The sequence below is a fragment of the Rattus norvegicus genome, chromosome 10 (assembly GCF_036323735.1).
Source record: "Rattus norvegicus strain BN/NHsdMcwi chromosome 10, GRCr8, whole genome shotgun sequence".
Taxonomy (NCBI): Eukaryota; Metazoa; Chordata; class Mammalia; order Rodentia; family Muridae; genus Rattus; species Rattus norvegicus.
Genome location: NC_086028.1, coordinates 88,192,753 through 88,258,421, shown reverse-complemented (window position 1 = coordinate 88,258,421; position 65,669 = coordinate 88,192,753). Strand labels below are relative to the sequence as shown.

General features: G+C 52.3%; 1 protein-coding gene, 2 long non-coding RNA genes and 1 other non-coding gene across 17 annotated transcripts; 1 reads left to right on the top strand and 3 right to left on the bottom strand.

Annotated features, from left to right (window-relative positions):
• Positions 1 to 15,556: 15,556 nt before the first annotated feature.
• Adam11 (ADAM metallopeptidase domain 11) lies at positions 15,557 to 34,237 on the bottom strand. 8 transcript variants are annotated; one of them, XM_006247380.5, is made up of 27 exons: positions 33,995 to 34,233; positions 33,336 to 33,520; positions 25,813 to 25,889; positions 25,589 to 25,655; positions 24,435 to 24,520; positions 24,277 to 24,352; positions 23,812 to 23,878; positions 23,681 to 23,748; positions 23,238 to 23,312; positions 23,087 to 23,158; positions 22,764 to 22,930; positions 22,315 to 22,399; positions 22,126 to 22,216; positions 21,962 to 22,013; positions 21,478 to 21,577; positions 21,330 to 21,401; positions 21,134 to 21,226; positions 20,709 to 20,789; positions 20,142 to 20,192; positions 19,976 to 20,039; positions 19,630 to 19,729; positions 19,361 to 19,480; positions 19,093 to 19,261; positions 18,887 to 19,001; positions 18,712 to 18,802; positions 18,126 to 18,143; positions 15,557 to 17,641 (listed from the first exon to the last, which is right to left on the bottom strand). In XM_006247380.5, the coding sequence occupies exons 1-27, from the start codon at positions 34,056 to 34,058 to the stop codon at positions 17,626 to 17,628; spliced, it is 2,322 nt and encodes a 773-aa protein (XP_006247442.1). In that variant the 5' UTR covers positions 34,059 to 34,233; the 3' UTR covers positions 15,557 to 17,625. The 8 variants fall into 8 exon arrangements, with proteins under 8 accessions (XP_006247442.1, XP_006247441.1, XP_017452892.1 ...); XM_006247379.5 differs by having other exon boundaries at positions 15,557 to 18,143; positions 33,995 to 34,237; XM_017597403.3 differs by lacking the exon at positions 18,712 to 18,802 and having other exon boundaries at positions 33,995 to 34,234.
• LOC120095185 (uncharacterized) lies at positions 33,437 to 65,174 on the top strand. The gene is made up of 2 exons (XR_005490470.2): positions 33,437 to 33,820; positions 55,344 to 65,174. It is a non-coding gene; the product is annotated as an uncharacterized LOC120095185 (long non-coding RNA).
• Positions 39,086 to 48,509, bottom strand: Dbf4b (DBF4B-CDC7 kinase regulatory subunit). Of its 7 annotated transcripts, XR_010055818.1 has the most exons (7): positions 44,366 to 48,509; positions 44,093 to 44,217; positions 43,180 to 43,418; positions 42,656 to 42,725; positions 40,878 to 41,050; positions 39,537 to 39,637; positions 39,086 to 39,183 (listed from the first exon to the last, which is right to left on the bottom strand). It is a non-coding gene; the product is annotated as a DBF4B-CDC7 kinase regulatory subunit (transcript). The 7 variants fall into 7 exon arrangements; XR_010055819.1 differs by lacking the exon at positions 40,878 to 41,050; XR_010055823.1 differs by having other exon boundaries at positions 39,537 to 41,050; positions 43,294 to 43,418.
• LOC103693436 (uncharacterized) lies at positions 51,309 to 64,178 on the bottom strand. The gene is made up of 4 exons (XR_594893.4): positions 64,039 to 64,178; positions 56,145 to 63,935; positions 54,509 to 54,582; positions 51,309 to 53,848 (listed from the first exon to the last, which is right to left on the bottom strand). It is a non-coding gene; the product is annotated as an uncharacterized LOC103693436 (long non-coding RNA).
• Positions 65,175 to 65,669: the final 495 nt, after the last annotated feature.

The window sequence follows — 65,669 nt, the reverse complement described above, 5'->3', positions numbered from 1 at the left end:
GAGGTTGCCTTGTGAAAGTAGGGTGAAGGGGCTGGGGATTTAGCTCAGTGGTAGAGCGCTTACCTAGGAAGCGCAAGGTCCTGGGTTCGGTCCCCAGCTCCGAAAAAAAGAACCAAAAAAAAAAAAAAAAAAAAAAAAAAGAAAGTAGGGTGAAGCCGTGCCCTGAGCTCAGGAGCTGGAAACGGACCCCCATCTTCGGGTCCTGTAGATTCATAGGCACCTTTGTAAGAGGAGGAAGGGAAGAGTCAGAGGGGAGCATTAATCGCCAACAATACTCTTGGTTCCCAAAGAACAGACACAGGAGAGTTGTCTGGTCACACACAGGGCCTGACCTTAGCAGCACAGACTGTAAACTAGTCAGCCAACCATATTTGGTAATAAACTTGCGAGCCATTTAAAGCCGCTGGGGCAGTTAAGCCTTGACTGCTTTGGAAGTGAATCTTTGGTGGATTTGCTGTCAGGTAGTGAGTGGCTTCACAGCGAGCCTGAGTATTTTAAGGCCGTTTTGAGCATTTAGACAGTTTACGCATGATGTATACATGTGATATGTCCATATGCATGTATGTGAGCCTACGTGTAGAAGCTGTTGGTCGCTGTCCAGGGTCTTTCTCAATTACTTCTCTGTTACTTTTTGTGATGTAGACTCACTAGGCAGGAGGCCAGTGAGTCCCAGGATCTGTCTGTCTGTCCCTCTGCACTGAGGTTAGATGTGCAGCCGCACCTAGCCTTTTGTGGTGTGTTTAGGATCTACACAAGTCCTCATGCTCACCCAGCAAGCTCTGCCTACTGAGCTGTCTCCCTTGTCCCCACACAGTACAGTGCTTTTCATGCATTCTACTGTTAGCTATCTGAGGTGGAAGCAGTTCCAGAGCTGCAGGAAGGTGGGACTGAGGCAAGTTGAAAATAGAATCTAGGCAGACCATGGGATAGTTGCCCAGGGGCTCATCCAGTGTTTGCTCTTTTCCAAGATAGAGTTTGAGAGGCAGCCTGATTCAGGGTTCCTGTTCTGGTTCCTTCTCCCTCTCCCTCTCCCTCTCCCTCTCCCTCTCCCTCTCCCTCTCCCTCTCCCTCTCCCTCTCCTTCTCCCCCCTCCCCCTCCCTTCCCCCTTTCCCTCTCTTTCTCTCCCTCTCCTTCTCTCCCTCTCCTCTCCCTCTCCCTCTCTGTCTTTTTTTTTTTTAAAAACAGGGTTTCTCTCTGTATCCCTGTCCATCCAACTGGATCTGTAGACCAAGCTGGCCTTGAACTCAGAGATTTGCCTGCTTCTGAGTACTGGGATTAAAGGTAAGGTGGGGTTTTCTTAAGGGTTCGGGGACCGCTTTCCTAGACCTGTGTCTGATATTTTGTCCCCATACCCCATTCCCCAACAAAAAATGTAGTCATTAGGTCACCTGTTAAATACACATTTCTTAGACTTATTTCACACCCATACAATCAGAATAATTTGTTCTGGGGTTGGGGATTTAGCTCAGTGGTAGAGCACTTGCCTAGCAAGCACAAGGCCCTGGGTTCCCAGCTCTGAAAAAAAGAAAAAAAAGAAAAAAAAAAAAAAGAATAATTTGTTCTCTGGATGGTTGAATGATTGGTTGTTTTTTTTTTTTTTTTTTTTTTTTTTTTTTTTTTTTTTTTCCGAGACAGGATTTCTATGTGTAACAAGCCTGTCCGGGACTGGCTTTGCAGACCAGGCTGACTTCAAACTCTGAGGAGGTAGGCTGACCTCTACCTCCCAAGTGCTGCGATTAAAAGCATGTGCCGCCATGCCTGGCCTCAAACTGGAAATCATCCTGCCTCAGCCTACTTCTAGCAGGGACTGTAGGTGTGTCCAAAACTTTAATCATGGCATAATTTACATGCAATGAATATATAAGTCTCTAGCAGATTGTTATGACTTGAGAGATAGAAATCGTAAGGGAAAATACTTTGAAATGTAGGCCATGGTGGGAGGGGGAGGGGCTGTTTAAAATCTCTGCGGCAGAGGATTAGACCTGCCATAGTTGAGTGTACGTGAGGGGACAGACTTTGTCCAGGACTCTGACTTGTCTGGATTAAAGCAAAGAAACCCAGAATGGCCTTGCAAGCCAGCAGAGGGTACGTGGGGGGAGGGTGTGGGGGGGTGGAAAGAGCGTGCCATCTCCAGTTAGTTACTTAGGACTAAGTTTTCAGAGCATGAACTGTCAGCTTCCTGGTTTGTGGCCACTATTAGCATTACCTAGGAATTTCTCCAACCTGGACTGAACACTGAGAAGTGAGACACAAGAAGCAACTTGGTTGGGAAGCAAGGAGGAGGGAGGCCGAGAAGCACTCCTTACCAGTTGGTTGCCTCTGCTCCCTCAGTCCTGAGGAAATGGGACAGCATTTCCTTACCCTGCCCTTGACACGCTCTGCCAACTGTAAACTAGATTAAGGAGCTGTGAAAGAAAACCTTAGGAAGCTCGTGTCTGCAGGAAAAACGGACTGGATTCCCTCGTTGAACCTCAGGCAAACAAGTGTCTTAATCTGCTCTGCCCTCCCTGGGGGCCCAGGGAGGCTGGCAGTCCTGAACCCGAGGCAAGGCAGAACCAAGCAAGTGTTCATAACGACTCAGCACATGGCCAGTGACCTGAATGCGACCTGACCATGGGGGGAGCCATACAGAGCTGGATAGCTTTTAAAATATTTTATTTTTAGTATGTGTAGTCTTGTGAAAGTGAGATGTTATCTTTGTGCCAGGGACATTAAAAACCACTGACAGGGAGCAGATCAGGCCCGGCCTGTGTTTCAGAAGGCATGATGCAGCTGTGCCCTCTACCCAGCAGGCAGTGGCCACCTAAGGTCCTGTACCCAGGTGCCGCGACAGGTCTTTGTCTCTACAGAGAGGTCAGCATCAGGACTGAGGTGCCTAAAGTCACGGGTAGGGTAAGTGCAGGCTGTCCAGACTGTCTACACATTCCTGTGAGGAAGTAAAAGTAAGCAAGACTCCTGAAATAGCCCTGGATTTATGGCGTCTGGACCCGTCGGGACTTTCGGACCACCTTTGGTTCCAGTGGCTGCTTAGGGATGGGGCATTGTGTTGGATCTGTGCACATTTAACACTGTGCATGTGTATAGTGTGCATGCATGTGCATGTTCAGAAACACATATGCACATCTGTGTATGCACGTGTACATGCATGCACACGAAGGTGGATGCCTGGTGTCTTTCTCAATCGCTTACCTTCCTGTATATTGAGGTGGGCTCTCTAACTTGAACCCAGAACTCATCAGTTCAAGCTAGCTAGTTTCAGAGACCTGTACACCTCCAGAGCACTGGGATTGTAGTTGGGTGGCCACGGGTGGCCTCTGAGTGTTTGCCTGCAGGCCAGGGATCCAGCATTTGGTCCTCAGGCCCGCATGGCAAGCACTCTGTCCATTGAAGCCTCTCGCCAGCCTGCCTTTCCCGTTCATCTTTACTGAATTTGTTATTTTAAGGGGTGGGTGGGTACTGTGTCTGTCTGTGGGTGTACATATACACCACAGCACATGTGAAGTTCAGGCTTGGCTCTTCCTCACACTCTGAAGGACCAAGGAGCAACGCAGTTCATCATGGTGGGGTGCAGGGGACAATAAGTCCCTTTACCTGCTGCTCCACCCCTTACGCCTGTGCTTTAAATTTAATCTGTATGTTTGTTTTCAAAACAGGGTTTCCTCTCTGTATCCATGGCTGTCCTGGAACTTGCTCTGTAGACCAAGGCCGGCCTCAAACTCGGAGACCTACCCTCTTCTGCCTCCCGAGTGCTAGGATTAAAGGTGTGCAAAAATTTAATTTTTTTAAAGATTTATTCGTTTATTATACATAAGTACACTGCAGCTGTCTTCAGACACACCACAAGAGGGCATCAGATCCCATTACAGATGGTTGTGAGCCACCATGTGGTTTCTGGGATTTGAACTCAGGACCTCTGGAAGAGCAGTCAGTGCTCTTAACCGCTGAGCCATCTCCCCAGCCCCAAAATTTAAATTTTTATTTAAAAAATTTTCAAGGTTTATGTGTATGAGTATTTTGTCCACATGTCTGTATATGCATGCACCACTTGTATGTCTGTGTGGCCATACGCCCCTTGCATGCCTGGTGCCCACGGAGATCTGAAGATGTCATAGGATCCCTGGACAGAGTTATCGGTGATGTAAACCCCATGTAGATGCTGGGAACTGAACCCAGTTCCACCACAAGAGCAGCAAGTGCTGTTAGCCTTCGGACCATCTCTTCAGCCCCTCTTCTGTTGAGTCTGAACATTGCTCTGTGGTCCAGGCCTCGACATTTGCCTCAGCTTCCCTGTGCTGGGATAACCGTGGTCCCTTTATGCCTAGACTGGGGACTTTGGTAGCTAGGACAGGCACAGTCCTGGATGTGGACTTTCTTTCATTTATCGCCTCTAAGCAGCAAGTGGCCATGAAGCTGGGTCTTCTGAGTAGTCAGCTGTCCTGGGGAATAGCCAGCCAGCAGTGTGGATCACTGAGCACAGGCAGGTCTCAGGTTAGGGGCAGGTCTGCCAGTGTTCGTACCATGGGAGAATCAGGTGCTCTAAGACATTGGCCTGGAGTCTATATGTGGGCTATGCACAGTCCCCTTGACTGGAGTTGCCAGACGAGATGCAAGCTACCTGGTTACATTTGAATTTCAGCTCAAATGTAAATGAATAATTTAAAAAATAAATTGCCCAGCATTTCTCCTCGAAAATTGTTACTGAAATTAAAACATAACTGTAGACTGCATTTTCATTTGCTAAATGATTTGCAGTTTATTTATAATACTAAAAATTCCCCAAGGTGGCCAGGAATAGTGGTACACACCTTTAGTCCCAACGCTAGGGAGGCAGAGACTGGCAGGTCTATGATTTCGAGGCCAGCCTGGTCTATAGAATGAGTTCCAGGACAGCCAAGGCTGTACAGAGAAACCCTGTCTCAGAAGACCAAAAGTAGATAAAGTCTGCAATGTTGTTGATATTTGCTGACTTTTCATCTCTATATGGAAGTTTGCACACGCGAATGCAGTTCCTGGGGGAGCCAGATGAGGTTGTTTTCTACCCTGGAGCTAGAGAGGCAAGCAAATGGGAGCCACCAGACATGGGCGGTAGGAAGAGCAGTGTGTGCTCTTAGCTGGTGGTGGTGGTGATGGTGGTATATGTGTGCATGCATGCGTGTGTGTACGTGTGTGTGTGTATGTGAGTGTGTTTGTGTGTGTACTAGTGTGTGTATGTGTGTGTATGTGTGTGAGAGTGTGTGTGTATGTGTGTGTAAGTGTGTGTGTATGTGTGTGTGTATGTGTGAGAGTGTGTGTGTACTAGTGTGTGTGTATGTGAGTGTGTTTGTGTGTGTACTAGTGTGTGTATGTGTGTGTATGTGTGTGAGAGTGTGTGTGTATGTGTGTGTATGTGTGTGAGAGTGTGTGTATGTGTGTGTGTATGTGTGAGAGTGTGTGTGTACTAGTGTGTGTGTATGTGAGTGTGTTTGTGTGTGTACTAGTGTGTGTATGTGTGTGTATGTGTGTGAGAGTGTGTGTGTATGTGTGTGTATGTGTGTGAGAGTGTGTGTGTATGTGTGTGTATGTGTGAGAGTGTGTGTGTACTAGTGTGTGTGTATGTGAGTGTGTTTGTGTACTAGTGTGTATGTGTGAGAGTGTGCGTGTGAGAGTGTGTGTGTATATGTGTGTATGTGTATGAGAGTGTGTGTGTATGTGTGTGTGTGTGGGTGTGTGTGTGTATGAGTGTGTGTATGTGTGTGTACTAGTATGTGTGTACCAGTGTATGTGTGAGTGTGTGTATGAGTGTGTGTGTCTGTGTGTGTCTGTGTGTGTCTGTGTGTGTGTATGTGTGTGTATGTGTGTATGTGTGTATCTGAGTGTGTGTGTGAGTACACTAGTAGTGTGTGTGTGTGTCTGTGTGAGTGTGTGTGTGTGTCTGTGTGAGTGTGTGTGTGTGTGTCTGTGTGTGTCTGTGTGTGTATGTGTGTATCTGAGTGTGTGTGTGAGTACACTAGTAGTGTGTGTGTGTGTGTGTCTGTGTGAGTGTGTGTGTGTACTAGTGTGTATGTGTGAGAGTGTGCGTGTGAGAGTGTGTGTGTATATGTGTGTATGTGTATGAGAGTGTGTGTGTATGTGTGTGTGTGAGTGTGTGTATGAGTGTGTGTATGTGTGTGTACTAGTATGTGTGTACCAGTGTATGTGTGAGTGTGTGTATGAGTGTGTGTGTCTGTGTGTCTGTGTGTGTGTACGTGTGTGTCTGTGTGTGTATGTGTGTATCTGAGTGTGTGTGTGAGTACACTAGTAGTGTGTGTGTGTGTCTGTGTGAGTGTGTGTGTGTGTGTCTGTGTGAGTGTGTGTGTGTGTGTCTGTGTGAGTGTGTGTGTGTGTCTGTGTGAGTGTGTGTGTGTGTCTGTGTGAGTGTGTGTGTGTGTGTCTGTGTGAGTGTGTGTGTGTGTCTGTGTGAGTGTGTGTGTGTGTCTGTGTGAGTGTGTGTGTGTGTGTGAGTGTGTGTGTGTCTGTGTGAGTGTGTGTGTGTGTCTGTGTGTGTGTGTGAGTGTGTGTGTGTGTGTGTGTGTGTCTGTGTGAGTGTGTGTGTGTGTCTGTGTGTGTGTGTGTGTGTGTGTGTGTGAGTGTGTGTGTGTGTGTGTGTGTGTCTGTGTGAGTGTGTGTGTGTGTCTGTGTGTGTGTGTGTGTGTGTGTGTGTGTGAGTGTGTGTGTGTGCGTATTTTAAGATACTTCCATACCATAGCCCTGGTTGTCCTGGAACTTCCTATGTAGATCAAGCTGTTCTTCAGTTTGCAGTCATCCCCCTGCCTCTGCTTCTCAATTGCTGGGATTACAGGCACATACCACTAACTCTGCACATTTCGATTTGACTGACGTGAGTCCTGAAAGTGGTGACCGGAAGGTAGGGCAGGATTGATTTTTAATAAAATTGTAGGCTGGCTCAGAGTGTAATCTATCCGCTGAGTCTGACCCGCTTCACGCGGTTGACAGGAAAGCATGCGGCTCTTCCTTCTCCTGTCAGTTGTCCTTTGGAACAGAAAGCATTTCTAGTTCTGTAGTTTTGTCAGTGACAGTTTAATACTGTGTCAGTTCAAACTCAAACCAGCAGCCCATTTAAAAAAAAGAAAGAAAGAAAGGAAGAAAGAAAAAACCAAAACCTTGGCGTGGCGGTGTGCACCACTAACCCCAGCACTCAGGAGGCTGAGGCAAGCAGATCTCTGTGAGCTTGAGTTCAGCCTGGTCTACAGAGTAAGTTTCAGGACCGCCAAGGCTACATAGGCTATCTCAAAAAACAACGAAATACCCCAGCTCCGAAAAAAAAAAAAAAGAAAAAAAATACCAACGAAATAAATAGATGGGTAGATAAATAGATGTTTAGTTCGGCAACCCCACTTCAGGGCATGTATCTGCAGTATTTGAAACAGGATCTCCACGAGCTGTTTGCACACCCATATGTAGTATTCCTCCCAGAAACTAAGCACAAATATGGAAGACTGAATGGATTCAGAATAAACTGTGGGGGCTGGAGAGATGGCTCGGCTGTTAGAAATGTTCTTCTGCTCTTCCACCGGCCGCGGTTGGGCTCCCAGCACCCTTGCCGGGCTGCTCACAACCACCTGTAACTCCCATCTCCCGAGCGTCTGACACAAGCTTGTACACAGACATACTCACACTCGCACACATAAATAACTCAAAGTAAAAAAAAAAAAATGTAGGGGTTGGGGATTTAGCTCAGTGGTAGAGCACTTGCCTAGCAAGCACAAGTACCTGGGTTCGGTCCCCAGCTCCGAAAAAAAAAGAACAACAACAACAACAACAAAATGTAGGGACTGAGGAACTGAGATCGCTCATTTGGAAAAATGCTTCACAAGCACTAGGGTCCGGCTTCCCATCCCGTGTCCCCGAGTAAGAAAAGATGACATGATGGCTCACTTGGACCCCCAGTTCGAGGACAGAGACACTGGCCAGCCAGCCTTGCCTGTGTATTTCGTGAGGTCCAGGCCACTGAGAGACCCTGTCCCAAACAAACCAAAGCAGATGGCTCTGAGGAACCCACACTTGGGGTTGAGCTCTGGCCTCCACACTCATGTACCTACACGAACACGTCCCCCCTCACACATTAACTACATGTATATAGTGGGGTTTTATGCAGCTCTAAAAGAGGAGACCCCCCAGTGCTGCACATGGAGGAGATTAGAGGACCTTCTGCTCAGGGAAATGAGCCACTCCCAGAAAGACAAGTGCTGTACGAATCCACTTAGACATTTAAAATAGTCAAAACCATGGAAACAAGATAGAATGGTGGTTGCCAAGAGGCTAGGAGCAGAGACAGATTTGATGGCTAGAGAATTTCAGTTTTGCATGAAAATTGAGTTGAGTTATATATAGTGTGCGTATATGTGTGTGTGTGTGTCTGTGTTTACTATGTATGAAGCCCTAGGCTTGACCTCAGTGCCAAAATTACCAAACTAAAAAGAGAGTAAATTTTTGGGCTGGTGAGATGGCCCAGCAAGTAGTCTGCCACCAGGCCTAATGACCAACTTCTGCAAGCTGCCCTCTGCCACATGTACACTGGAACACACAAACACACACACACACACACACACACACAATGTAATTTTTTTAAGTAAGGATTTTTTTTTTTTGCTATAGTCTTCATAACTATAATGAAAGTTTTTGCAAAACCTACTTTTAAAATCTTATTTCATTTTGTTTTTTAGATGACTTACTCTGTAGTCTTCGCTGGCCTGAAACTCTATGGAGATCAGACCAGCCTGGAACTTGGCATTTCCTCCTGTCTCTGCCTTCTGGGTGACCTGGGGGGAATGACACAGGGGAAAGCCCATTGTTCACATGCTCAGAAGACTGTCCTGGTGAGGATTGCTACTGGGTGGAAGTTATGGGCTGGCAGGATTTGGTTACACCAAAGTCAGTGGCACAAAAAGGTGGAGGGAGGGGCTGGGTGGACTCTGCAGTGGACGCCACGGTCCAGGCCGATGGGGCTGCAGTCCGCATCTCCTTTCAACAGCTCATTCCTTGGACTTTTCCTTTAGCTCCTTAAAAAGAAACTCATAGTGTGTGTGTGTGTGTGTGTGTGTGTGTGTGTGTGTGTGTTTGTGTGATGGAGGTGTGTCACAGCGCACGTATAGGTAAGTTCTCCACTCTTCTCCAACTCTGATCACCATGGTCCTGAGGCGCCTGCTTTACCTGCCGAGCCTCCTCGCCAGCCTGAGACGTTTTAGTCTCTTTCCCTGTGCGTCCGAAGATGCTGGCGGGTGTTTTGTCTGGTAAGTCAACACCACGAGACGTCGACATTTATTAAGCAGGAGGGGAGCCAACCCACAGACCTCCTGCGAGGGAGTAGTCTGCCTCAGTGCTGGGGCAGCAGGCTCCGGCCACCTTAGTGCTGCTTCCACTCTGGCCACGGCGGTGTCCCCCACGCCTGTCCTTGTCCTGTCAGGTGATTCTGAGAGGCAGCGCTAGAGCTGTCCGGTCAAACTGCCTTGGTGATTCCACAGTGTTGGACAGACAGGAGCATTCCGTAAAAGTGGGTGCTGCTGGCAGCTAACAGGAGGACTCAAGTGGGGTGTGACTTCTACACTGTTTTATTATTTATGGAGTGGTGGTAGGAAGGGTCTCCTGATGTGCTATGTGGGGCTGGCCAACAGCCCAGAGCGACTTAGTGCGGGGGGGGGGGGGGGTGTTCCCTGGTCTCCGGGATGGGACACTTGTGACTCTGGGAACATTGAGGTTCAGTTGATGAATCCAGAAGGGTAGGGAGGAGAGCTGGCAAGCAGGGAAGGTGGGGGCAGGGAGTAGACTCTCGTCTTTCTTTACTGTATTCACTGGGACAGTGAAATAAATGTCCCCACAGTGCTCGTGACTTGATATTACACCACAGAAATCACTGGAGTTCCAGATTAAAGCCTATGTCCAGTATCTGTGAGCCACTCTGGGTCCACATCCCATTGTATGTCTCCCCATGATTCTAGCCCTTCCTCTCAAGACTGCCCAGCCTGCTTTGACTGTTGGATGGCTGGGAACCAAGATCTGGGCGGCTGTTGCTGGAAGCTAATAAAGAGAAAGTGCTACAGGAATATGGAGCCCAGACCCCTGCACCGGAGTCAGGTAACGGTAGGAGCCAGCACAGTGGGTAGGAGTCAGACAAAATGAAGGTCAGCCTGTAGATGAAGGGAGGCCCACGGATGAGGACCTTCATAGAGCTGCAGTGCCCAAGCGTCCAGCCTGCGAGGAAGGATGAGCTGGCGGAGGGAGGGAAGAGCCCGGGTGCAAGACGAGTTCCGGTGGCCCGGCTGGAAAAGCCGAGCTGGCTGGTGCCACAAGCCAGTGATAGGGGCGGGGAACGGGGTAGATTTGGAGTTGATGGCCCCAGGTTGGTTCCCAGGCTTGGGTGAGCGCTAAGGAACGGCCTGTGGGAATCTGGTTCGTGCCAGGCTGGCTTTGAGGGCACTCACTGGTCTGGGATGGATTTGATGGAGTGTTTGGGCTTTTATTTATTTTTACTTTTTTTGTCTTTTCCAGACAAGGTTTCTCTGCATGGCCCTGGCTGTTCTTGAACTTTCTCAAACTCAGAGATCTGCCTGCTTCTCCTTCCTGAGAGCTGGGACCAAAGGCGTCGCTGCGGCTGCCACCACCGCTGCCGCCACCGCCTCCGCCACTGCCGCCACCGCTGCCGCCACTGGCACCAAACTGGGTTTTTGTTTTTGTTTTTGTTTTTTTTTTTTTTGTTTTGTTTTGTTTTTTTACTTATTTTTTGAGACAGACTGCCCTCAGCTTTTCACTAAGTCCAAGCTACCTTGAACTCTTGAACCTCCTGCTTCACTTCCCAAGCGCTGGGAGCACGAGGATGTGCTACTTTGCCCAGCATGGTGGGTTTTTATAAAGGACAAAAGTGTTCATGGCGAGAATCAGAAGCCCTTTGGGGTGCCCTAGGATGGAAAAGGGGACTGGGCTCAAAGAAGGCGGGTAGCCCTTGCTACCGTCAGTGTCTGATTGGGGGTGGGGGGTATGAGGCATGGTCCAGGGCAGAGCGCTTGCCTAGCATCACAATAAGAAAATAATAGAAGGCACATGGGGAGCTTTTCAGGCCAAGAAGAGGAGGAGGGATGTTTTCTGAATGAGAGGAAGTGACACAGAATACGGAAAATAATAAAGCTCAGAGTAAGGAGAGTCATTCCGCAGTGTACCCCACAGAGAAGGGAGCTGCTTCTGTGGTGACATTTGGCCATCCTGACCTCCTAAGAAGCTGACCTGCCTCCCGTGCTCCTCCCCCGAAGAGAGGGGGGTGACCCCACCAACTTCCTACAGCGTGTGCTCAGCCGACCCTGGTAGAGCAGTCTGAAATGATGGGTACATCTTATTTTCAGGGTCCGTCCGGACCAGGCTGAGTGAGAGAGCTGCCTGCCGGGGTCAGCTGAAGGAAAGGGAGATAGTGAGTTTATTTTAAACCCAAGTGGGCACTGGAGCTGCAAACAAGCATCTCTTGGGAAGAATCGAGACTGGCAGCCTCTCAGACACTTGTCCGGAAGTCTGGAGGCTGCCAGCAGACAGGGTCCTGCTGGAGGGCTCGGACATAGTGAGGGGCAGAGCGACACCCTGGAGCACAGGTCACATGCTGGCCAGTGATGTCCAGAGGACTGAGACCTGAAAGCCAGAGGCCTCCCGAGATAACAGGGACCCAGGCTATGAGGACTGTCTGGGTCCCCGCCCCAAGGGGTGCCACTCTGTCTGCAGCCAGATGGAACATGTACATAATTTCGTGCAGGAGTGGAGGACAGCCAGGATCTGTTAGAGGCCCCTCGGAGCTAAAGCTCCCTCTTAAAAGTGTTCTGCCAGCATCCCAGGTAACGGGGTGGCAGCTCTCCCTGAGCGCTGACTCGGACTGTGTGGCGTGTGAGTTGGTGGAAGGCCATTCCCTTGGTTCTGCATGGAAGACATCATCCACGTCTTCTCAGCCAACACCTCACTGAAGGTGAGGTTTGAGGGAATGCACAAATGTACCTCCAGATGGCAAGGACCCGATTCAGGGCATGTCACTGGAGATGTCCTCTGGGTAAGGACATGAGAGCCATAGCTCAGACCTCAGCACTGTCAAGTGTTTATTTTCCTCATAATTTATTTTGAACACTGGGATGCCTACAGAGCCCAGGCCTGTTAGAACGTACTGGGTTTGGCTAGAGGTCATCAGGAGTCCCCTCAGCCCTAGGCCTCAGCTAGGCCACTGTCTTCCACTGACCCAGAAAGGCCAGCCAAGCTCAGCACTCCAGGGATAGAGCAGATCTGTGAGTTCCTGGGTGTCTTCCTTCTTTCTTTCTTTCTTTTTTCTTTCTTTCTTTCCTTTAAAGATTTATTTATTTTATTTTATGAGTACACCGTCACTGTCTTCAGACACACCAGAAGAGGACATCAGATCCCATTACAGATGGTTGTGAGCCACCATGTGGTTGCTGGGAATTGAACTCAGGACCTCTGGAAGAGCAGTCGGTGCTCTTAACCACTGAGCCATCTCTAGCCCCAGGGTCTTCTCTTTCTTTTGAGACGGTTTCACAAGGGTCCCAGTCTATCTTTTTTGTTTGCTTTTTTCTTTTCTTTCTTTCTTTTTTTTTTTTTTCGGGGCTGGGGATTGAACCCAGGACCTTGCGCTTCCTAGGCAAGCGCTCTACCACTAAGCCAAATCCCCAACCCCTTTTGTTTGCTTTTTAAAGAATTATTTATTTTGTATATGAGTAGTATACTGTAAGTATCTTCAGACACACCAGAAGAGAGCATCAGATCTCATTACAGATGGTTGTGAGCCGCCATGTGGTTGCTGGGATTTGAACTCAGGACCTCTGGAAGAGCAGTCAGTCTATCCTTGAATTTGCTATCTTCCCGACTTAGCGTCCAGCCTTAGCTCTTCTCTTGTCTTCTAGCAACAGTGGTACACACAGGTCCCTTTGACCTCTGGCTGAATCAAGTCTGTCATCTTGTATCTCTTTTGCTTTTGTCTGAGTCTAAGATATCTGGGTTTCTACATGGCTCCTTCATAGTGTCAGTTCCAGTTGCCCAAAGATCGCTGGGTATTTGACATAAGTGGTTAGTCCAAACTTAGATGTGCTTCACATGTAGAGGCTACCTCTTTGATTTAAAGGTTGTGGTCAACTTGACACGAACTAACATCATCTGAGAGGATTGAGTAATTGATGTCTTTAATCCCAGCACTTGGGATCTATCTAAGTTCTAGGTTAGTCTGGTCTGCAGAGCAAGTTCCAGGCCAGCCAGGACTTCACAGCTGGGGCTACACAGAGAAACCCTGCCTTGAAAAGCCAGAGAAGGGGTTGGGGATTTAGCTCAGCGGTAGAGCACTTGCCTAGCAAGCGCAAGGCCCTGGGTTTGGTCCCCAGCTCTGAAAAAAAAAAGAAAAGAAAAGAAAAGAAAAGAAAAGAAAAGAAAAAAAAAAGCCAGAGAAGGGGGTGGGGGGAGAGTGCCTCTGTAAGACTGGGCTGTTGGCAAGTCTGTAGGGCATTTTCTTAATTTGTGGTTGATGGAGAAGGGCCCAGTCCATTGTGGGGTCCACTGTGGCTGGAGCCATCCCTGGGCTGTGATCCTGGGTTCTATAAGACACTAGGCTGTGCAAGCCATGAGTAGCCAGTCAGTAAGCAGCATCCCTCCACGGCCTCTGCATCAGCTCCTGCCTCCAGGTTCCTGCCCTGCTTGAGTTCCTGTCCTGACTTTCTTTAATGATGAGCTGTGGTGTGGAAGTGTGAGCCAAATTAACCCTTTCTTCCCTGACATGCTTTTTGGTTTTTTTTTTTTTTTTTTTTTTTTTTTTTTTTTAGCACAGCATTAGAAGCCCTGACTATGACAAAGGCTTTCTGGGTTTAAAAAAGAAAAAGACTCAAGAAAAGGAATGTGACATCTTGGCTCCTGGATGTGGCTTTGGGAGAGCACCTGCCCGCACACCCTGGGTTGTTTTATGTTGAGATGATTCTGTATTGAAATGAGGATAATTTGGGCAGACTGCACTGAGTGAAGTAGTCAATCTTTTCCTGCTTCTTTTAAAATAGGCTGTTAGGGAGATTTAAAATATGTATGTAGCGTGTCCGTGTGGCCCAAAGCGTATCCATCTGGACGGGATAGGCACTGTCTTGATATAGACACTGGGACAAGCTGTAATGGATGTGTAGTTCCTTCAGCTCAACAGTGGATTCAGTGTCTGTGAGGTAGAGAGGGGCTGCCTGAGCCCAGCCTGGATCCTTCCTGGTCATCAGCAACAGGTGACAGGATAGTGGGGACACTGTTAGCCAGAGATGTAACTGGGAGGCACAGCTGTTACAGCTCATGCCTTGGCCAGAAGTCCTGACTGGGGAGTACCGAGTAGTTGAAGGACAGAGAGAGAGGCACAGTATGGTAGGTGATCCAATCAAGACTTTTTAATCTGTATTTTTTTTTCCGTTCTTTGAGACAGGGTTTCACTATGTAGGCCCGACTGACCCGGAACTTACCGTGTAAAGCAGGTGGTGACCCTGCTTGTCTTCCAGAATCGAGTGCCTGTGCCCTCTGCTTGCCCTGGCCATCCATCTGCTGGCTGCCATGCACCCCACTCACTACCTTTGGGGCCAGTGATGGGGACATCAAACAAACGCCGAGGACTGAGAAGGGGTTAAGCAGGGAGACGGGTGATCTGAGAGTCAGGAATCATGGAGAAAGTTAAAAATAGGATGATCCAGCCCAGAGCAAGGAAGCGGGGTGAGCCTGGGCTGTTGGGGGTGACTGACGGGTTTGAGGATGACTTGTGCTTTTCTTCTGTGCACTGAATGGGAAGAAGTTGCCCTGGGACTCCAGAGACACATCACTGAGATCGTCTTTATCCTGGGGGTTTGAGATGGCCAGAGAGCAGAGGACGGGCAGATCGGGAATCTAGGTTGGATGTGACCCCACGCCCTATTTCTGCCTATGAACCCAGATAGCTACAATCTTTGACCAGTTGCCAGTATCTGCATCCCGACTCCTGGTGTTTCTGCTGTTTCTCCCTCTCCCCCAGTTCTACCCTCCAGTCTCCTCTCAGCAGCTCGGCACCTCCCGTGACTTTCCATGCCAACTTCCCCAAACTCCTCCGGAGTAAGAATACAGCAGGAGGCTCCAGGTTCATACTTGGCCTTTTAGCCAGTGATGGCTCCATTTCAGCCCACCGTCACCCTGCCAGGCTCAGTGGAACAAAGGTAAGTGTCAGACAAGTCCCAAGGCTTCTCTGGCTTCATCTAATAACGAAGGCATTGAGTCCTGGTGTCCGTGTGCCCTGGCCCCCTCCTGCCTGCTTCCCCCATCTCTAATTTTGCTTGGTGGAAACCAAGGAGGGTCCGTGTCAGTGTGGGGATTGTGAGGAAGGGAGGATCTAGCCTCCACCCACTGCCTATTTCCTCACTTACTGAGGGAAACCACACCCCTTCCTTCTGCTTCCCCAACTGTCCTAGGTGCACTTGTCATGTCCTCTGCAAGCAAGTTGTCACAACTCCAGAGTCTGGGCAGAGAGGAGTGACTCAGAACGATTACTTACAGAGAAGAGAGACGTGGTGGGTTGGTGTGAGCTCTATGGAAGCCCAGAACGTATCTTTAATCTTTAATGTGGGCCCCGGGCCCTGCCTCCCCACCCCAGCCCAGATGACATATTTACAGGATGCGGAGGGACCCAGGTCCAGGCCAGGTGAATGCAGCCCCCTCCTCTCTTCTTTCCTGGGTGCTGCCAGGTCAGGCCCTGCTAGGGTAGGGCAGGAGGATGCAGGAAGTTGGGGCCCCCGTGGGGACTGGTCACAGGAAGTGTTGTGTTCTTCACCAAGGACACATGTGGTCATGTCCTTGTATGCAGAGGCCTTCACAGTGGTACAGAGGTGTGGATTCACATGTCTGCGCCCAGGTGCACCTGATGGAGGTCTCAAGGTATCCCAGCAACAATGCAAAATCCAGCCTTTCTCCTGTCCTCGGCTAGTGGGGCTGGTGGCCTGAGTCTGTCCTGTTGTCACTAGGACAGTGGCAGCTGGGGCTCAGTGCTGAGGACCCCACTGTGGCCAACACCATCTGGCCATCCCCAAAGCTGCCAATGGGTTGTAGGCTCCAAGGTGCTGCAGGATTGGTTCAGATAAATGAAGCTGTTTTCTCCATTAGCCTTCCTTGAAGAGTCCTCAGACACAAGAGGAACACAAACAGGCAACTCCCTGGCCCTGGGGTGTCCAGAACTCCTACTTAGCCTGAGTGGGGTGTCCCCAAGAAGGGGCTTCCTTTCATTGTGGCTTTCATCCATAAGGGAGCCTGCTCCGTCTTGCCCCGCCAGCTGGCTCTTCGGGCTTGGAGCCAGGTCTTGTCTGCCTCACATAGGGCTGTGAAGGCAGGGCCTGCTGGACTTCGTGGGAGGGCTAAGCAGCTCTACCAGCCTTGGTCCAGCTCTCAGGCTGGGGAGGGCAACAAGGACCAGAGGAGGGCAGACAGGAACATCTGTAAACTTACTACTCAGCCCTAGACTACAGGTGATGAATAAATGTTTTGACGGGGGGTGGGTGGTTGAGGATTTGAGGATTTGAGGATTTTCCTAGTCCTATAACCAACCATCCATGAGCCCTGCCCTTTCCTGATCTCCTGATACATACACATCACAGGCACTAACCCTGGGGCACAGGGCCACCCGTGGTTCTCCCTACTGAGTCCTCCCTGCTAAGACAGCCTGCTCTGGAGTAAGGCAGGCCACATCAGGGGGCACCTTAACCCTGAGACAGCCCCAGAATCACCCTTCTTGTAAGGGAAAGGTGCCATTTTATTTTAGGGACCATATTTTTCTATACCCCCAAATGCATGCACCCTGGCAGGGACAGGATGGTCAGTTCGGAATCAAAGACAGTCTGGGACAGAGAGTCCCATGAGCTAGGCAGTGGGCACAGGACAGGCAGCTTTGGTTTGAATCAGCACTCTGACTTCTACTAAGCTGGGCAGAGGTGGGGCAAGCAGGGCTATCCTGCCCCGGCTGGGTTCCCTGACAGGATTCCAGTTTGGGCCTCCCAGGAAGGGATGTGGGAGGTCTCAAGGCCTCAAGCCCTGGAGGCCCTCATGTAAGTGTCAAAACATCCCTACAACTGCCCCCTGGCCCCAGCAACCCAAGGGCTACATTCATCAGTTAAGGTTAAGGAAAGAGAGAGAGAGAGAGAGAGAGAGAGAGAGAGAGAGAGAGAGAGAATGAATATAGATCAGCCCCTTCCTATGAGGTCCAGGGGAGCCACCACCCTGGTTCCAGCTGCCTGGTTTTGAAGAGGGGTCACCCAGCTGCCCCCACCAGGCACCAACCCAGGCCCCAACGTGAGCTGTGGCAGTCTGTGTTGATGGAAGCTACATTCACAGGGGGAGACGTGTGCAAGGCCAAAGCCGAATGAGGTGGAATGGGGAACTGGGCAGGAAGTCCCTCCTCCAGGCCCCTCTACCCAAGTGGTCTGAAAGGCGGAGGCCATAGTCCCAGCCCCCAACCCCTGCGCAGCCAGGAGTTGAAGGGTTTGGACCTGGAAGACATTTGCATGGTGCCTCCCTCAGTGGCAGGGTGGAGGCAGCCTCGTGGTTCAGGGCCGAGACGGTGGGCGCCAGGCTCGGAGGGAGCAGGGTGGCACTTAGGCCCCTCCGGACCTGGAATGGAGAAGAGGGCATCAGGAGAGGACATGAGACTGGGCTCTGAGGGTGAGCCCTCCAGCTGCCCCCGCTCCTCCCCAGAGGTCCTGGAGGCATCAAGTCACAGGCTGGCCAGGTGGGGGTTCTGGCAGAGGTCAGACAGCGGTGGCATGGTAGACAAAACAGATGGGCAAGACGCAGGGGGAGGCCCCCTCCTAGGGGGAGGGGTTGCGGGGCACAGTTCCAGCGCCCACCCGGCCATGGGACCCGGCGGCGGAAAGGACAGATGAAGGTGAACCAGGGCCCAACAGGCGGGTGGGCAGGAGGAAGGGCCTGAGCAGACAGCGGATTCGCTTTCCCAGGCTGCCTGCAGGGCTGCGGGAACGGATCGGTCCCAGCTCCCGGTCAACAGAATGCAAAGGGACGGATGAAATGGAGACAAGGACAGCGGGAGGGATGACGTGGCCGGCATCACACTGCCCCCTGCTGGGTCGGGTCATACCTTCCGCGACGGATGTTTCTTCAGGAGCCAAGGAGAGGACAGGCAAGAGAGATAGGAAAAGGAATTGTGTGAACCTCCTGTTCTCCAAAATAATGGCCTTCCATCCCAGGGAGACCTGCCCCATAGACAGACCGTAGAGATCTATCCCAGCTTGGTAAAGGGTTCAAATCCTAGTTCCGATACTAAGTCACCTTGTGACCTTGGGCCTCAGGGCTCTTCAAGTGCCCAGTGTGGGGCCTAGACCAGACCCTAATTGCAATGTCCTAGAGTTTTTGGGCTGAATGTGGATAGGAGCTGGGGGACATCTCAGACAAGCCCTAGCCACCTCTCCCCCTGGCAATGCTGGGATGCACTGAGAAGTAAATCTTCAGGAGGTTGAGTCAAGGCTGTTCCCGAAAAGTCTGGCGTTTGGATATGAGCAGGTAGTTCCTTAAAATGTTCAAACAAGACCGTGTGGTCTGGCTTGAATGACCAATGTGTGAGTTCAGGGTGGGCTAACCTGTCAGGGAGGCCATTAGGCTCCAACAGTCTGGGGTGCTGAACCCCTAAGCACCTGGAGGGGATCTAGGGAGCATGTGTCTCTTACTTAAATCCCCAGCCCGTGCCGCCCAGGACGATGGCTGCGACCAGGACAGCCCCGGCGATGGAGCCAATGATGATGTTGGTACCGCTGGGACCTGGGGAGGAGGGCAGGGCTTGGTTGGCAGGGACAAGCATGGAAAACGGGCAATGCAGACGGTGCTGGCCAGTTGCAGCCTCACCTTTGTATCTCTCAGTCTCCCCGGTGGGAGGGGATGTGGGCAGTGGGTTGTGAATACTGCAGTCTTTGCCTGTCCAGTCTGGCTGACAGATACACTTCCCTTCGTTGCTGCAAACCTACAGGTAGGTGAGGCCAGCATGGTTAAGCGAGGCCACTTCCCTATGCAAGCCTCCTCCAGGATGCTCCCCCTGGCCTCCAGACACCCACCCCATGATGGGAGCAGATCCGTCGCTCTCCGCTTCCGGGGCAGGTGCTGAAGTTGAAGGCGGAGGCCGGCAGGCAGCGATGATCCAGGCACAGCATGTTGGGCCCACAGGCTGTGCCGTCCTCCACATAGCTCAGGTCTGAGCCATCAGCTAGCTGCACGTGGCCTCCCCTGGAGAGGTGATATCGCCAGCCTCAATCCCTGTCCTCTAGTCCCCATCACAGTTGTCACTTCATCCCCCGCCCCCCAGCCATGGTCCCCAGACAACACCTGCAGTCCAACTCCTTGCCCTGGTGGTAGAAGGTGACACTGCTGATGTCGCCCCCTAGGTCCCCTAGCCGAGGAGCTCCAGAGATGTTGACACATAGAAGGAAGCCACAGAGCACATCCCTGTTGGGACACATGGGACCACTGAACCCAAATTTCACTGCAGACCCAAGTACCGAGCCTGTTCCTCCCGACTCTGGCCTCACAGACTCTTCCTAGAGCTGCCTTTACCTCTGGAAATTCCCCGACCGTGGAGCTGGGGTGCTACTCACTGCTTGTTGCACTGGACCCAACCAGATCCCTTGCGCCCACAATTTCCACGCTCTGTCCCCTCTACATTCAGCTTCTCGTAGCAGAAACGATCCGCAGCCACTAGACAGACAGAGAGAGAGAGAGAGAGAGAGAGAGAGAGAGAGAGAGAGAGAGAGAGATGGATGAAGCATCACCCCCACAGACCCCAGAATCCTTCTAGGATCTCAGACCTGCACCTCCAAAACTCAGACCTAATCATCCTTGGGCTTGATGCCAAGGTCCTCAGACGCCACACTGGTTGCATGCTCAACCAGAAGTTACCCCAGCCTAACTCTGAGTCTGTTCCCTATACCCAGCTGGACTCACCATGGCCCCATAGGGCTTGGCACTGCCGGTCCCGGGTTTTACAGCGGCCTCCATAGCATCGACCCTGTGACCCATAGAAGACGAAGCATGAAGACACTGAGGGATCCTGGTGGAGATAGGACTGCACTGATTTCGGACGGGAGGACCGCACCCTCATCCCTCATACCTGCTCGTGATCACAGTAGTAACCATCCAGCTTGTGAAGGTTAGGGGGACACTGTAGAGAGAGGGGCTGGCTGAGCAGGGCGGCCCAGAGCTGAGCTGAGGTACCGGGGAAGAATGCAGGGTACCAAAGAGGCCTCGTGTTACAGGGCTCAACCGCATGAAGGACAGGGGCCTGTTTGACTGGTAAGTCTCATAGGCTTTTCCGGGCTTCGGCAGTTTCTGGCATACAATACCCTGGAAGCCTAAGAGCCTAAGATCTAGTTAACCGATACTACGATCCACCTGATCCCTAGAATACACTAGACACTGGTGCCAGGCGGTGGGAGTACCAGCCTCACTACAAATGCTTATTTAATGATTGAAGGAATGGAGCTAGGAGACTCGAAGGACCCCTTTCTCAGAGGGAAGAGCAAACAAACAAACAAAACTGGGGCTGGCTAGCGGCGGCAGGCGCTGTGACCTGCTGCAAAGCAGAGAGGAAACAGAGTAGCCAACTCTTCAGAGCCAAACGTATGAGGGAGGAGGCTGTCTTGCTTTGAGCGTCCACAGGACAGCTGGTTTGGCAGACCTGACTTGAGTCGCCAGTGCAGGTCTCCGCGATGTCACACTCGTTCACCGCTTCTCGGCAGGAGACACCTCGTGGCTCATACTAGGAAAAACATGCACGTATTTCTGAGAGGATAAACATCTCGCCACTGCCCTTCCAGGGTTACTGTCCTGGAACGTGGGTCCCTAGGCCTGTTTCTCATTTTCCGCCCCTCTCCACTCTCAACAGTGAGGGTGACTCCCCCCTATCCCATCCCACCCCACCCCACCTCCGGCCCCGCAGCTCTTAACTCCTCCCTCATTGGCGCTTTCTTCCGGACAAGGCCCGCCCACACATACTCAGCTCCTCCTCATTCCCGCCTCTTGTTCAGGGCGTCCAATCGTTTCTTTGCTTCTTTCCCTCTCCACCCCGCCCTGTCCCCAGTCGCCTGCTGGCTTGGTCCTCACCTTGCAGCGGCGACAGCAGAGCCCGTCGCTGCACATGGCGTCGTGCGTCAGGGTGCATTTCTTGCAGCAGTTGCCCCCGGCTCGGCTGCATTCCTGAGGGTGGCAGGGAAAAGTGGAGAGCCGGGCTAGCCTCTTCCCACTCTGTACTCTCCCTTCCTGGAGGCCACGCGCGAGTCCTGGGCACCGGACCGCTCACCTGCACCGACCCGCAGTCGCACTCCTCCCCGGCCTCCACGAAGCCGTTCCCGCACTCGGGAGGGTCCAGGAGCTGGAGGGAGAGGGGGATGTCAGGAGCCTGGCTGGGACCCTGCCCACTCCTGCTTCCCCGTTCTCCACGCTGGTACCTTGAGGGGCTTGTTGAACAGGCAACTCCCGCCTCCCTCCTGCAGAAACTGGTTGTATTCGTCGATGCTGCAGCGCGAGAACTTGCGGGGCAAATAGAACCTGGACGGGCGTGAGGGGCACTGTGTTGCTGGGGACAGCCCTCCCACGGGAGACTTGGTTACTACTACAATGAGACTGCCCTGTGATTGCACGACAGTCAATCCCAGACTCCCATCCAGGAATGGGTGGAGGACGTTGCTTGCGTTCGCTCCACTAAAACTCGGGACAAAGAGCCCAGTGTTGCAAAGCCTGGGAGGGACGGCGCCTCGCACGAGGCTCAAGTGCCTCCCAGTGGCCAGAGAGCGCGCTGCAGTCTGGCAGTTTTTGGTATCCCAGCGTCCCTGAACTATTTACAGATAACCTTTATTCTTGGTTATCCTGAGTGGTCCCTGACGGCCTCTTCTTACCCCAAACCCTTCCCAAAGTCTGTCTCCAAGAACTCACCCTGTGTCCTCCATGATGCAGCCCAGCCAGATGTCTGGACACTTGCAGTCCCCTAAGAGATTAAAGAACGCCGTGAGACGGGATGGAGGAACACCGCCACCGGTCCCTTCATTTCTTGAGGTGCTGTGTGGGTCTGGGAGGGCTGTGGGTTTCAGGGTTAGTACCTGCTGAGCTCCGGTGTTTGTTCCACATCATGCCCAAGTTCTGCCCTAGCGTCTGGGCCAGGGTCACTGCCATGGCTCCCATGTTGCCATACTAGGGATGGGGAAGATGGGGCGCAGGCTGTCTACATGCTCCCAACAGCCACCGTGTCTTAGCAAGCCTTTGTCTCTGCTGGGACCCTGTGCACTCACCTCGTTTACACCTCCACCCCTGGACAGTGAACAGATACCGCCTACGTAGGCCGCCCCGCTGCTGGTGCTCTGGAAGGTCCGACCCCTAGAAGGGAGAGAGCGGTCAGGATGACGTCACAGGAACCTTCACTCAGCCTGGTGGCCTCAGGCGTCCCCGACCCCTATCTGGGTTCATTCACCCTTAAGCCATAATGAGGTTTTCGGGGCTTTTAATTGGGTTTGCCCATCACTAGAGTACTTCACCACTGAGGAAGGGGTGATGGGAAGTCAAAGAGCACGTCCCCTGCACAGCCCAACGCGCAGAGGATGCCCAGCCGGTGCACGTGGCTGGAAGCAGGTGTCAGGTGCAAGGTGAGCGCCACCTGCAGGCCCCGAAAAGAGGGCCTGGCACAGGCGGTAAGAACTAGCAGCCAGCAAAAGCCGGCAGGGTACACGGTGCGGGAACTCACGAGAAGAGGTGGGTGGCATCACTGGGCTCAGGCAGACCTTCCCGCCGGTAGACCATAAGCCGGGCCAGGGTCTCCAGTAGGTCATCCTGCACCTGGATCTTGTCCCCATCTGCCCACGTCTCCATGGCAACCAGCACAATTCTTGTGTTGAGCTGTTCCTTGTATATCTGGGCCCAGAGAGAAGATGGGGGAGGGGGTTGGAGGGAGGCTGCAATCTATGTTTTCAAGGAGTGGGAGGTCAGCGACTGACAATGACCTATGGATGCCTGGATGTATGGTGGGGGTGAGAAGGAAGGGGAGAGGGGAGTAGGGGTGCTGCTCACCACGTCTGCCAGGTTCACAACAGATTTTGCAAAGTTGCTGGTGAGGACCACAGACTGCCGCATCTGCTCAAACTGTGAGAGAGGTGGGGTAAGAAGGCAAAGCTCCCTGGGACCCCCTCCTCCCAGGGTCCCCCTTACCCCGGGGACTTACCAGCTGGTGGTCGTTGATCACAATCAACTCCACATACTTGGTCTCGCTGTGCACCGTGGGGTGGCCCCTGCGGACCTGGAGGGTGGGTGGGCACTTGGAATCAGTCCCTTCCATGTCTGGACTCATGGGCAAACCATGGGCAGACTTGTGGGGAGGGGGCATCCTGGTCTCCAGTCAGGGATGGTGCCAGCCCTCAACTGGCAGAAAATGCCATCCCTCCCAGCCTGGAAATGAGAGCAGAGGGCATGCAGTATCTGAGGCCCCCCAAATGGGGACCCGGGTAGACGCCGGTATTAGGGAGGAGTTGAGGGGCCCTTTCTGGAAATAGTTCCCTGGCCCCTGGCCTCAGCGCTGAGAGCTCGTTTGCCCAGCCATAGGTGGGGATGTCCTGCCCTGGACCATTCTCTAAGGTCTTGCAGCCCGAGGCTGTGCGGGCCCCGTACCTGCCTTTTCCTTCTTAGCTTGGGCCGGCTGGGGGCAGCAGACTGGGCAGGGACTGCAAACAGGCAGCCTGTGGAGAGCGGGAGGTGAGAGGGGCCTAGCTGTCCAGCCCCGCCCCCTTCCCCTCTCTTACCTGGTTCCCTGCATCCAAAGGGGGCTGGGAGGAGAGGGGTCCGGTAAATGAGGTGGGGAAGGGGTCCCTGCAACGAGGGGATTTAGTTCTTGGGGAGCCAAGCAGATCTGCTCTGAGCCCAGATTGGGGGCAGCTCCTGCCCTTCCCCCACCCCACCCCGGGGTGACCCAGAACTGGCCAGAGCTCCCATGTCGGATCTGATCTCCCAGATGCTCAGATTCCAGGGTCAAGACCTGGGGGCGCCCTGAGAGACAGGGGCAAAGGACACTGGAGCCCAGTGAGAGGTCACTTGGGGGACAGAGGGGACATCGGAGATGGGGGCACAGAAGGCAGGAACCAGAGCTGGGGTCATCCAGGGCAGTGAGGCTGAGGTTACTGGAGGGGAGGAGGCACCACAAGCTGTCAGGGGAAGTCACAGCATGGCCATCAAAAGGGGGGCAGGAAGGCCCTGCAGGCCTTGTTTACCTGTGGGGGTCCCCAAGGCCCAGCCATCTCCTTAGGCTCTACGATGTAAGTCAGGTTGCCATCAGAGAAGACCCCACTGTAGAGAGAGGCGCAGTTCTCCACCATCCTGGACCAGGCACAGGCCCCCCCCAGTGCTGCCTAGTGCCCCCCATACTCACTGCAGCCCCTGGCAGGTAGAGAGTGCAGCAAAGGAGTGTGGGTTGTCACGGAGTTTCCCGTGGTAGTAACAGTGGTCTCCAGCCCCCTGTGGAGTGGGAAAGCTGTGAATAGGACAGCCTGCCCCAACATGGAGGCAGGGAGACAGTACAGGGAGGACTGCAGTCTCAGGAACACCAGGGGCTCTAAGCTGGGGGAGCTCCTAATGCTTTCTGTCACCCATGAGCAAGCTCCCAACACTTTCTGGGCCAGCTTCCTCTACCCCATAAAATGAGGACACTAGGCCACAGCAGCAGCCCCTGGCTATCTGTTGAGGCTGGTAAGAGATCCTAGACTCCTTTGAGACCAACAGCTGGCTCTTACATAGAACCTGCCATACCCCAGGCCCCGCTCCGCACACGCCACCTACAGTGTGTCATTTAACCGGGACCTGCTGTAGACGCACCCCCGCCCCCAACCCTCACGCACAAGTTCACAGGCACATGTGGTCTGCAGCTGAGCAACCGTACATGGGTTCTCCTGACCTGCTCATAGGTCAGAGAGGACCAGCAGCACCCGCCTCTCCCAACCCCGCTTCCTGCAGAATTACTTGTGCTCCAGTTACAGAACAGGCTTGGGGGGTGGGGGGAGCAAGCTATTTATAGACACTCATTCATCTCTGTTCAGGCTCCAGGGCCTCCGGGACTGGGACCCTAGTGTGGCAGGCATCTGGGACTCCCAGAACAAGAGGAGGCATTTTAGTCTGGAGCTGCTGCTTGGGGTGGAGCTCTCGCTTAGGATGTACGAAACCCTGAGTGTGGTCCCCAGCTCTCCCCAAACAAGGGAGGGGTGGCTATCCCTTCCAAAGCTAAGGTGACACAATAAAGACCCTGTTATACCGACATGTAAGTGGGGGAGGGGAGAGTCAGACCTCAGTCTGAAGCTGGGGGGGGTGGGGCTCAGGGTCCCACACCACCCAGTCTATCCTTCCTAACCGCAGGGCCACGGAACCTCAGAAGCAGGGAGGGGTGGGACTGGGCCTTCCGGACCCCTCCACCATCGTCTCTCTGTCCTGTGTTCCGATCTGTCAGTGTTCTGGGGATCAAAGCCCCACCCTTGCACCTGTGGCCGCTGGACAGCACCTCTATCCCTCCTGATCCCTTCGTAAGACACTCACAGTACTGTGTTGCCTTGTCCCCTCACGGCTGAAGTGGCGTTCCACATACTGCGAGGACAGGAGGTGACTGAAACAGCAAAATAGCAGGAAGTGGGGGAGGGGCTGTTGCTCGATGAAGCCAAGTCCTGGTCCCACCCCAGCTAAGAATCCAAGTCCCCCAGTGCCCCCCAGCCAGCCAAGCCCCACTGCCCACTGCCTGCCCTCTGGCTCCAGGCCATACTCACTGGTTTAGCTCCAGGTCCAGAGTGAAGTTTGAGTCGAAGGCTGGGATGACGAAACTCACCTGGGCCAGGTGAACAGGCTGGCATGGGGAAGAGCAGAGAGGAAGTGAGAGTGGGAAACCCCAGAGGAGCCCTGGGGAGGGACAGCCAAGGCCCAGAAGCTGAGGGGACCCCTTTCTTGGGTCCTTGTCCTCTGAGACTCCTTTCCCAGGGACAGCTGTTCAATCTTGGCCACAGCCCACTCACCCCCACCCAGGTCTTGGGCACCCTCTGTTCCCTGACTGCTTTCTGGGTTAGTCTCCTTGAGGGTCAGGGACACAGAGGGGCAGCTTAGCCTGCCCATGGCCTCATGTCAGGCTCAGAGCTGTTGACAGGGCCACCCAGCTTTGGTGGAACAAAAGAAGCCCCTGGATATACCATGGAAAATGGAAGGTCTCAGCTCATGGCTGGACGGGGGAAGGGGAGCAGGCCCCTTGCTACCCAAACACCAATCTACACAGAAGGACTTGGGCTTCCAGACACATGGGAACTGACCACTGCAGCCCTAATGCTGGGCACGGGTAGGTGCCACCCTGACAGGAAAGTAGGGTTCTCACACCCCCAATCCACTGCCCTCTGCCTACCCAAAGCAGCTCATCTTTAATATTTCAATCCAACGGTTAATTTTTAAACACGGAAGTTTTCCTGATAAATTTTTCAAAGGGGCATATGCACCGGGACTGGGAGGCTCCAAGTTGCTATGGCAATGGACTAGGCCTGAGCAAGATGGCTGCCCTCTCTGCCTGGATGCCCAGCCGCCTGGCAGGTGGGGTTGGGGGTGGGAGAAGAGAGACATCAAAGGCTGGAGGGTACGTTTCACCTCTCCACCCCCAGAGAAGGGCAGCAGAACTTGGGCTAAGGGCAGGGGGGCTGGCCTAAGTCACAACCACTTTAAGGACACACCTGGAGCCCAACCGCCACCATCCAAATGCTGGCAATTAAATCTTTGGTCTTCCAAGGCAAGCACAGGAAATGTCTGGGGCTGAATTCAGGGGCTGGAGTCTTGCCCCTACCCCATCTATTTAGGACGACAGACCTCCAGATGCCTTCTGGCTGCTCTGCCTTCCGGTTACTATTGGTGTCTATGATCTGGCTGGCTGACTATTCTCCGGTGTTAGAGGGCACCTTGCAGGAAGAGACCTTCCTTGCAGGAAGACACTCAGGTCAACGGGTCTCAGAGCCCATGCCTAGTTGAGTCCTCTCCCACCTAACCATAACTAATTCTTTCTGAGCACTGCTCAGCGCTCCTGTAGTGGTCGGAATTAACTCTTTATGAGCACGGCCATATCTGGTCTCTCCAACCAGCCTGTGGCACAGCTGTTCTGCCCTCCCCTGACAGACACAATCAAAACAAAGAGACACAAGCTGGTCTGCACAAGACCACACAGGTCAGAGGTCAATGCCTGCAATCCCAGAAGGATGAGGCAGGAGGATCATGAGTTCTAGACTAGCCTCACCTCTACAGTTCCACACTGTCTTGGCTGCTGAGATCTTTACCCCCAAACGGAAAGGAGAGAAAATAAAAAGTAGAGGCTGATATTCAACCCCAGGGAATATACTTCCAAGCCCTTTTTTTTTTTTTCTTTCTGGAAAGTCGACAAGAATGGAAATCAGCCTAGGGCCATGGGAGCCTCGGGGGAGACAGACAGTGTGGAACCTAAGGCCAAGGCCTATAAAGGCAGACTTGTGAGCCCCAAGGACATAGACTCACCCCATCCCATGCTGTCTGAGGTTCCAAGCTCCACCCTAAGCCCCCAGAGCATCGATCAGGCTCAGAATAGAACACCAAGGGCAGCAAGTCCGCCCCCCCCCCCCCGGCAACCCCCAACCTGTCCAAGTCTGCTGCACCCTCCACCTCCCCATGCCTGGCCTGGCTCTGGTCCTCTCTCCTTCAGTTCTGCCCCGGCACCTCCGTTCTTCCTACCTCAGGACTGCTCCTGTTTGTCCGTCTGTCCCTGTGCTGGCTGCTCGGGAAAGCAGCTTTCTAGGCCCCTTCCTTTGATCCTGTTCTAAGTTGTGCAACCTTAGGGCTGACGCAGAAGCCTCCGTGAGCCCCAGATTTTCCTTCTGACGAATGTAAGTTGAGTGCACAAGGCTGGGAGGATTCTGCAAGGGCCACACTGACCCATTCTCGGGGAAGCAGGGGCAGATGGATAGCAACAAGGGACATAGTAGGGCTCTCTTTCTCCATTCCCTGCAGCCACTGAAGCTCAGCTTTGGGACACACCACCCTTTTCCAAGGGACACGGGCTCAGCCCAGAGAAGACCAGCTGGCCTGGGCGGTAGAGCAGGGAGGAGGGGACGGTGTGTGGTGGGCAGACTTATGGGACTCTGTACAAGGTGGCAGGAGATAGTTGAGAATTCAGGCAGTGAGGCCCAACTGTCCACTGTCAGAGGGGAACCAGATGAAGTAAGCCCAGCCCTATCCCAGGCATTGGGCTGCTGGCTCCAGAGCCTGCAAGTCGCAGTCAAGCTTTGTCTAGTGTTCTACCAAAGTCAATAGCTCTCCTTGCCAGGCCTGGCCCACTGTCTCTGCACCAGCCCCAGCCCTGTCTCCTCCCGTTAACCTCCTAGGTCCCTAGGGCCCTCCAGACCCGAGGTCACAGCAATGGGCCACCTCAGCCTATGCCCCAGCTCAGCACTGCTCAGGACTGTTTGACATGACCCCATGGCCTGAGCTTGCCTCTTACTTCTTGGCCACCTTGGCTCTTAGATGCCCTGTTCATTTGATCTCAACCTGCTCCAGGCTGGCAAGTCCTCAGGGAGCGACACCAGGTGGTGGCAGGCCCAGGGTCATGCTGGGGAGGTGCCAGGCCAAGTCTCTCTCCTGGGCTGGAGGACGCTTCTGCATGTCAGCTGTGGTACCTGGCAGGTGACTGCCTCTCCACCCGACTCTCCGGTGACTGGCAGGTCCTCCCCGCCTCCAGGCACCTGCCCGTGCCTCATTTTCTTTCTCTCACTTTCTCCATGCCCCTCGTAGGGCCTAACCAGCTCACAGGGCACAGAGAAAGACGGAGGCTTCAGACCTAGCATCTCAAAGGTAGGAAAGGCTGCTAAAGATCACCAGAGTTCCAGGTTGCCCCGGAAAACTGGAGTGGCAGATCGCTGCTCCCCACAACCTCCAGGCACTGCCCCGCAAGTACTCTGAACCCCATCCTGACTAGGCCTCATCTGCAGAGCCAATCCCTGCCAGTCCCCAGAAGGCTCAGCTCACTCACAGATCTCAAACTGAGTGTCCAGTCTTCATACACACACCACGTACACACACACACACACACACACACACACACACACACACTCACAAATATACACATACATACACAAACATGCTCACATGCACATGCACACTACATACAGACACACACACATACACTTACAAACATACACATACAAATATACTCACATACACAATCATGGGCCCCCATATAGCTATATGCACGTATACACTCACAAACATACACATACAAACATGCTCACACACATAATCATGGACCAGATATAGCTATATGCACACATACAAACATACATACACATACAAACATGCACACACACATAGTCACAGACACACATATAGATAGATACACACATACACTCTCAAACACATACATACATATACAAGCATGCTCACACACACATAAACACACACCACATACAGACATGCATGTATACACTCACACACGTGCAATCACTAATTCACCTTTTAATGACCTTTAATCATTTGGGGCAAGGGCTATCGACGCCTTTCTCCCCCTCTAAGTACTCAGCAGTCTTCAGGGTGGAAGGGCAGTACAAGACCCGAGGAGCCATTCACCCCACCTCAGTTTTCCTACTGCTAAAATGGGTGTCATGAGCGTGGTCTGAAGCTCTCAACTCGGCGCACCATTAATTCAGGGTCAGTCATCACAACACGATGAAGCCAAACAGGACTTTGAGGGTAAAATACCTCCTCAGTTTAACTCCTGTGGCTGGGGACATGAATGGGAGCTTGGTGCTCCAGATCTGAGCGGAGCGATTTATTTACCTGCAAGGGTCTCCCTTCACTCTCTCTGCTTGCAGAGAGCTTGGGGCTGGGTGATAGGAAATGGATAGAAGCCAAAGAGGCGGGGGCCTTGTCCGGGAGCCCCCTCATTCAGCAGCAACCCCCCCTTCCACCCAGCAGACACCAGCAAGGTGGACAGGCTCCATTCATCAACAGGGCATCGGCCACGGACAAGGAGAACAGGTGCGTGACTTCCAGTGATTGGGTTTGACCTAAATTTTTGAGGACAGAATCACCTCCTTACAGGGTCATCAGTCCCTCTGGGGACAGACTCTGGACAGCTGGGCTCCTCGAGGCAGCCAGGAGGGTGCTGGGTAAGGCCAGACCCACAGGCCAGAGTCTTGTGGGAAGACTGCAGATGTCACGATGCTCCCCTTAAATTCCCACCTGGAGCTGGACAGGTAACCCCCAAATGCCCTGTCCTTGGCTTCCAGCCACTCCTCTCCAGGGAGCCCCTCCTCCCCAAGTCCCACACAGAGCTGTATTGCTGCTTTGCCATAGCAGCAAATCACAAGGCATGGCCTTGTCCCTGGTGCTGGGGGGAGGTGGGCAGGCTGGGTCCCTGACCTTGCTGTTTCCTGTGTGCGTCTCGAGTGGGTTGGGATTTTAATCATTTGCCCGTGGATCCTGTGCAAAACACTGCCCAGCAGTTACATCTCTGGTAGCCTGGCTCAGGTGAGTTGTCTGCAGACCTGGGACCCTGGGTCCCGACTTGGCTTGCTGCCCAAGCCTTAGTTCCCTTCGGCTCTGAAGCGTCTGGGTTTCTGAGGGCCAGGCAAGATCCACACAGCGGGTTCCTGGGCCCATGGACTCAGGCAGTTGGCTTACTTTGCCCGGATGCACTTACGCAGTGGATGCCAACTGAACTGTGCCCCACGGCATCCTGTCTTCCTCCCTGAGCTGCAGGCTCTCTGAGACCTTGGCTTCTGGGTTCTCTCACTTCCCCAGACCACAGGCCCCATCCCCTTCCAAATAAGAGAAGTGGGAGCCTCGGTAGGAAGAGCCACATTTGAGAGACGGAAACAGAAGCGTCGGCTTCTGGAGTCCTGACGAAAACAATGTCAACCCAGGCATGGCACAGCCGAGGAGGTCTGCCCCAACAAGGGGCACTGGTGACATCTGGGTCCAGTTCCTGTCCCAGCCCCGCCTTCCCCAAAAGGAGCCCAGCACATGAAGCCTTTTCCCACTGCTGTCACCTAGAGAGGGCATCATAACCCCTAGTTTAAGAATCAGGCTCAGATAAGACTCAGAAAGGGGACCAGCCTCCAGCCAGGACAGGTTCCCTGCGGCTGGCACAGGTTTCTATCCTTCCGCATCACCAGGGATGCTGGTCACTGAGGCCCAGTATGCAGTGCCGTGACCCCTGGGACAGGGTCTGGGCAGAGGCAGAACACTGCCTGCAGAGTCCTGCAGCTCCATCTGTACCGGCTCCATCGGTCCTCAACTTCTGAGCCTGGGAAGCAGGGTCAGGCGTGTGTGCTGGGGGCAGGGACAGGGGTCGGGGTGAGTCAGGGCCCGGTTCAGTCGGGGGAATTCTTGGACATGCATTGGTCTCTTCGTTCTCCCATCCTTGTGACTTGGGGAGAGTTGGAGATAATGTCCCTCGGGCCTAAATTTCTAAACCACTAGAGGCAGAATAGTCCAGTGGAAAGTGCTGTAGGTTTAGGGAACGCTATTCCTAACAGCAGCTTAAGGTCTATTAACTTTGGGCAAGTGGCTTAGCCTCTCTGGGTCTGAGCTGACTGATCTGCAGAGGGGCAGGTGGAGGTATCTACCTCGTGGAAAGAAAGGGATGTAAAATGGACACTGAGTGCCCGGCCCAAAGCAGCCCCAGAGCCTTGGCAGCCGGACCTGAGGGATGGGGACACCAGTTGGGGGTGGGGGACGACAAGTGATTCTACTGGGGAGGATGCGTGAGGGTCCCTAAGGGGTCTCAGGCCCAGAGAAACCTTCACCGGAGACAACAATTACCCCACACACGTCAACACATTCACCCAAAAGGACAACATCCAAAGAGCCCAGCTCAACCCTATTGGGCTTCGCCCTCAGCCCAGGCCTGCTGTCCTGAGGAAGAGCTAGTGGACGTCACAGCCTACCCAGCTGGAGCCCCCACTTCTCATCCCTCATGCCTCGACCCCGCAGTATGTACATCCCGTAAGGCTCAAGCCAGAGTCCTGGTGGTCAGGAGGGTCAAGTGCACTGTGGAGTACGCAGTTCATAGAAAGCTACGCTAGGAACCATAGCACAACCAGGATACTCCACCCCTGGGCCTGGGACATCCCCCAAGGCTCATTCAGCTGCCTCCCTGGGTGCCGGAGTGGGCACTGAAGTTGGCCTCTACCCCCAACCCCCTACCCCTGCAGCAGCTGCCAACTCAGGACCATTAGCCCCCTCCCCTCCCTCCTCAACACAGCCCTGAGTGATGGCCCATCCATTATGCATGGGATATGAACCACTTCCATTCTCAACTCTTCCCCATCCTGAGCCACCCAACTACCTCTCCTCCCCCCTCCCCCTTAAGGGCTTTTAACCAAGTACATTAGGCAGGGCCAGACGCCAGTCTCCTCTCTTCCTCTCCTCCCTCTACCCAGCCCAATTTACCTCCCACCACTCCCAGCTGCCCCAAACTTCTCAGACTTGGCTCTGCCCCTCCCTCGAATCTCTCGACACCTCCTATTTCTACCAGGCAGGCTTTCGGTGTACAGCCCTCGGCCACCCCTGTTGGCCTGGCTAACTTTCGGCTTCAAACTCCTGAAGAGCTAAGGCCCGCCGAACGACTGTTCCATCCGGATGGTTATTATTCACATGATATTAATTAATTATTAATTGCATTTGAGCTCCTTCATTCCTAACCTTCCTCTGGGAGGCAGGGGCCCAGCAGCTTGAAAGGGACAGGGCACGGGTAGAGCCGCCGGCAATTTGCAGATGAATCCTGGGCCTCAGGTCATTCTGTTAAGACCCCAGCTTCAGCTAAGACAAGAAGAATACGCTTGTGCGTGCACAGTGGGAAACTGAGGCAGGAGTAAACATCATGCTGTTCCAAGAAAGTCCACTGAGGGGTAGCTTTGGTGGGACATCAGAGCATGAATCCCTGACTGCATGGTGTTGTCCTGCCCCCACAAGACCTGTTTTAGGCAGAACCACCGTTTCTGGTGGGCAGTGGGGACTGGTTGAAGTATGACCCCCAAGGAAACTAAAACCTGGGCAGCCTAGTGTCTACTGATGTGCAGGGCAGGGGGTTTCCACAGTGATGGGAGAGGCCCAGAGCTGGAGAGTCCCGGTGTCCCCACTATTGGGCTCCAGTCCCACCTGATGGCCCATTGCGTGGTAAGGAAAGCTGCAAGTCTGCAGCCTCAGCGGGTGGCACCGAACCCTGGCCACTTGGTGAACTGTTGTGGGCTGTGAGGCCTGCTCCAGCCCCCTGACCTCACCACCCAGCCCCACTCACCGTCCCCCTGGGTGGATCCTGGCGGACCCTGGTGTCCAACTGTGGCTTTCGGACCTCTCCCCCGGAGCTCTCCCTTACCAGCCGGCTGGGCTCTGTGACCTCAGGGCCCTCTGGACTCTCCGGGCTCCCCATATGGGCTGAGCTCCTCCAGTGCAGAGCTCCACTGGGACCCAGGGCCCCAAGACCTGAGGAGACAAGGCCATAGCTGCAGGCAGATGCCCTCCATGGGGCAGGAGACTTGGGATGGGGGGGTGGAGGGGACACGCTCCAGCCCCCACTCGATCGCGGCCCTTGGAGCCCAGTGGGCATATGGGTGGGAGGATCTGGCTGCCTTGCTGAGGGAAGAACCCCACGGGGAGGGGGCCGAGAGCTTCCTTCTGCCCAACAGTCACGACTGCCCCCCCCCCCCAAGCCCGCAGAGACCTGCAGAGTCCGCCGGCCAGCTGCAGGGGATGGCCGCCGTAGGGCCGGCCGGATCCGGACAGGTGGGTGGAAGCACCTTCCCTTCTCTCCCATTCCCCTACCCTCCCGAGCTCGGGACCGGCTGTCACTCGGAGCACTGCAGGAAAATGTGGCTGCAGCAGTAACCGCTGCAAAAGCCCAGCGCGCGGACCGGCCAGGGGCGCGGGGGCAGGGGCCAGGCTGTCGGGGTCACTCACCGGGCGGGGGGAGCAGCGGCAACAGCAGCAGAGCCGCGATCGCCCAGCGCCGCAGCCGCCTCATGGTTCGCTCATAATCCTCCGGGTCCGGGGGCTGCGGCTGCGAGCGGCGCGGGGAGGGAGGGAGGGAAAAAGGGAGGGAGGAGGGCGGGGGCGGGCGACGCCGGCGGCGAGCGGGGCGGGCGCGCGGGCCGGGCGGGGGTCGCGAGTGAGCGGCGCGGGGCTCAGTGCGCTCTGGCCGCGGCCATCCCGGCGGGGTGGCGGGGCCGGGTTAAGAGGAGAGCGGCAAGCACGTGAGCTTTGGGCCCGCCCCCCGCCCCCTAGCCGGGGCCGGGGCCACCGCTGCTGTAGGACAAAAGGGGCACCGCCTGAGACCCCTCTCCCGGCGGCACTACCTTGGCAGGTGCGCCCATCCTGCGACCCCTCCGCAGCCACATCTTTGCATAAGGAGCTGCAACCCAGAGACTGGCAGGTGGAGGGTGTCAGGGTGAAGAGGTCCCTGAGGTCTGACACAGTGATGTCCCATCTGGGAAATTGGGTGCAGAAAGTGGGGTGGCTGATGGCCCTAGCTGACCTCTAGGACTTAGTACTCTTGAATGGACTCCCCCAAACACGAGGCCTCTGCTGGTGGAAGGTTGTGGCACTTGGGGAGGTAGGGCACAGTGTCTCGGAGGGCAGAGGTCCTGTTGAATACCAACACACACACACACACACACACACACACACACACACACACACACACACACACAGAGAGAGAGAGAGAGAGAGAGAGAGAGAGAGAGAGAGAGAGAGAGAGAGAGCGCCATACCACCCCACACTCCTCCTCAGTGCTTCTCCCAGGATCCTTAGATTATCCATGGCAGAAGTGGTCACTTCAACCCTCCTGCACTAGGGGTCCAAACCCTATTTCCCAGGCTGCTTTCTCTTGACAAAGAGGTCCCTGCCTCCCTTTCAAGGCTCCTGAGTTCCTCGTGGGGCATCCCAGTCTTTCTCCCTAAACCAAACACAAACTACTCGGGTCGTTTATATAAGGCCAACATGTCCCATTTCTTACCCACCTCCAAATCGTAAGTGGCAGAAGTTCCACAGAGCCCTCCAGATGTGTCTATGGTCAGAAATGTGTGTGACCCCAAGCCTAGTTTCCCCAGTCAACCCTTCAACCCAGTTCCTAGGCTTCTTGGGACTGATAGACCTAGATTTTTGACCTCTTGGAGAGGTCCTAAGTCCCCAAGACCTAATTGTGATGTCCCCGAGCATGTGGAGCATGGCACAGGTCCCCACCTCTGGTCGGTGATGCCTGCTCTGGGGACTGAGCATATATGGCCATGTGACAACAGCGAGGCCCCACCCTGACCTCCCAAGACCACAGCGGGTTTTTTTTTTTTCCTTATACCAATACTTTGGAACCATGGGTCACTGAGTGGATGCAGGGAACCCCTTCCTGGGTCCTCTGCTCCCTCAGGGCCTTTGCTGGGTACTGGGGAGCTGCCTCTAGCTTGTGACAGCACCCCCACCCCCAGCTCTATTTTAGGCCCCGGAGAGGTGAGAAGGCGATTTGATTTCCCGGGAGGTGCTGACATCAACGTTGGGAATGAGGTGACTTCCCCCCATCCCCAACCACCTGCCACTCCAGCCAGCCCCAGATGCTCAGCGAAACCAAGTGAATTCTTCCTTCGCTCTGGAACCATCTTGAAGACCTCCGGGATGCTTGGGTGAAGGGGCTTCTGGTATGAAGCATCCCCCCACCCCTGGTATTCCCTTGAGACTTAGTTTCTCAGGAGGGCAAGACCGTGTTCCCCATTTTACAGAACTCTATGTCCCCCAGCTGATAAACGAGAGGCCCCATTGCTCACTGGTCAGATCTGTCCTCAACCTCTGCCTCTCTAGGACCAGAGGTGACGTCTACATCTGATTCCTAAACTTCTAAGCCTCTTGGTATTCCAGATCTCGGGGTGACTGTCCACCCCACCATTCTGTGTTAGGTACCTCGACCTCTGGTAAGCCCTGACCAGGTGTGCCTTCAGACAGGCAAGATGGGGCCTTTTCACAGTGGACGGCCCTGGGGTCAGAATCTGGGTCTCTCTATGTATCTAGCCTTAATCCAAGGTCCAGAACCTAAACTTCTACAGTCTCTGTGACTGATACCTTTGCTTCTCCTGGGGATACTTTTCCTTGTCGTGAGTGGCTTTTTCTTTTTTGCTGGTGGCCCCCTAAGACCAGTTTGGGTTCAGTTGCGTGATTCCCTGGCCCCCATAACATTCACTCATCTCTTTGGGTCCTAGCTCTGTGCAGATCCAGCTGGACTTCTTGACTGTCCTATGACTGCATCTCACTTCCCAGGGGAAGGATCCACACCTATCTTGAACCCTCTCAGCTCCACTACAAGGTCCCTGGCCAGCCACGCTGGCTTGGCCTTCCCCGCTCCGCCTCCCTTCTCATGGGTCAGGAGCTGTGTCTTCCAGTTGGTGGCCCTCCTGTTGGGAACGTCACAAGAATAGGACTGTCTCCCTCATTAGACGGGCTCCAGAGGTTGCTGCTTTCTTGGGTTGGTGCTTGCCTGTGCTCCCCTTAGAGGTCGCCTGTGGCATTCCTTACCACAGTGCCGTAGCTATGGCCTGACCCTTTGGCCTCTGCGCAGCCCAGGAGTCCCCTGGTCAGTACCTTTTCTGTTCACTTAGGGTTTTCTTTTGCCTTATCAGAGGGAGAGTTCTACCCTCCCTCAGGACCCTCACCACCAGGAGGCCTGAGGCCCCTTCTTCCTGGTGCTCTTTCTGTCCTTTAGCTAATTCTCTCCAAGTTTTCCTGCTAAAGGGCCAAGCTGGCTGAGTAAAGGGCCCAGATCTTGCTTTGGTAACTCCAGATAATGGGGATGGGGAGGGTTGTCCTGGGCATGTGACATCCAGGGACTGTTGTTGGTGAAGCTACTCAATCCTGGTTCCCAGTCTGAGGCCTAATATCACAGACTGGGTCTGTCCAGGTGGCAGAAAAATGCAGTGGACAAGAATAGCCTTGAGATTTAGTTAATTTATTTAAATACTGTGAGTTCTAGCCTCGCCAGGACTATATAGGGAGACCTGTCTTAAACAAGCAAACAGACTGACCGACTGACTGACTGACTGACCAACTGACCGACCAACTGACCAACCAACCAAACAAACAAACAAACCCACAAACAAGTTAGAGTCAGGCATGGTGGTAAATGACTTTAGTCCCAGCACTCAAGAGGCAGAGACAGATCTCTGGCAAGCTCCAGGACAGCCAATGCCACACACATAGTGAGCCCCTTTCTACAAGCAAACAAACAAACAAACAGACAAACAAAACAAAAACAAAAAAGAAAGGTCTTGAGCTCTAGATTGGGGTCAACCTTGATTCCCTCATTTATTGCACATTTGTCCCTTTTCTGAGCCTGTCTCTTAGGCTGCAGGGAAGGATCGACAGTGGCTGAACTTCATGCATTTACAGAGACTGATGCGCAGAGAGGTTCCAGCGACTGAAGCAGCAATAAAGGTGCGAGGAGGAAGCAGCCCCTTGGACCTCGCTGAGGATGGTCAGGAGGGCAGATCCCAGGGCCTCTCTATAACCAGCGAGTGTGGCTAGGAAGGATGTGCTATGCTCTTGTGTAGGAAGTCATCTGATTCATCTCAGGGCAGGCCAGTGCAGACTGCTCCTCTCATGAGAATAGCTTCCCCAAGCTTCCCACTCCTGTGCTCTCCTTCCAGTAGCCCTCCAGGAGTCCCTGCACCTCTCAGGCCTTGCCCAGGGAGAAAACAGCTAGACTTGGGTACCAGGATCCCAGACGCTGCAGCCTTTGAGGGACTTGTGGGATGTAGAAGTCGGTCTCAAGGCTCAACTACTTCTCCTTTTCCATGTAGAGATCTTCCCGGAGACGGGAGGGGTAACATTAGTAGGGCCTGAGGACAAGTGTCACATGCCCTTTAGCAACCCCAACCATAGGTTTACTTACATTTCATTTTGAGACAATCTCATCTCAAATATCCTTGGCTGCCGTCACACTTGCTATGTAGCTGCCGACGACCCAGAACCTGCACCTTCTGAAGGCTGGGATTACTGGTGTACACCAGTTTATGTAGTGCTGGGGCTTGAACCCGTGGCTTTGTGCCTGCCAGGCAAACACTCTTTTTTTTTTTTTTTTTTTTTTTTTTTTTTTCGGAGCTGGGGACCGAACCCAGGGCCTTGTGTTTGCTAGGCAAGCGCTCTACCACTGAGCTAAATCCCCAACCCAGGCAAACACTCTTAAGGACAGAGCTGCATCCCCAGCTGGTTCATCCACAACTTATACCATAGACAAGGACATAAGTTGTAGGACAAGAAAGACGGAGGGAATACACCGATCTTCAGTGTGTGGAGGGAGAGCACAGTGCCCGGAGTTCACACCAGCCTGTTGAGACAATGTGCCAAGCACTTCACGCACGCGCAGTTTGATGCCTGTAACTTCCCAAGGATAGGAACTACCATGACGTTCATTTCTCAAAGCTTATGGAGTTATGAAGCGAGGCTTGGACTTGAACCTAGGTCCAGGCAGCTGTGAGGGCTCACAGACATAGCTGGGACACAGCTCAGAGGTCAGCTGCCCAGCATGTGCAAGAGTCCCTAGGGGACAATAAGGGACAGGTACAGAGGCTGAACAGACTCTGAAGCAAAGACTAGGACCTCACTGGGCCAGACAGGGGCTGGAGGAGGGGTCGGCAGAGATGGAGGAGGTGGGTGAATTCAGCAGGAAGATCAAGAGAGTAAGTGTGTGGGCCTGGAATGCAGAGAGAGGGACAGAGCATCTCAAGAACAGAAGGCAGAGGGTGCCAGGTCTTGTACTGAGGATAAATTTTGGGCAGGACAGGGTCAAATGTGAGATTTGATGAGGTCAAGGTATCCCCACTAGCTAGAAGAGACTCAGAAACAATCTCACCCAAACCTACCTACCTTTCTCTCTCTCTCTCTCTCTCTCTCTCTCTCTCTCTCTCTCTCTCTCTCTTTCTTTCTTTGAGACAGGTCTCATTATGTAGCCCTGGCTGGCCTACTGTCTTAATTACGGTTTCTATTCCTGCACAAACATCATGACCGAGAAGCAAGTTGGGGAGGAAAGGGTTTATTCAGCTTACACTTTTCGCATTGCTGTTCACCACCAAAGGAAGTCAGGACTGGAACTCACGCAGGTCAGGAAGCAGGAGCTGATGCAGAGGTCATGGAGGGATGTTACTTACTGGCTTGCTTCCCCTGGCTTGCTCAGCTTGCTCTCTTATAGAACCCAGGACTACCAGCCCAGGGATGGCACCACCCACAATGGGCTGGGTCCTCCCACCTTGATCACTAATTGAGAAAATGCCTTACAGCTGGGTTTCCTCGAGAGAGGCTCCTTTCTCTGTGATAACTCCAGCTTGTGTCAAGTTGACACCCAAAACCAGACAGTACACCTAGAATTCACTATGCAGACCAGGCTGGCCTTGAACTTGAAGATCTGCCTGTCGATGCTCCCCTGGTGCTGGGGTTAAAGGCTTGCATTATGTCTGGCCACACCCCTTACCTCAAGATGTGGAGGAATAAGCGATCAGGTTTGTCTCAGCCAGATCCTCCTCACTCAGCAGATCCCTCCTTATTCTGGAGTTCTGCAGGATACGGGAAGGTCTGGGGACAGAGGAGTAGGTAAAGTTCATGCCGTGCGAGCATTAGGGCCTGAGTTCGAAGCCCATGTAAAGCCCATGTAAAAGAAATACTGCTCACGGTGGCATGTGCTTGTGATACCAGCACTGGTGAGGAGATGGGACCCCGGGGCTCTCTAGACCAATAAGACCATGTTTCAAAGGAGATAGGTGATTGTTCCGGATGACGTCTGAGGTCATTCTCCATCTGCCACATGTACACATATGTGCACCTGCACACACATGTGTAGCCACACATGAACATGCACATGCACATAAAAAATGTGTTGGGCAGAATTACTGGTGTAGGTCACATAGCAGAAGTGAAGTTCCGGGGGTTGGGGATTTAGCTCAGTGGTAGAGCGCTTGCCTAGGAAGCGCAAGGCCCTGGGTTCGGTCCCCAGCTCCAAAAAAAAGAACCAAAAAAAAAAAAAAGAAGTGAAGTTCCAATGAGAAAAGGGCCAGATAGTGGGAGCTGACAGAGTAGGAACCTAACTAAGGCCCGGATGGAATGGATAAGCCAGTGGACGATGATCAGGAAGAGGGTGAGAGACCAGGCTAAAGTGGGGAGAAAGGGGACCTGACTTGGGTCATTACCAAGCTCTCAGATGACCGTGGACTAGACAATTGCAGTGCCATGCTGCAGGCAAAGCCACCTGAAGCTCAGGACAGGGGTGGTAAGTGGATACAGGAAGTCACCAAAGACCAGGGGGTGTTGTCTCATTCAAGCTGTTGAACCCACTTCCAGGACAGAACAGCCTCAAGAATGGCAGCATAGGAGAGGTGGCAGGGTGGAGCAGGAGACTGACAGAGGTGTTAGGTAGGCCAGAGGGCACAGCACTGAAAGCCACTTCTCTTCTAAGCGAGACATAAAGTGACACGTGATGAAGGTGGATGGTGGCCAGACATGGTGGCATCTGGTTCCAAGTCTAGGTCACCTGCTGGGGAAGAAGGGTCTGTGGAAAGTGGACTTGACTCCCTGGTCAAGGAGCCACAAAGGGGCCTGAATGCGTCCGACAGCAGCCATCTGTCCGAGTTGGGTCTTGGTGTTCACGGCTCCCCTCTAACCTAAACCTACGGCTGGAAGTGGGAACAGATAAAGCGACTGAGATTTTGGCCTGACAGGTGTTCAAGGTCACGCTTGGGACGGACCAGGCGTGAGGTGGGCGTGGGTCTTGGCAGCATGAGATGTGAGGGTATCAGAACCTAGTTCCACAGGCTCTTACCGTGAAGCGTGAAGTAGTGTAGATCGGGGTCTGAGGAAGGCACAAGGAAGTTCTTCCCCCCTCCCTGGGAGGTGTCATCCTGGGGAAGCAGGCAGGGAACACGTATTCCCATAGACCATAAGAAGACAGGCATTGTCCCCAGGAGGGTCCCGAAGTAAGTCACTGCCTGGGCACTGGGGAAGAAGAGAGGGACTTGGGCAATGATACCTACTGGACAGGAGTCATGACAGCAGGCAACAAGCTTCTCTCTGTAGGTGACTGCTCACTAAACAGCTTAAAGTGCCAGACAGGACAGGGAAGAGGGGACAAGGCAGGAACAGGTGTCTTGACCGCTCCTGGTCCCAGGCGAGGCGCTCACGCAGCCTCCTTTGCAGGGGCGCACGCTGCTCTCCAGTGAGTGCTTGGCGGTTGACTGGACCCTGACCTGTGTCTACGGTTACTGAAGGGCAGCCTGGACACCAACGCACTGGACTCCAGCCTGGTCTTCTCCGCTCTAGGTTATTAACAATCTTATTGACATGTCCCCAATCAAGACTGTAAAACTTAAAGAAAATGGCATTAAAAGGCCGAACAGGGCCTCCGAGGAGCTTGGCACGCGGTTGCTCTGTTTCCAAACTGACAACTTAGGCCCTCACCCACAGTAGGCCCCCCTTTCTTCCTCCAAAAGGAGACAGAATAGCACCAGACTTCTGGCAGCTTCAGCATTTAAAGAGACAAACACACAGGCAGAGAGGGTGAGAAGGACCACAGTACAAATTGTAATAAGAAACAGTGGCCAAGGAATCAATAGCAAACCCATTTGTGTCTCCAGATTAATGGCGTGGCTGTAAGAAATGGGAGGAGGTCCTGGGGGGAGGGAGGGAAGAGGGTGACGCACAGTTGGCAGGTGAGACACTGACCCCGGGACAACAGTGCTCTGGGTGGGAAGCTCCAACTGACTAGGGTGCAGGGAAGAGATGAGAGCATTCCCCAGAGGCCCCCAGCTTCATCCTGGGCCCGGGGGAAAGGTCGAGGCCAGGTTTCAGCTAAGTGCATGGGGGAGGGTGTGCTGGGAGTACCGCAGCCTAAGCCCCTCCTCTGCTTCATATGTTCCCGAAGATCTGTGTGAGCGTGGGGGTGGGGGTGGGGGAGGGGATATAAACAGCCCTTTCAGAGAGCAGGAGAGACCACATGCCTGTGGAAAGGGAGGCTGCCGTGGGGGTGGGCAACACCAACTATCCCTTGTCTCTGAGAAGAGGCAAGTGCTTGGTGGGGGTGGGGTGGAGTAGTCGCTGGGCTACTGCTCCAGCTTCTTTGTGCACCCCACCACCCCGTGCCAACCTCCTCTCTGTGGGTAGCTGCTTGTGGCTGGACAAGCCTACTGCAGAGTTCTGTCTGGTGTCCTGTGTGGACAGAGGTGGAAGGCATTCCCAGGCCAGACTCCTTTAGTCAGGACCTGGCAGATTGGCAGCGTGTTGGCATCGCACAGATAGCATTATAGTCGCACCCCCCAAGGGCTGGGGCTACTGGCTTTTTGGGGGTGCTTAAGCTCTGGTCTCCCTGCTATCCCAGCTAGCTCTAGTCAGTGGGCAGCTGACCAGGTAGACCCTGCATCTGGTTCTATCTGTCTCTGGAATTCCTAGGGGCAGTGTTCTGAGCAGGGGCTGGACCTGGGAGACAAGGCATGGAGAGGCTGGGGGCCACAAAGCGGTGGGAGCAATGGGGTTCTATACTGACTGGCTAGCAGAGGGAGGGAGCAAAAGGGAAAGGGAAGTCAGGGGGGTCATCTGCAGGCCCACCTGCTGTGGAGTCCCCATGGGCTGACAGCTGGTCCGAGACTGTGAAGCAGCATCAGGGGAGCTGGCCGGCCTGTGGGGAATAGAGCCAGGGGCTGCCCAGAGTACTCAGGTTCTAGGAGCCATCTTCCCGGAGGCCTGGGGGATTAGATGGTCTAAAACTCAGCAGCTCTGTCTGAGGGCTGCCAGAGAAGGGCGTCAGGAAGGGAGAGGCAGTTCTGTGGGTGGGCCAAGGGCAGACAGGAGGCTAGGGGTTTTGACTTGGGGCATGGAAGAGGAAAGGAGAAGCCATGTCTGCTAGCATTTGTCTTGGCACTGCAGAGACTAGAAGCTCATGGGACAAAAAAAATGAGGTGTGTGGCCAGAAAGCCCCTGGCTTCTTCCCAACACTAGGGAACTAGATCTTGCGCTTGTGGCCAGCAAGTGCCATGGCCAGCGAGTGCCAGGTCTGGGTCAGAGCAGAGGTCCCTAAGGGCAGAGCTGGTCCAAAGTCACTTTGGTAGGGGAGGGAGGAGGGACAAACACACCGACTGATGTCCCCAGATCCTGACTGTTTGCTTCTGGTCTAGGCACCTCGCCAGCCTCTGCGGGTTCAGCTGGTGCCGTTCTGCTGTCCACTGTCCCATTCTGCCCTGGGATACCTGGGAGTCTGTCTGCTCCTTTCCTTCTCCATCCCGGGAGATGCTGCTCTGAGATGAGATGGCTGGCTAGAGGGTGGAGTCTCAAGATAGAGTGGGTCACAGTCAGAAGCCAGGGACCCTACAGCCTGTGGAGACAGAAACATAGCCTCTGAGATGAAGGCCCCACCTCTGCAGCCCCTAATGAGGGAGCCTGCTGATCTGGGCTGAGAACAAGGAAGTAGCCTGTGATGCTTCCCCTGCCGGGGTTGGCATGTGGAAGGTGGTGGGCGGGCTCTGTGTGAGTTTACCACTGCAGGGGCAGTCAGGGCTGTGTGCGTCTTTTGGCTCTAAGATCCGTGGTTGGAGTTGGTCATAGATGGGTCAGAGGTTGCTCCACTCGGTACCTGCGCCCTTTGGTAGCTGCAGAGCCCGCTGCCTAAGCTGAATCCAGAGGTAATGATTCAGGTGACAGTGGGAAGTCCCAGCCCCAAGTGGGAGAGTCTCTGTACTTGGTGCACAGTGGGGGAAAGTTGGGTACAAAAGGCCCCAAGTTTCTCATTATGCAATCTTTCCTGGGGTAGAAAGTGAAAAGGACCTTGCTTGTCAGCCATCTTGGAAGAGCTTGGAGGAGCTCGCTACAGTCATTTCTAGCTAGCCAAAGCTATTCACTCTCCACCGTGTCAATGGCTACCCCAGATACAAACTGGGCCTAAGAGAGTGGGAAGGAATGGGGAGGGAGAGAAAGAAAGGGACAGTCTAGTTCCTGATGCTGTTAACCTCAGGGTTCCTTCTCTCCGGAAGGGGGGCAGGTTGTGCTCACGTGGGAAGCTTGGCTCCAGAGGCCGTGTCCGTAAAGTCATGGCTGAGCTGGGTGATGATCTGATCTACTTCTGTATATGGATGGTCTTCTTGGGCAAAGCCCTGGTGCTGGGCACTGTGAAGATGCTGTCCAGGGGGAGGCACAGGGCATTAGATACATTAAATTAATGTATTTAAATACATTAAATGCAGTGGGGCAAGAGGGTCATCCTTGACAAACTGGGATCCCTCAGAACAGTGTGGGGAGCAGTGGCCTGGGAGGGAAGGGGCTCACCACATGGAACTCTGCAGAGGCTTCTTGGCAGCAGTCACAGAACCCTTCTTCCTCAAATGAATTCAGACAGACAGACATCCACAAACATCTCTCTGGAAGTTCAGTTCTGTATTGCACAGAGCCTAAAGGGTGTTGTTTGGCTGTCTTAGCAGATTCAGCAGGTCCAATCCCTTTTAAGGACTTTAAAAGCATAACAGAAACTGTAGGAAACACATAGAAAAGCCGATAAATTTGACTGTCTACAGATGTATACAGGGCAGAGGCCATAAGCACAGTTAAAAGAGAAGCCACTGATTACAAAACTACGTACAAGTTATTTTTAAAAGGCTGGTGCCCTAATGCATGGAGGGCTTCTTACAAAGCACCGAGAAATTGATCAATAACCCAGGAAAACGAGCAGAGGGTATCCAGAGGCCTCATACAGAAAACCCAAATGATCAAACAGAACCATCTGACGCCATTCATTGTAAGACAAACTGAAGACTAGAACTATTATCAATACAGGCTCCAATTTATCAGATTTCTGACAGTATATAGCATTTAGCAAGGGGCTTTGGAAACAGAGTGGGTGTGAGTGTGTGTGTGTGTGTGTGTGTGTGTGTGCATGTATGAGTATGTATGTGTGTGTGACTGTGTGTGTATGTATGAGTATGTATGTGTGTGTGACTGTGTGAATGTGTGTGTGTGTGTATGTATGTGTGTATGTATGAGTGTGTGTTTGTGACTGTGTGTGTGTGTGATGTGTGAGTAAAAAGCCATTTGGCCACACTGAAGAAATTTTAATGTAGGTGCCCTCTGACCCAGCATCGCTACCTCGGGACTTTATTACCCACTACATATTTATTGTGAATTCTTTTTTTTTCTTTTTTTCGGAGCTGGGGACCGAACCCAGGGCCTTGCACTTGCTAGGCAAGCGCTCTGCCACTGAGCTAAATCCCCACCCCTTATTGTGAATTCTTACTCACTACAGCCAATCTGGGTCCATTGGCAAGAAACCGGTTAACAAAGCACAGCAGATTCGGGCGATGGTGTATTCTGTCATCAAGGAAAGGGGAGTTGGGTCAAAGACACTTTTTGGTAGCAGCTATCAATTATTTAAGATATACTGGGGGACAAGAAGCCACACACGTGCCACCGTTTGCCCCAGGGTGGCGGTTGGACACGCTGTGTGCACATATGCGAACCATGGGATGGATGTGGAGTACACTTTCACTTTAAGCCTTTCGTAGTTCTTGAGTTTTGAGTGCACATGCATGCTATATATATGCATGCTATATTTATAGTACCATATATATGTATCCATGTATATCTATCTATGGAAGGGGAGTGAGAGCCCACTAACAAGCCCATAATCTTCCTACTCAGGAGAGCTGGGACTGCAAGTGTGCACCACGCCCAGCTTAATTATTTTAAAAATGTGAAAGTATCCATTTATTTCAACAATTCTTGTACACATGATTGTGGGGCTTTATACAAACAGAGAAGCCTGATTTGGGCCAATCCCCTGCTAGGCTCCTCATAACCCAACACCAGAATTCATTGCTTCGTTACCGGACTGCCCTTCTGACAGCTTTCTCAGCTCCACTGTAAACCCAAGGCCGCCCCAGGCCTACTCTGCGGCCACACCTAGGCCATCTGCTGTCTGGTATCGCTTGTATCTTCTAGGAGAGGGACGAAGGCATTCGGGACTTCAGCTTTGACTCCCAGATGTGCCCTCCCCTACTGCAGGGGGTCCTTCTCCTCCCGCTGCCCTCTCAGGGCACGGGCATCTTTCTCTGCTCTCTCAGCCCACTGTTTTCTGACCACAGTTTCATCTGCTGACTGACGGACAGGAGCTCGTCTCCGCTCTACAGGCTCTGGGCTGAGTCTTCCTTGTTCCACTGTTGACTCCATGACCTAACCCTGTGACTCAGAAGTTAGGAAGGATCTGGCAGCATGCGGGCATGTCCTGTAATCCCGACCCTAGGGAAGCTGGGACACTAGGGCAGTGAGGTCAGGGTCAGTCTGCGTTACAGACAGAGACTCTGTGGAGGGAGGGAGACAGAGACACAGAGAGACAGACAGTATGAACAAAAGAAAGGGTCCAAGAGGACGTTGACTCCATCACCTGAGTTGAATTCTTTCTCTACTTTGGTCAGCGAAAGCTCAAATTCATAGGATCTGCAGAGCCATAACCCTGACAAACCTGTGTATTACATGGCCAGTCAGTACAGCAAGTGCCCTCTCTCCAAACTCTTGGTCCTCATTTTTAGCCCAACAAGTACTGTGAACTGGAATCACCCGTGAGCCTTTAAGGCTGCTTCTAACCCGAGAGAGTCTTTGCATATGTTTGAGTGTCTGTGATGGCCCATGGTTGGGCTCAAACCCAAGGCTTTTACAGGGCAGGAAAGTGAGACAGACACAGCTCCATTCCTCAGCCCTTGGATTTTGAGACAAAAGTCCTACTGCATAGCTCAGGTTGGCCTTGAACTCTCCAGCCTTTGCTGAGATTATGGGCGTGCACTATCATGCCTGACTCTTGTCATTATAGATTCTGGCTCTGCATGTGTGGGTAGGAGTCCAGAAGCCTGCATTTAAAAATATTGGGGTCCATATTTGTGTCTATGTAATGGGTGTATGTGCACATGTGTGTGGGTGTGTGTGCATATAAGCACTGAGGATAGGGGAAGACACTGAGTGTCCTGCTCTTTGACTCTCCGTCTCATTCCCTTGAGACAAGGTCTATTACTGAACCTGGAGCTAAGCTGATAGTCAGAGCACCCCACTTCCATCTCCACAGTGCTGGGGTTACATGCGTGCACCCCCACAGTGCTGGGGTTACATGCATGCACATCCACAGTGCTAGGGTTACATGCGTGTACCCCCACAGTGCTGGGGTTACATGCATGCACATCCACAGTGCTGGGGTTACATGCATGCACATCCACAGTGCTGGGGTTACATGCATGCACATCCACAGTGCTGGGATTACATGCATGCACATCCACAGTGCTGGGGTTACATGCATGAACATCCACAGTGCTGGGGTTACATGCATGAACATCTACAGTGCTGGGGTTACATGCCTGCACATCCACAGTGCTGGGGTTACATGCACAGTCATGCCAGGTTTTTCTTACAGATGCTGGGGATTCAAACTCAGATCCTCACACTTGCCCAGAAACTGCTCTTACTCACTGAGCCATATCCTCTGCCCCTGGGACCTGCATTTGCAAGGGACTGGGACACTCTGGTGATTTTTTTTAAAAATAAATCTGAGTTTCAGAAAACAGCCTTTTGCTCTCAGAGCTCTTACGTCAAAATCTTCGGTTAAAGACCACTGAGAAAATAGGGCTCCAGTGATCTCTTCTCTGGGCTGAGTTCCCAGAAGAGACTTTGCCAATGGAGAGAGCAGATGACCGGTGCCAACTCTGACCAGCAGGCCCCTGAGGGTGGACTTTGGCCCGTAACCAAGCCACGGTCCTCAGGAATCAGAAGGACTTAACCTGGTACACTGTGAGCCGTCTAACGGTGCCGGAGTCCCATTGAGATGGGACTTGAGCCTCTGGGTCTCAGAAATGTCAGGAAAGGATTTAAACAGACGGCAGCAAGGATGAAGCTTCCTGAAACACAGAAACCTTCCATTTGAATATGGTGTGTAAGGTCTGAGGAAGGATGCCAACACAAGTCCCAGCCCTTGTACAGCTGCACCACAACCCGTAAGGAACTCTGTCCTCCCCAGCTAGTCTTCAGATGTCTCTATGCTCACCGCAACAGTCACACCCAAATGTATGGGTAGCATAAGTGGGGGTCCCTATTGACACCTTATTTTAAAGGGAGCCAGAAGGCTCTGGGCTTGGTGAGGAGCTTACAGTTTGGCCATGACTACAGACTCTTGAGTTATCTTCGTCCCTTGACCCTAATCTGACCTCTGAAGATTCCAGTCTGGCAGAACCTAAACAGAGCAGTGGTTTTCCTGTCTTGTGAAGGGAAGCCTTTTAGTTATTTATTTAAACTAACTGGTCCTTGGTATCATTTAAGAGTAGGTAGTTGCTTCTTCTTCCTCTTCTTCTTCTTCTTCTTCTTCTTCTTCTTCTTCTTCTTCTTCTTCTTCTTCTTCTTCTTCTTCTTCTTCTTCTTCTTTTTCTTCTTCCTCTTCCTCTTCCTCCTCCTCCTCCTCTTCCTCCTCCTCCTCCTCCTCTTCCTCCTCCTCCTCCTCCTCCTCCTCCTCCTCCTCCTCCTCCTCCTCCTCCTCCTCCTCTTCTGACACAGGGTTTCTCTGTGTAGCCTTGGCTGTCCTGGAACTCACTCTGTAGACTAGGCTGGCCTCCAACTCAGAGATCCGCCTGCCTTTGCCTCCTGGGTGTTGGGATTAAAGGGGTGCACCACCACGGCCCAGCAAGAGTAGCTTCTTGGCTTCTACAAGATGTTTGGTTGTTTTCTGAGACAGGGTCTCATCATGTAGCCCAGGTTGGCTTTGAATTCACTGTGTCTGAGACTGGTCTCACATATTTGATCCCCCTGTCTCCACCTCCTAAGGGTAGGGATTATAAATGTATGCTGTGACACCCAGTTAGGGCTGGTGCTCTGAGTAGAAAGGAGAATGGAGAGGCACCGGTGAAAGTTCTGGATATCTAGGTCTGCACCGAGTGGTTCTGGCAGTTTGCCTCAAGTTGCAAGCATTCAAGAGACTTCTAGGGTCAGAAGTGATTTGTGTTTGGCAAACCGTGCTGACTGAGGTCACTGCCAGGCACACCATTTGGTTATAGCAGCCCATGCTCGGGAGGGGCAGAGTGCAGTCCCATGGGGCTCCTGTGGGTAAGATAAGAGTCTGTGGCCTCGGGAGGGAATTAAGAAATGAGTCTTTTTGGACCTTTAAGGAGCTCTAGCTCTCTACCCACAGCTCTAGCGCCCCCTTCCTCCCCTTCCATCCCCCTTCCTCCCCCTTCCTCCCCCTTCCATCCCCCTTCCACCTCCTTCCACCCACTTCCATCCCCCTTCCACCTCCTTCCATCCCCTTCCACCTCCTTCCACCCCCTTCCATCCCCCTTCCACCTCCTTCCACCCACTTCCATCCCCCTTCCATCCCCCTTCTATCCCCCTTCCACCTCCTTCCACCCCCTTCTATCCCCCTTCCATCCTCCTTCCATCTCCCTTCCACCTCCTTCCACCCACTTCCATCCCCCTTCCATCCCCCTTCTATCCCCCTCCCACCTCCTTCCACCCCCTTCTATCCCCTTCCATCCCCCTTCCATCCCCCTTCCACCTCCTTCCATCCCCCTTCCATCCCCCTTCCACCTCCTTCCACCCCCTTCTATCCCCTTCCATCCCCCTTCCATCCCCCTTCCACCTCCTTCCATCCCCTTCCACCTCCTTCCACCCACTTCCATCCCCCTTCCATCCCCCTTCCATCCCCCTTCTATCCCCCTTCCACCTCCTTCCACCCCCTTCCATCCCCCTTCCACCTCCTTCCATCCCCCTTCCATCCCCCTTCCACCCACTTCCATCCCCCTTCCATCCCCCTTCCACCCACTTCCATCCCCCTTCCATCCCCCTTCCACCCACTTCCATCCCCCTTCCATCCCCCTTCCATCCCCCTTCCATCCCCTTCCACTCCCTTCCATCCCCTTCCATCCCCCTTCCATCCCCCTTCCACCCACTTCCATCCCCCTTCCACTCCCTTCCATCCCCCTTCTATCGCCTTCCCTCCCCCTTCCATCCCCTTCCATCCCCCTTCCACCCCTTCCATCCCCCTTCCATCCCCCTTCCATCCCCCTTCCATCCCCCTTCTATCCCCCTTCCACCTCCTTCCACCCCCTTCCATCCCCCTTCCATCCCCCTTCCACCTCCTTCCATCCCCCTTCCATCCCCCTTCCACCCACTTCCATCCCCCTTCCATCCCCCTTCCACCCACTTCCATCCCCCTTCCATCCCCCTTCCACCCACTTCCATCCCCCTTTCATCCCCCTTCCATCCCCCTTCCATCCCCTTCCACTCCCTTCCATCCCCTTCCATCCCCCTTCCATCCCCCTTCCACCCACTTCCATCCCCCTTCCACTCCCTTCCATCCCCCTTCTATCGCCTTCCCTCCCCCTTCCATCCCCTTCCATCCCCCTTCCACCCCTTCCATCCCCCTTCCATCCCCCTTCCATCCCCTTCCATCCCCCTTCTATTGCCTTCCCTCCCCCTTCCCTCCCCCTTCCCTCCCCTTCCCTCCCCTTCCATCCCCTTCCATCCCCCTTCCATCCCCTTCCACCTCCTTCCACCCACTTCCATCCCCCTTCCCTCCCCTTCCCTCCCCTTCCCTCCCCCTTCCATCCCCCTTCCCTCCCCCTTCCCTCCCCCTTCCCATCCCCTTCCATCCTCCTTCCCCTTCCATCCCCCTTCCATCCCCTTCCATCCCCCTTCCATCCCCTTCCATCCCCCTTCCACCCACTTCCATCCCCCATCTTCTAAGTGACATTTGTCTCTGCTTTGGAGGCTACAGACTTGATGCTGGTCAGGCTAAGGAGTTTGACAAGCACACACTCCAGAATAGAATTGAAAAGAATCAAAAGAAAGCTTAGCTCCACCCAGCCTCTTCTCTGGCCTAAGACTCAGGCACTCGAGCATTGCTACCTGGGCCTGCCATTGTAGTACAGACAATGGCAGCACTTTCAGCTGTCGCTGGAGCACCAGTTCTCTGTCCGTCCTGGTTGCAAAGGATACGGGCCCCATCTCATTGGAAAGGGGGTGTCCGGAGATCCTCCATGTGTTTTTTCCATAGTCACTCTGTATGGTCTTCAGACTCTGAGAAAGGAACCAAGGCCCTTTGTGGGGATGAAGAGCAAGCTCTGGGACTATTTCCTTAGCTGCTCTCCCTGCGGCTGAAGGGCACAGAAAATTCTTGTCCCAGATAAACACAGACTTAGTTCTTCAGTAAATTAAAAAAAAATATAGAGCTTTGCATGGACTTTTGATCTAGTGCTTTTTTTTTTTTTTCTCGGAGCTGGGGACCGAACTCAGGGCCTTGCGCTCGCTAGGCAAGCGCTCTACCGCTGAGCTAAATCCTCAACCCTGATCTAGTGCTTTCTGAAGACTCAATAAACAATATGGTTACTAAGAGCTCATCAGGTGAATGCACCAATCGGGGTAGCCATTGTGTTCTTGGTAAGAAGGGGTCATACTGGAGGGTAGGGAAGACAGGGTGGAAGGCACTGGGCCAGGCAGGGAGGGGCCTGACTTCCACCCTCGAACTACAACTGCCTAGGAAAGTGTTGGCACACACGTCCCTTGCTCTTCTGACTCAGTTTTCCCTACTGAGGTTGGGTTCTCATGTTTCCATACAGAAAGGCTTCATTGAGTAGAAGGCGAATCCCCCAGCACCACTTCCACATCTTCAGCCAGGAGGGCACAGCGTGCTGTGTGCTCTGCTCACACGAGTAATAATTCAACATTAAGTGTCAGCGAATACTCTGGCAGAATGCAGCCAGCATGGGCTAGCACAGGCTCAAAAGAACAGAGTATTAAGTGGAGGTAATTCACACAGGATCGTTAACCTCCGACTCATCTCAAGGAGGAGTATCAGGTGCCACCCTCAGAGCATCCCCTGGTCTTTGGGAGTCTTCTGACGGTGGGAGAAAGAGTGTGTGTTCCAAGGAAAAGAGAGGTGCAGGTACATGTTCTGTGTCTCCTGGGCTCCCATGAGGACTTTCCCCTCGTTCCTTTGGGATTGGGCAGACAGCAGGGAGGTTTCACTCAGTGGCTCACATCTTCGACTTGAGGAATGGTGCCTTCAGTCTGAACACTGTACAGGGAAGAATGCTCACATAAGCTATCTGTCCCAGAGCAGGCTGCACCATCCACACAGGAAGTGCTCTGAGAGGCAAGTCTCTGCCAAAGATTAAGAGGCTATGTTGTTCCATTTGGCAGAGGTGAGCATGGCCCCATCTTCTCTGCCTCTAGCCCAGAGAGAGAGAGAGAGAGAGAGAGAGAGAGAGAGAGAGAGAGAGAGAAAGAGAGAGAGATTACTGAGGGACAGACCACAGGGTTGCCCTGCAGTCCTAGACATCCCCTCCCTTAGACGGACACAGGACTTGTGTGGGTTCCCAGGCTGCCAATCCCGGAGAATGCCACCTCCATTAGAAAGTTGGCTGGTGGAGGTGACCTGGCCCTGGCTGTTTCTGAGGAAAACAAAGTTGAAGTCCAAGTCCTTCCTAAACCTTTGATCCTGGTACCTCAGAGTCCTGAGGGCACTGTCCAGATAGACGTCTCCATAAAAATGGCTTGTTGTTGCTGTTGTTTGCTTTTTGGGTTTTTTGGTTTTTTTGGTCAGGGAAAGAATGGTGAAGATAAGGGATGAGGATAGTGTGGCATGACGTCACCACCGAAATTGCAGCACCTGGGGAGCGAGGTAGGAGAACCACTACATGTCTGAAGCCAGTCAGGCCTACACACTGAGACTCTACAAAAACACACAAACCTGGAAAAGACAGTGTTTGTGACTTTAGTAGCCGGGTGGGTGGGTGGGTGAAAGAAAACCAACACAGGTGACCTCTGGCTCCTGATAATGCAGGGCAAAGGTGAAGGGGCATCAAACAGACAAACTGGACACCAATAAGTCATGGGATTCACTCCTACCAGCTAGGTGCTGGCAGTTTACAAATGTTCACGGGCTAAGCCCTGTTCTGTCGACTCAGTAACCAGTGGTGTCCTGAAGAGAAAGCAGGCAGGCTGGATGCCAGAACTAATAGCCACATTTTCCCCAAGAAGTTGCCGGTGACCCACAGCCCCAGCTCCACCGGAGGCTCTCCTAGTACCCAAGCAAAACGCAGCCTCTTCCCCTCCGCTAACAGCTCCATTAATTACTTTTGGGGGATGATTTCTTGTCTCTCTAATTAACCAAGACAGCGATTAAAATCAAGTCCCCCATAGAATTCCTTGAATTTAGAGTATCAGGAAGTGCCAGGCAACTTTTCTTAGCTCCGGCTTGTGCGCAGATAAATGCCACTTAAAGAGCAGCTTTGGGAGAAGCATCCAGGGGAGCAGCTCCTACTGTCCAAGAGGAACTGGGAGACAGAGTCCATCAATCTGCCTGTTTGTCAGTTTCAGAGAGTCTGGCATTTCTGAAAACGGTAGGCAGCTGTCAAACTGCCCACCCCAAACTGCTACTGAATCGGAAGGAAAAGGACGCTGAACTTCAGTGTGGAACAGCCAGAAGACGCAGGAGCCAAGCTCCTGCATGGGGTCCTGGCTCAGAAGAAGCCCAGGCCCAGCAGGCTTTGCGCTTGCACTTGGATGCACTTCTGTCTCCCGAGAGATCCAAGGCCTGAGCCCAGGACCGATGAGGGGGCAGCAGAAGCTGGACCTGCTTCCTGCCACGGAGAAGCAGAGAAGGGAGCGAGCAGATGCTGCCTCAGAGGGAGCCGCGGGGAAGTGTTTATAGAGGGAGGGCTTGCAATTAGATGAGGCAAAGCTACCACACTGACCTTTCCCTGTTCTTGACTCTGTTCCTGGACGCATTCCCTAAAGGGAAGGGGAAAGCAGGTTAAGGATGAGAGGAAGCTATGGGGGGCAAGGAACTGGGCCCGCCTCCCTATACCTCTCCCCCACCATTGGGAGGGCTGCAGAAGCTGGGCTGTCAGCTTCAGAGCTGGCGAGGCAGGGCCTCCCAGGGCGATGATGAAAGTGGGCCCTCTGTGGATCCTGGGGGCTCACTCTGGAGAAGGTGAGCAGAGCAGAGAGCAAGAGATTCTCCAGGCCTGGGTAGACGCTGTGCTACCGTGAGGAGAGTGAGCCCAAAGAAATTAAAACTGTCAAACCTCCCCAGAGTGGGTGCGCATGACAGCTTTTTCAAGACAGGGTGTCTCTGTGTGGCAACGACTGTCCTGGAACCCACATTGTAGACAGGCTGGCCTTGAACTCACAGACATCCATGTGCCAGTCTCTGTCTCCAGGATGCTGGGATTAAAGGCATGCACCACCATGCCCAGTGAAGGCTTTTATGTTCTAGATGCTGCTGCCAATCCAGACTACTTTCTAGGACCAGATAGAGGACACTGAATATTTGATTCCCAGTGCCTATTTTGTGAGTCAAAACCAATATTGAAATCAAGATGGCTCAGCTGTTCAGGGTGTAACTGCTTTTGCAGATTCAGTTCCCAGAACCCACACTGGGCAACTCACATCTGCCTGTAACTTCAGCTCCCGGGGCCCTGTGGCCTCTGACCTCCTAGAGCATCGGACACGTGTGTACAAACCTACAGACACATAACAAACATAAAAAATAAATCTTAAAAAAATAGATGGGAAAAAAGAGGAAGAGTTGTAGAGTAGTAAACAGGTAACAAAACTCATCCCAAAAATTCCAAAAGGATTGTATTAAAGCAAAGGAAAAATATGTATTTTCATAAACTTTTTGTTGTTGTTGTTTCTGGGTTGAAACTCAGGGTTTGGTGTGTGCTAGAAAAGTATTTGAGCCAAACAAAACCTTAACTGAGGAGGGAAGGAGGAGGGAGGAGGAGGAGGGGAGAGGGAGAGGGAGGAGGGGGAGGGGAAGGAGGGGGAGGGGAGGGAGAAGAGGAAAAGGGGGAGGATGTGAGGGGGAGGAGGGGGTGGAGAAGGGGGAGAGGGGAGGGAGGACTTCTTACCTATTTGGTTATTTGTGTTTAAAGTCCCAGGAGACCTGATGACCTGTTCATACTGCTTATATCAGGGAGAGCCCAGGGGCTAAGGAGCAGAAGTTGGGAGCGGAAACTGTCTATTGTTTATCTTATCAACTTCTGCAGCCCCCACACCCCACTGCGCATTCAAACTCCTGGGCCAGGGCTGTGGAAAGGGAAGTGTCAGGTGAGCCCTGCAGTCTGTCTGGATGTGGTTTAAGACTGGACCACACACAGTTCTGAAGGTTGAGTTCTTCCTCACAGTTCGGCTTGGTAAAGACTTCGTGGCCTTAAATGAGCTGGGCCTCTCCTTTTATCTTTATTTAATTAGCCATTTCATTTTTTTTCTTCTCCTGAAGATTGAATCTGGGCCCTTGTGCCTGTTAGGCAAGCACTCTACCACTGAGCCACACAGCCAGCCAAAGCCTGGCTGTCAGTGGGGTACATACAGCTGTAACCCCGGAAAAGAAGGAGAAGCCAAGGAAGCATTTGGGAGGTGGCTTCGATGAGGAGCTATGGTCCCCCTCCTCCACCGTGCAATCTGTAGATTCATTCCCAGGCCAAGAGCTGTTCCCGGCCAGCAAGTCAGAAGCGTTGGCATGTTTTATCTGGGCCAGGACAGCCCGCAGGCAGCCCCTGGCCCAGGCCACACTGAATGCTTTAGTACTGTGAATGAACCACAGCAGGGAGATAGGGCCGTGTGGATCTGTGGACACTAAGCATTCACGTGGCTGAAGAGCTGAATGGACAGGAAACACCAGCCTGGGAGGATGACAGGATGACCAAAGTTGTCATAGGCTGCACTGAGAAGCATCTGCCGCCCTCTGGAGCAGAATGACCTACCCGCGGCTTTTGTTCTTGTGTCTTTTTACACAAAGAACTGAAGTACAGCTGTTGAGACACGTGCATCGCCATGTCTGCAGAGAAGACACCCGGCTACAGCAAGGCATCCATCGTCTACCCACGACGGAACCTTTCAGTCCCTAGCCTGGCCTGCTACATCGTACCAGCCTTGTCTGCCACCTTGTGGCTAAATGTCACCTCTGCGCTTAGTGACAACAGGTAAGGACCTTGTTCTCTATCTCACAGAAAGCTGGTCTAACGCTCTTGTTTACCGATGAGTACGAGTCCATTTTGGACTGGGGTGCTTCACGACTCACCAAGGGGTGTAAACTACAGCCAGGGAGGTGCCTGTGGGAGAGGCCTCTGTCCTCAGGTGGACCCAGCAGGCGCTCAGGTCAGGTCAGAGAGAGCAGACATACAGTGAGATGGAGTCTCCTCTTGCCAGATCAGGGAATTCTTCTACAATCTCTTGGATCCCTGGAAGATCTTGACACACCCAGGGGCTATCCCACTTGGACCAAGCCCCTAAAATAGAGCAGGGAAACCCAGTGAGGAAAGGAGCAGGTTAGAAGATCTCTCACCGCCAGCTGATCCTACACGACAATTCTAGGGTAAACTTATCCCAAGAGCAAGCGGATCTTCTGGAATGTGAGGACGCAAAAAATTGACAAGTAAGCCAAACTGGGCTGGAAAATGGCCTTGATGCTCTCTCTGGAGACTGTGGAAATCTTGCATGACTTCCTCATTCGCCCAGCAGGGTATAGCCATGTGAAGATTGATTCAAGTAGGTGAATCCTAGCGCAGAACAAACCCCTAAAGAGTGGCCACCAGGTTCAGGATTACTTCCTTACTTTTTTTTTTTTTTCCCCGGAGCTGGGGACCGAACCCAGGGCCTTGCGCTTCCTAGGTAAGCGCTCTACCACTGAGCTAAATCCCCAGCCCCACTTCCTTACTTTTAGGATGGGACCATAACAGCCATCAAATTAGCTGGAGAAAAGATGTTCTATGCTAATTAAAATGTTCCAGGTCTTTGCCTAATGCTGCAACCACCACCCACACTCGGGCTACCCAGCCTTTCCACAACCTCCCATCCCATGGAGCAGTAGAGTGATTGAAAAGGACCAGCGCTCCTCTTTGACATTCCTACTCAAAGCTACCGAGGTCCACTCCACAGTATCCGGGACCCTCACTCCCCAGGAGCAGGCTTTGGTCCGGGGTCTGCTCCCTGGGCCTATACTGAGATGACACAGCAGAGACTTGGGGCCAGAGCATGATGGGCACCGGTACACATTGCTTTGGGAGCCCTTGGCCATCTAAGGGGGGAACTGCTGGGAAGGCACAGGACCCCCAGGAGAGGCACACAGAGCCTGGAGACTCCACCTCAAACCCCAGGAAGGCACGCCCCAGCCCCCAGCCCCGACGCAGGCCAGCCAGGCCAGGATGGGGTAGACTGTTAATGGGACCTCCTGTTTGATCTGGTTACTCTGTGAGTGCACTCTAAGGATAGTCTCTTCATGGAAGGATGTGTGCACACCACAAGCTCATGCAGTGAATACCAGGAAGCTATGCTGGCAGCACATTCTTCCTTATTCCAGCCAGGGTCTAATCATGTGTGTGTATGTATGCATGTATGCATGCATGTATGTATGTATATGTATGTGCATATATACACACATATATACGTGTACACATATATACATATGTGTATATATGATGTGTATTCATGAACATACACATACATGTGTCATTATGCAGCAAGGAGGGTCCAGGATAAGGCGTGACCTATCATTGGATGAGAAGGAAAGGTAGGCAGGGAAAGGTCTAGGAAGGAGGAGGAGGAGGAAGAGTGAGGAAAAATCGAGATGGAGACAACAGAGCAGGTCGGTTTAACTCTTTATTAATTGGCAGTGAATTTGTTGTTGGATGTATCGTAGATTGGGAATTTAACATGTAAATCTAATTGCTAAGTTACAAGTCTCTGGGACTTTGATTTACCGGGCTGAAGAGGCCAGTGTGTGAAAGAAATGGCTGAGAGGCAGTTGGAGCATGCGGATCTGGTTCTGTTGGCCACATGGAGTGAGACTGCGCAAGGGCCCACAGAACGAGATGTGTGTGGCGGGCGACAGATGTGGTACCTACCACCTAGGGGACCGTGTGGAGAGGGTGACTGAAAGGGAGACAGCGGCAGGGAGAGGGAGGCTTGCGGAGTGCGGGATAGAGTAGCAGCTGGAGCAAGCAGATCCAGCTCTCACTGCAACATATATATGTAAATATTTTTTTAATATGGGGCCATGCTGTGATGCTCAGATTGCCCTTGAACTTCTGGGCTGAAACAGTCCTCCTGCCCCAGCTCTATAAGTAGCCAGGACTTCAGGCTTATGGCCACTGTGCCCCCTTATATGCATCCTGGCTTGACTCTAATGGTTCTTCTCTTGCCACGTAACTTTAAGGACCTTGGATTCTCACAAAGGGGAAAGCAGCTGCCCGTAATGATTTACAGATGGTGTGTAGATGTGCTCTGCACATGCCTACAACGTCTTCTTAAATTTTTTTAAAATATTTTATTTATTTATTATATATATGAGTACACTGTAGCTGTCTTCAGACACACCAGAAGAGGGCATCAGATCTCATTACAGATGGTTGTGAGCCACCATGTGGTTGCTGGGATTTGAACTCAGGACCTCGGGAAGAGCAGTCGGTGCCCTTAACCACTGAGCCATCTCTCCAGCCCTTAAATTTTTATTTAATTTTTGAGACAGAGTTGCACTCTGTAGCCCAGGTTAGCCCATAACACAAGCCAATCCTCCTGCCTCACTCTTCTGAGTGCTGGGATCACAGGTGTGAGCCGCCATACCCAGCCCTGAACCCCTCTTGCTAAGCTCTGGAGTAGAGTTGGTTTTGCCTTTAATCTTCGTCCTGAGATGGCCCTGGACTGGCCACTGAACTCTGGGCCTCCACTCCCTCGAGGAGGAAGTAAGAACATTACTCTCATCTGACAGTTGGAATTTTGCATTTGTCCTTCAGAAGGACAGAAAGAAAGGCTAAATCCCCTAAGCTGAAGACATCCACAGAGCCTGTCTTTAGCATCTGGTGGCTTAGACTGTTTTGCTACACGGAAGAGGGAAGATAGGCAGGAATTAGAAATCCTCCTTGTTGCTGTGAAATTATAAAAAATGTTGTCTTTTATCCCACACTAGGTCTGGCACCGCGGTGCCCCAAGATATCTGGTAGACATCTTCATCTCAGTCAGCAAAGCGTCTCACCCGCTCTGCTCCATCCCGTATCACACTGCCGATGGCTTCTCTCTGAGCCTGGCAGCAATCTCTCTACCCATCCAGTTCCCAAGGCAGGTTGCTACCATGCCAGAAATATACATCTCAATTCTGTGGTGGCCTAGTGTCGCCACCATCACAATATCTCTTAAACTTAAATCGCCACAAGAAAGAACATACAACACAATAACCTCGGATCCAATTGATAAGATATAATTGCCCACCTAGACACACGAAAAGCCCTATACACATCCTTGCCTTAAGAACATTCATAACAACCTGTAAATACAGAGTGGAATCTTAACATTCACCTCCATATTCTCTCAGCGGCTTCCCTCTCTCGTCCCCGTCTCCTCCTCTTCTCTAAAACTTTTCTCTCGCCCAACCTTCCTTCTCAGCCAATGACAGGCCTTGTTCTATCTTGTACCTGCCTTTATCTGCGTAATGACATCATCCTACACCTCCTGCCTCAGCTGAGTTCTGGGACGGATTGTGGGTGAGCACACAGTGCCATTATGATCATTTGGACCATGCGTGCAACTTGTCTGTACTGTGGTACTGTGTAACTACACATTGCCTGGTACCACCCCCTCTGCCTTTCTTGGCCCAGCTCACACTGTTTCTGATGGCCTTCTTCAGGATGTAGCTCAGCTGGTAGACCCATGGCCTGTCAGGCGCAAAGCCCTGGGTTCAAGTCCCAGTTTGACATAAAATCAGATGTGGTTGCACATGCCTGTGATCTCAGCCCTGAGAGATAGAAACAGGAAGTTCAAAGTTCCAAGGTCCTTTTTGGGGGGCTGGAGAGATGGCTCAGTGGTAAAGAGCACTGACTGCTCTTCCAGAGGACCTGAGTTCAATTCCCAGCACCCACATGGTGGCTCACAACCATCTGTAATGAGATCTGATGCCCTCTTCTGGTGTCCCTGAAGACAGCTACAGTGTACTCACATAGAGAAAATAAATAAATCTTTTTGTTTTTAAATGGTCATCTTTGGTTATATAGCAAGTTCAAGGCTACATAGAACCCTTGCCTCAAAAGGCAAAACAAAAAACAAACAAAAGAAAAGGAAAGGGGTGTGTGTATTGTGTCAACTCTTGGCCTCCGTTTATAAAAACAAGGGAGAAAGAAACCTGCCATGGCCTCAGGGCACCCCCATCCCAGATCAGAACAAACCCAACAAACTCTGGCTCTGCGAAGGATTCTTCCATTTCTGCACCTCTAACTCCAAAATCCCCATAAAAAGGAACTTGGTGACCAGGTGTGGTGGCACGCCATTATTCCCAGCACTTAGGCGGAGATGGGTCTTTGTGAGTCAGGGCTATCCTGGTCTACACAGAGAGTCCCAAGCTAGGCAGATCTGTACAGGGAGACCTTGTCTTGTAAACAAAGACCAAACCAACAAAAAGGATTTAAAAAAAAAAAGGCAGTGATGGGGGTTGGGGAGCACAGCACAGAAGGAACAGAGAAGGACAGCATGGTGCTGAGCTGCTCTCCAGGGCTATGATACAATAGCCTTATTCACTGTACGCATGAGACTAAATAAACCAGAGGCTGCCCAAGAGCACTCACCAAGACTTACTTCCTTTGTTTACCACCTCTGTGGATTCTGTGAAGTCCTCACCTGCCTCTTTTGGACTGTCTAGAGCAGTTCTGGCCTTTCTGGGACTGGGGTAGTCTCTGCATCTTGTCCCAACCCTCTCTGCCTTTGCCGAACACAATGTAACTTACTTTTTCCGCTTAGAAAACCCTCAATTACCTGCAATCAGATCACAGGGATGGCTGGAAACCAAAAGGCAGATGTAGAAATGTCAATATCAGGCACTGGGGAAGGAGATCTTGGCTGCTAGGAGTTCCAGAATCAATCTGTCTTTAAATAGACTAAAAGCAGTTCTGCACTGAAAGCCTTCAAGAAGACGTCACTGTGAAATGGGATAGAGTTTGTATACACAACTCAGGTTTGCCTCCAGGAACTGCTGTTCCCGACCAAGAGCAGAAGGCCGTATACTTGAGACCATTGACCACCTGAGAATGCATGTAGAAAGGCCATTGAGAGAGTTTTGGTTTGGGCCATTGTTTTCCTGGGTTATACAATGAGCTAGATACAGTGAACCATGTCTGTAATTCCCAGCTCGGATCCCTTGTCTACATAATGAGTTATGTGATGTCAGTTAGGCTGTAGACCATAACTCTCCCTCCCTTCTCCCTCCCCCTCCCCTTCTCTGCCCAGCAGAGTATCTGACGCACAATGACACCTGTGGGTAGAAAAGATGGTGACAAGCAGATGAACAACACAAGGAATTCTTTTCACGTTCGCTCTAGTCTGGGGAGTGAGACTCCCTGTGCCGATCTGAAGCTACTGACAATCACGGAAAGAAATGCTATCACCTCCCATAAGCCAGTCTCAGTCGTTCCCAGCTCACCACTGAAAACACAAGATGGGGATGCTCCAGAAGTGTGGCTTAGTGGGAAAGCTGGTGCTTGGGTTCTTAGATCCCTCGAAAAGCTAAACAGTTATCACAGGGCCAACCGTGCCACTCCTACATATTTATTACCAGAGAACATAAGACAAGCACTCACACAGCTATTCAAGAGATGTTCTCTACAGGACTATGTGCATTAGCTGAAAAGTAGAGAACCCAAACAGATGTGTAGTATTTCGGAGATGCCTCAGTAGTTAAGAGCAGACATCGTCCCTTAAAGGAGCTGAAGTGTTGGATACCTGTACTCAGATGCGCATACCCACACAGATACATACACATAACTAAAAATAAATCTTGGCCAAGCAGTGGCAGCACATGCATTTAATCCCAGCACTCAGGAGTCAGAGTCAGGCAGATCTCTGGGAGCTGGAGCCAGCCTGGTCTACACATCAGGTACTAGGAATTGAACCTGGGTCCTCTGTAAGGACAGCACATGCTCTTAACCACTTAGCCATCATCTCCTAGCCCCTGAAATCATAGCTCAAAGCACACATCTGCCTTCTTGAAAAATAAGTGCTGGAGGAGGGGACTGGGGCAATAGTCATCTGATTACACGACTGTGGCAGATTGTTCGATGGCCGTACACTGCTTCCTCACCAGTGTACCCACTCCTTTTGTAACATGTCTGCTGTTCCTCCCATCAGCAGACAAAGCCCACATTCATAAATCTTAAGTCTAGCCTAGTTTCATCATCAGAGTACAGTAGAAGTAAGATACATGTTTATTCCAGAGCCGAGGCCTCACAGCTTCCCTTCTGAGAAGGATACTGTTGACTGTATCAGCTGGTCTGGCTTACTGTAGACACAATACATATGTGTAACATGTATGTTAGAACTTTCACATAATGTGTTGGAAGTCACGTAGTGTCAGATGTATAGTCATTCCCATTGATACTCCAAATAGGGCTCTCCTACCCATAGCCGGCTCCTGATCAATAGTCACTTACCTCTGGTCCTGCCAGCCTCCCTGGAAGTCATAGGGACAAAGACAGAACGTCATTAGAAAGTCAACTTGGCTGGGAATGGTGGCTCACACCTTTAATCCCAGCACTCAGGAGCCAGAGGCAGGTGGATCTCTGAGACAGCCAGGTCTACATATCGAGTTCTAGGTCAGCCACTGATACATAGTAAAATAAATAGGTAAACCTACTTCTGTCCTAGCTGTGGAACCCTGGGAAAGTCACACAGGCCAGTATCTGAAACTGCATTTCTTCTCTTCGGATACAGTGAATAATGATAAGCACATGACATGTGCATGTGTACACACACACACTGAGACACACACATACACAGACACACACAGAGAGACAGACACACACACAGACACACACAGACACACAGACACACAGACACAGACACACATACACAGACACACATACACACAGACACACAGACACACACAGACACACACAGACACACAGATATACACACATATACACAAACACACACAGACATACACACACATACACACGTGCGAAAGTGTACATGTGTGGTTGTATAGTTCACTTACAGAGTCGTAGAACTAACACCAGAACCTAATTTTGAATGGTTTAACCCCCCCTAAAAAAAGCCTCGTGCCGTTTGCTGCCACTCCACGGTTCTGCTGCCCGCCCCGGAGCTCCTCTAATCTACTCTGTGCTCCGGTACGTGCTTTCTGAGCACTTCGTCCTAGCATCCTGAGAACCTGTGGCCTTCTGCATGACGCCTAGTCATGTACCCGTGTTTTATTGTCCAACAGTATTCTATTGTATGTACATACCAATACTGTTTATCCGCTTACATTTAAATTGTTTCTTCTCACCGTTACGAGTGATGCCGCATGAACATCTGTGTACATGTTTTTGTGTGAATCCGTTTTCGTTCCTCCTGAGTAGATGCCCATGAGTAAACTTGGTGGCTCACGCATTCACACTGTGTTCAACACTTTAAGAATTCTGTGGCACGTGGATTATATTTTAATAGTGCCATTATAAGAGAAAAGGGGAGGGGAGGAAAAAAAAAAACTCCTAAAAATCCTGGCGGTCATTTGGAGTAGCTCTGCATTCTTTAAATCCCTAGAATAAATGAATTATTTTCCTAAATAGGTAATAATAACTTTAGATCTCCTTGGAAATACCTGGAAATCACAGGTCTAACCCCGTCAGCTCCCGCTTGACAATATAAAGGCCCGTGTGATCACAGGAGTAAAGCAGGCTACAGACCCACATAGTTGTTGAATGGCCAGTGTTGAAAACTGCGTACTTTTGTCAGCAGGCAGGTTCGAATATAAGGATTTTCCAGACCAGGGCTGTCTCCCGCTACTCGGTGAACTCTTCTGACATCTTCCCAAACAGCTTGGAAGTTGCAGTTGCTGCTAAAAACAAAACAAAAAACAAAACAGTAAGGGAGAGGATCGTGAGGAGAGAGCTCCGGAGAGCAAGGAAACCTTTCAACGGCTTCTGCTGCGCGCTGGGCACCTGATACGGAGGCGACTGTGTACTTCCGGCTTCGACCCCCACAACTCCTGAACGTGGAGGAACTGGAGTTCTCACAGGCCGAGGGTGGCGCTAGGAAATGGTGCGTTTACATTGTAAAGTTTGATGGTTTCTTCTCCTAGGGAAGGGGGAATTAGATGGAGGAGACATCCTAGCCCCCACCAAGAGCATTAGGTAACAGGCGTGTTAGAGAGCATCTCGGGGTGCGCATGTGCATGGGACTCACCAAACGGAATCTGCAGCACCGTTAAGCAAGGCTTAGCCACAGCTGACCTGAGCTCAAAACCCCACGCAGTCATTTTCACGGTGGGAGGCAGCCAGAGCTTGCAGCTCAGCAGGAAAAAAAAAAAATCTGTGTTGACAACCATATTGGAGCCTCAACCGTGAGACTTACTGTTGCTACTACACTGTTATGTAATCTTACACACCAAAACGTGATTGGATTTCAGACCCACACTTGACAGACCATTTCTTATGTCTGGCCTTGCTTGTAGCTCTAATCGGAAACCAGACGCAGACAGTGACACGGGACTATGGCCGGAGACCATATGGTGTGGGGGGCTTCCCGCTGCTTAGGATGCTAAAAGTCCTCACATTTCCCAAACCTGTCCATCTGCTGTTTCATCTGCAGTTACGTCCACTGGCGTGACTTCAACCAGCTCGCACCTACTTAGAAAAGCATATGTCTAAAGTTATGAAATGCGATTTACGCGAACTGGTTATACATAGGCCGTGTGAGCCTTGAAAGAGAAACTTTCCGCAGAACAAAACCCAGCTATAGAGGATGTTCTCACTGGGACAGCCGGGAAAGACTGAGTCACCCGAAGGTCTCAAGGACCGTTATGATGGCATGGCCTGCAGCGGAGGAACCAATGGAACACAAAGCGGTAAATCAAAGCGATATCATCAAATGATATCATCAAACACGCCAGTGCGCTCAACTCTCTGATGACAACATTCTACTGTGAACCAGCAGATACGGAGCAGTGGACCAAGCAGATTAGAAATTCATGGAGTTTACATGCCTGGTTTACATAGTAAGTTCTAGGATTGTTACACAGAGAGACTCTGTCTCCAAGCCAACCAACCAAATAAATATTTTTCTTTAATAGCTTTTATATTTATTTGTTTGTTGTTTATTTATGTTGGTTCTTCCAGACAGGGTTTCTCTGTGTAACAGCCATGGCTATCCTGGAATTCTCTTTGTAGACTAGGCTGGTCCCTAACTCACGGAGATCTGCTTGCCTCTGCTCCCTGAATGCTGGGATTAAAGGCATGCACCATCACACCTGGCTTCATTTATTTTTATTTTATGTACATGGTGTTTGGTCTGCATGTGTGTCTATATGAGGGTGTAAGATCCCTGGGACTAGAGTTCCAATATATTGATTAGGGCTGGAGAGATGGCTCAGTGGTTAAGCGCACTGGCTGCTCTTCCAGAGGTCCTGAGTTCAATTCCCAGCAACCACGTGGTGGCTCACAACCATCTGTAATGGGATCCAATGCCCTCTTCTGGTGCGTCTGAAGACAGCAATACTGTACTCATACATGTCCTTAAGACAGCCAAATGGGACAGTCTTCTCCCTGAGAAGCCATACTGCTGAGAGCAGTGT

What these genes read in the sequence shown, in the direction of transcription:
- Adam11 (XM_017597402.3), bottom strand. Translation starts at nt 34,058, where the DNA reads ATGAGGCGGCTGCGGCGCTGGGCGATCGCGGCTCTGCTGCTGTTGCCG. An exon ending in GGACAAGGCAACACAGTACT is followed by an intron (nt 24,521 to 25,588) that starts GTGAGTGTCTTA and finishes CCCACTCCACAG; the next exon opens with GGGGCTGGAGACCACTGTTA. An exon ending in TGTTCAACAAGCCCCTCAAG is followed by an intron (nt 21,402 to 21,477) that starts GTACCAGCGTGG and finishes CTCTCCCTCCAG; the next exon opens with CTCCTGGACCCTCCCGAGTG.